Source organism: Euphorbia lathyris, chromosome 9 (assembly GCF_963576675.1).
Source record: "Euphorbia lathyris chromosome 9, ddEupLath1.1, whole genome shotgun sequence".
Classification (NCBI taxonomy): domain Eukaryota; kingdom Viridiplantae; phylum Streptophyta; class Magnoliopsida; order Malpighiales; family Euphorbiaceae; genus Euphorbia; species Euphorbia lathyris.
The window spans coordinates 27581248-27653336 of NC_088918.1; the positions used below are offsets into that span (position 1 = coordinate 27581248).

The 72089-nt window shown below is 34.5% G+C and overlaps 2 protein-coding genes across 7 annotated transcripts; both read left to right on the top strand.

The window, feature by feature from the left end:
• Positions 1-38736: 38736 nt before the first annotated feature.
• LOC136205360 (probable myosin-binding protein 4) lies at positions 38737-43226 on the top strand. 3 transcript variants are annotated; one of them, XM_065995906.1, is made up of 4 exons: positions 38737-39122; positions 39692-41233; positions 41399-42807; positions 42968-43226. In XM_065995906.1, the coding sequence occupies exons 2-3, from the start codon at positions 39709-39711 to the stop codon at positions 42763-42765; spliced, it is 2892 nt and encodes a 963-aa protein (XP_065851978.1). In that variant the 5' UTR covers positions 38737-39122; positions 39692-39708; the 3' UTR covers positions 42766-42807; positions 42968-43226. The 3 variants fall into 3 exon arrangements, with proteins under 3 accessions (XP_065851978.1, XP_065851979.1, XP_065851980.1); XM_065995907.1 differs by having other exon boundaries at positions 39718-41233; XM_065995908.1 differs by lacking the exon at positions 38737-39122 and adding an exon at positions 39160-39301 and having other exon boundaries at positions 39718-41233.
• An 11693-nt stretch (positions 43227-54919) lies between these two features.
• On the top strand, positions 54920-60380 carry LOC136206638 (phosphoribosylaminoimidazole carboxylase, chloroplastic). Of its 4 annotated transcripts, none has more exons than XM_065997781.1 (15): positions 54920-55264; positions 55364-55579; positions 55681-55792; positions 55927-55989; positions 56098-56236; positions 56895-57024; positions 57188-57335; positions 57428-57601; positions 57789-57876; positions 58008-58124; positions 59043-59140; positions 59237-59354; positions 59445-59539; positions 59702-59808; positions 59945-60380. In XM_065997781.1, the coding sequence occupies exons 1-15, from the start codon at positions 55008-55010 to the stop codon at positions 60036-60038; spliced, it is 1956 nt and encodes a 651-aa protein (XP_065853853.1). In that variant the 5' UTR covers positions 54920-55007; the 3' UTR covers positions 60039-60380. The 4 variants fall into 4 exon arrangements, with proteins under 4 accessions (XP_065853853.1, XP_065853855.1, XP_065853854.1 ...); XM_065997783.1 differs by having other exon boundaries at positions 55125-55264; positions 55369-55579; positions 55677-55792; XM_065997782.1 differs by having other exon boundaries at positions 55125-55264; positions 55369-55579.
• Positions 60381-72089: the final 11709 nt, after the last annotated feature.

Consider the following 72089-nt stretch of genomic DNA (forward strand, 5'->3'; position numbering starts at 1 on the left):
TTTGGAATTACTGTTTTTTCTCTCGCTTTTATATTTTTATTTTTTTTTATTGGGTTATGCTTTGCATGAAAAACTCAACTACACCTAATAAATCAAATAACTACATCTTTTTTTTTTTTTGATAGAAAATAACTACATCTTACTATCTTACTATTATTATTATTTTGAGAAAATCTTATTATTATTATTATTATTATTAATTACTAGTCGAAAACCCGTGCGATGCACGGGGTACGAAACTTTTATATAATTTAGATAAATAAATAAATTAACATATTTACTTTTAAATAATTTTATATCATGCTATAAAAAAAATTTATATTATGTATATTTGAAATTAATATATATATATATATATATTTAATGATAATTTAAATTAAATTAATTTTAAAAATAATTGACTACTTTTTTTATAGAATTTTAACTAAAGATGAATGATTTATTTATTTTTACAAAATTCAATAATTTGTACTTTTTAGGAATTTTAATACATTTTCATATTTCAAATATTCTGTGAAACAATAATAATAAAATAGCAGATTAATTAAGAAATATATTAGAATATAATAAAAAAACCAAAAATTGAATAAAACTATAATTAAAATTAAATATTATATTTACGATACAAAAGAATTACAATATAGGTTAAACAAAAATTGAATTAAACTACAATTAAAATTAAATATTATATCTACGATACAAAAGAATTACAATCTATGTTAAAATGGATGCAACATCAATATATTATTCTATAAACTATTACAATCAATATTTTTCTAATGTTGCATATGAAGAAACTTTATCAATTCAATATGTTACATATAAAAAAATAAAATTCGTAAAAATTAGTCAGAAATTCAGCTTGATGATAATTATTTTGGTTGATGGAATTTCATGATCACCAAGTATTCGAATTCAATTATTCATTCTGCTACAATAACCCAATATATCTAATTGAATCAGTTTAAGATGATGATTTCTCCTATTTTCATCTCGAAAATATTTCATCCAGACATTCGATCAATTTGTTCATCATTCTTTCACTATATGGAATATCAGCCATACTCGCAGATATCACTTATTTGACTTCATTAATATTTTCTAATAATTATATATTCTTGAATTTTGTAAGTAAAAAAAACAAATAAAAGAATTGAAAAAAAAATGAAGGGACAAAAAAGATAATTAGGAGAGAATCATCTTCCTCTCGGATTTTTTTTTTTTGAAAATAAGAGAGAATGTCGAGACATAAGCGTATAAAGAGGAGAGTGAAAATATTTTTTGCCCATTAATTAAACATTTTATTTTTTCTTAATGAAGTATTAAGTCCATAAATTAATTTTAGTTAAATAGAATTAAATCGCAATTGTAACCACTCAGTACAAAAAAAACGTTTTATAATTAATATGTGAAATTAATTATATTAATTATAATCATTATGCTCAACATTTGAGAATTTGAAGAGATTTAAATAATAATATATTTTTAATTAATATTTTTCTTTAATTTTTCCTTTGATCATATTTCATTTTCATCTGTTAAAAACTCTTGAAATACTAACAATTTTGTATGAACCATAATATAATAGTTAAAAACTATATAAGCCAATGTTGCAAAAGCAATTATCTGAATATCCATAATTATTGTACATTTTTAGGATTTTGAGCATCAAAATTTATTTTTATTTACCTTGATTTTGAATTCGTATCTAGCATAATCCACATTCTTCAAGAATAAACATCTTATCAAGCGTATTAGACGCTTACAATCTCCTTGTCTAGAAAATTAGGAAAAAATAACTTCTTGATAATAATAATAATAATAATATAACATAATTTATATTGAAATAAACTTCATTGTAAGTATAATATTCCAATATCTCTTTAATATTTTATTTAATATGTCTCAAACTTCAATTAACAACTATCGTGTGAAACTTTATATCTATTTGTATCAAAATGCATAAAAATAATAAAAAAAATACAATCCATATCAATTAGCTAAACTCAAACTAAAAAAATGAGTGGATTTCAACATGTTCCGAATTAGAAAAATTAATCTGACTTCAATTAAAACTAAAAATTGAATTCATAAAAAGCCGAAAATCTAAATTTTAGTTAGAGTTAACAATCAAAACGATAACACCTAGGAACATATACTAAAAAAAATGCAAATATACAAAATCTTTATTTTAGTCATTTTGAAAAATAAATAAAAAAGAAAGAAAAACATGAATAAGGTAGCGAGAGGTATGGAATCTGGATAACGACAGAAACGAAATTTCATCTCTGAAAGATGAAACTATAACAACAATTGTTTAATAAAAATAAAACAGTAGCACAATTGAGAAAGCCAAAAATTGAGTTCATATAAAGCCGAAAATCTAAATTTTAGTTAAGAGTTAGCAATCGAAACGATAACACCTAGCAACATATACTAAAAAAGAATACAAATTTACAAAATCTTTATTTTAGTCATTTTGAAAAAAAAAAGACAAATAAAAAAGAAAACATGGATAAGGTAGCGAGAGGTATGGAACCTAGGTAACGATAGAAATTGAATTTCATCTCTGAAAAATGAAACTATAACAACTATTGTTTAATAAAAAGAAAACAACAACACAATTGAGAACAAAAATAATTACAACATATGAAAAAAATTGAATAATTTACCTTGAGAAACATAAGAATTTCTTGTAATTTTTGACACTTTTGTGTTTTCCGGTTTTAGTTGTTCATGAATCTTCTATTTCCGTCGGATTTCTTCAATTGAAGCTATCAGTTTGGAAAAAAAAAACACAAATAAAAAAGAAACATGGATAAGATATCGAGAGGTATAAAACCTGGGTAACAACAGAAATGAATCTGAAAGATGAAACTATAACAACTATTGTTTAATAAAAATAAAACAACAACATAAGAAAAAAAATCGAATATTTACCTTCAGAAATATAATACTATCCATCGTGACTAATGAATATAATGGTGGAATACACTATCTATCATGCTTTATATAGAAGTTTATTTGTGACTTTTGGATTTCCTTTGCTTTGTGTTTTTTCATCTTCCCGTAACTCTTGCTTTCTTTTATTATTTTAATTAATAGGCTAATAATTATTTAATATATTATAAATATAAATTTGTTATTTTTAATTAATTAAATATTTTTAATCTGATTTTTTACTACGTTGACAACTCATCAAAAAGACCTCTAAAACACTTCTTCTCATTTCTCTCTGCTTCCGTAATTATATATAGTATAGATTATTATGGAAGAAACTTTTTTTTTTGAAGAAATTATTATTATTAATATTAACAAGCTTATGTAGGAAATTGTAAAATACTTTCCTTCTCTTTTTTTCTTTATGAGCACATGTTTTTTTGTTTCTTAATTGTTATTTTTTAATTAATTTACATTTCTAGTAAAATAAAAAAATGGCAATCACAACATTTTTACATTGTATAATAATTCTTTTATAATTATTTTATTATAATTAGACATATGGTTATGAGTTGGATCGGAACGGGTGGAACCCAATTAAGTTTATAGTTACTTTTTTTTTTTGAAACTGAAGTAGATGTTTATTAATCAGAATAAAGAGCAGAAATAATACACGGAGAAGGTACAGACACCCAAACCTCCATACCAGAAGCAGATGCAACTGCTCTAGCCGCACAATGAGCAACAGAATTTGCTGACCTATAAATGAAAGAAATAGACGCGTTCACAATTTCCTGTAACAGGGATTTGCAATCTCCAATAATTAAACCTAGAGCCAAACTGCAGCCAGTTTCTCGCTGTAAAAAATACACTAGCAGTTGAGAGTCCGTTTCGATCATGATATTTTTATCTCCCTGAGTCCTTGAACCAGCTCAAAGCTTCTCGACATGAGATTACCTCCACAAGGAATGGATCCATACGGCATTGGATTGCTCCATTCCTCGCTGCCAGAAATAAACCCTCCTCATCTCGTAATATAAACCTGAAACCAGCAAAGCCTTCAGCCTGAAAGAGTGCACCATCAACGTTTAATTTTACAAAGCCTTGCGGGGGGCGCTGCCATTTCGGACGAACCGACGGACCAGCAGTGGCCGGAGTGTCGACCGTACCTGAGCTTCCTTCCATCTCGCGAGATATGCCGCCGTCATGCTGTAGATAGTGGCCGGAGGAGACTGTTTTGAGGACCAGACTTGATTGTTTCTGTTAATCCATATGAACCAACAATACATAGCAGCAATCTCCTCATGGATTTAAAAGTCACGAAAAAATTACCTCCCAGAAATTCTGAAACGAGGAGCAACGGTTGCTTAGCGACGCAAGAGGTGAGAAGCTCCACACTGCACCCGCTGAACGGCACATGATCAGCGCATGGAAAATGCTCTCCTCACCCTGACCGCACATCGGACACGCAGTGTTTACCGGAACCTTGCGCCTAGCTAGTTCTATCAGCATCGATAGACAGTCCGTCAATGCCCGCCACACCATATTTTTCACCTTTAGCGAAACTTTCATATTCCAGATGTTCTTCCAAATAGTATCAGACCCGGTAGTGGCACTGTTAGTATTTACCTATCCCTTCCACAGCTGTTTGTAAATAATTCTGATAGAGAATTTCCCTTTGGGGTCTCCGGTGCATTCCCAAGCATCCGGGACTACTCTCAAGCTATGCGGCGTATTTAATATTAAAGCAGCGTCTCTTTCAACAAAAATACCATTAATCAAATCGGTATTCCACTCCCTAGAATCCAAACGAAGGTTATCCACCATTGAGCTACCCAAGCCTGCGAAGTGGTCACTTTCGACATATGGGTTAATTAGGTCGGCTAGCCAGGGATCCTCCCTTATATTTATCGAAGCACCTGAACCTACCACTTTCCTGCAACCCGCTGATAATACAGACTGCGCAACAACCAGACTCTGCCAAATATAACTCGATCTATTACTGATATCAGCAGCAAGAAAAGATGAAGAAGGATAATATCGAGCCTTGTAGACCCGTGCAACCAACTATTCTGGCTGTATGATGAGTCGCCACCCCTGTTTTGATAATAATGCAAGATTAAAGAGGTTTAGTTTTCTCAAACCGAGACCCCCCCCCCCCTCACTTTTTGGTATACACAACTTATCCCATGACTTCCAGTGGATGTCTCTTCTACTCGAGCCTGAAGAGCCCCACCAAAACGAGTTCATCAGATGTTCTAAATTCACACATAGCATTTTAAGGAGAAGGAACAGACTCGTGGCATAGGAGGGAAGAGCTTGAATTATGGATTTAAGTAAAACCTCATTACCGACGCGGGATAATAATTTGGATTTCCAACTTATAATTCTGGCATGAACTCTATCAGTGATAAACTAGAAAACCTTGGATTTGCATCTCCCTACCAGAGACAGAAGACCAAGATAGTTGCCGACAGTTGATTCCAGTGAAATTCCACATAACGAGCTTAGTTGTATCCGCAGAGAATTACTACAGTTCTTGCTGAAAGAAATTGAAGACTTTGAGAAATTAACCTGTTGGCCAGATGCTGACTCATATAGATTAAGGCACTGTTGAACCGTTTGACATTCCTCCCTTGAGGCTTTAAAGAAGAGGTAGATGTCATCAGTAAAAAATAGATGGGAAATAGACGGAGCTGACCTTGCTATGTGGCACCCATGGATTAGATTCTGATTCTCAATGGATGATAAAGATGTTGATAGACCCTCAGCACAAATGAGGAAAAGGTATGGAGAGATTGGGTCTCCTTGACGGAGTCCTCTCTGTGGTCGAATCGGCCCCATTGTGTGGTTATCGTGAATGACTTTATATTCTACTTTGGTGACACAATGCATAACCAAAGATACCCACTTGATATCAAACCCCAGTTTTATCATCATTTGTCTCAGGAACTCCCACTCAACACGATCATAAGCTTTAGCCATGTCAAGTTTAAGAGACACATAACCTTGTTTCCTTTTAGTTTTTCCCCGAAGGTAGTGGTTGACTTCAAAAGCCAGTATGATGTTGTCTGTAATCAATCTCCCTAGGATAAAAGCACTTTGAGCTGGAGAGATAATGAAATTGAGGACCCTCTTTAACCTGTTAGCAATGGCCTTGGCTAGGACTTTGTATATCACATTACATAATGCTATTGGTCTGAGATCAGAGACTTTTTCAGGCACATTTTTCTTCGGAATCAGAACGATGTTGGTTTCATGGATACAATCAGGGAATACTCCATCATTCAGCTATTGGATACAGGACTTAACCACATCAGGCCCAACAAGACCCCAGTAGTGTTGATAGAAATACGGATTAAACCCATCAAGACCTGGGCTTTTATCCATGTGCATAGAGAACATGGCCTGCTTAATTTCAATTTCTGTGAAAGGCTTGAGCAATTCCTCATTTGTCTCAGGAGAAATTTTGTGATGTACATTAGTCAGAATAGGGTCGGGATCACACCCTGAAGAAGCAAAGATGTATGTGAAATAGCCAGTGATTAAAGAAGACAAACCCGAATCCCAGTCGACCCACCTGTCAGTATTATCCTTCAGTCTATTTATTTGATTTTTCCTTCTTCTACTGTTTGCAGCAGCGTGAAAGAATTTTGAATTTGTGTCCCCCGCCTGTAACCAGATTATTTTGCTTCTTTGCTTCTAGTACAGCTCCTGTTGGAGCAAAATTTCATCAAGCCGGGTTCAAGCATTTTGCAACATATCTCTTGCACTTACGTCTGACGAATTTCTGAACCTCCGAATATCATGCTTACATTGCTGAATTTGAAGCTTGAAACAATTTCGCACTGCATTTCCCCATTTATGCAATTTTGAGCTATACCTTGCCTGTCTGCTTAATTGATCCTCGTCAGGCTCACACATCCAAGCCGAATTCACCTGTTCATCATAGTCCTCCTCACGGGTCCATACGTTTTCAAATCTGAATAAACAAGATAGAGGGGCAGCAATAGGCTTCAGGAGTAAGAGTAGGGCAGAGTGGTCACTACAAGAAGTGTCTTCATTACGAACATAGGCAGAACTGAACAAAGAAAGCCAAGCCACTGAGGCGAAGGCCCTGTCAAGCTTTTCCTCAATACAAGTATCAGATCCCCTACCTCTTTCCCATGTAAAACGGTAGCTTGACATGTGAATTTCAGATAACCCGCAATCTGCCACTGCCTCACTGAAACCCTATAACAATGCCAAAGGGTGCCTATTCCCTCCACGCTTTTCTGACTGAGAGAGAAAATCATTGAAATCTCCTATAATAGCCTAGGGTGTTGTGTTGTTGGAACAAAGACTGTGCAGAAGCTGCCACGAGTCTGACCGCTTTGAGCGTTCAGGAAAGTCACAAAAACCGGTTAATCGATACTCCGGCAAACCAATTAGAGAAACATTGAAATCAATATAATTTAGAGAGAAACCCAACAGCTGAACATAATTTGCAATTTTCCAAAGCAGAGCAAGGCCCCCACATTGATTAACAGGATCCACAAAGAACAAACCTACGAAAGAAAGCTTTTTCTTTAGAGCTTCAAGCTTCTGGCGATTGCACTTAACTTCCATCAGAAAAATGAAATCAGGATGAAAGGTAGATACCAGCTCCACCAACTGATGAACTTTCTGGGCATTTTCGATCCCCCGACAGTTCTAAGAGAGAGTGCTCATAGCCCAGTGTGAGCCAGATTAGCCCAGCTCACTTCCATTTTTTCATTCAGAACACCCGCTAGATCTTTAACCATTAAACTTTCACAATCCATAGAACCTGGTTGGTGCTGCTGAAAATTGATTTCCTTCCCAAATACACGCTTGCGTTTAGGGTCAGTGAGCTCTATACCCTCATCATATGTATCCGGTTTATAAGCCTTGGCCTGTTTTGAACTCCCTTGCTATTGGTTCTCCTTTCCTAAGGCCGCACCCATCCCCTAACTGTGTCCGACGCTGAAACCCGGGGGGACTGTTGTAGCAATTTTTGGAATAGTGGGAGAGGTTCCTATGATTACCGAGCCTTCCTCTGTAGGAGATTCTGACATTGGAGTAGCTAGAGTAGGCAGTTGGAGGGGTCTATTTAGTAGAAATCTAGATTGAGGATGATTAAGAGACCGACGAGTAGGTGCCCGTAACCAAGGGTCGTATACACGCTCCACAGAGTTAGGATCATCAACCTCAAGCAGTGCCTGACAGAACTTATCGGCGTGCCCAATGTGACCACAGATGAAACAAAAGGTTGGAAGGCATTCATACTTGAAATTCACCCAGAATATACTGCCTCTAGATAAGCTAATTTTCATTTTCCGTTTGAGAGGAAAGTTCACATCAATAGACACCTGGATTCTAAGGTAAGTACGAGAAACACCCGTAAAGTTATTAGGATTCGCTTCAATAAACAGGCCCATGTAGTTTCCAATGCTTTTGGCTACTTTCTCAGACATAAACCCCACTAGAAGATCATGAACCTGAATCCAAAACTCTACATGTGTGAGAGGTAAATCCAATGGGTTCTGACCCTCTTCGATACATTTTAGAATCAGTAGCTGTTGCTCGAACGTCCAAGGACCCCTCTGAACTACTCTATCACATTCCCAGGGATGATAAAATTCAAAACGAAATAGGTTTGGACCTAAATCCTTGATAAAAAATACCTTTAAACGGGCTCTATACGTTTGCTAACGTTGATTTCATGAAAGCCGCTTTAATCGGCCGGTCGGTGAGGAAGCGGCCTATCAGACACCAGGATTTGGGCTGCTAGGGAGCGGCGATTTCATCGGTTTGGAGGAAGAGGCCGGTGCGCAGTTCTTCCTCGAGCGTGAACTGGTCGGAGCTGGCAAACTGATCCATGAGAAGCGCAACGAAACGACGTAGAGATTGGATCAGGGTTGATGGGAGGCGGCGGCGGAATATGGTGGCTCGACAACAGCGAGGTTTTCTAACTTTCTAACTTCAATATTTTATAGTTACCTTATTCAAGCTCAAGGTAGCTTGAATTATATTCACATCCGACTCGGGTTATGGAAATAAATTAAAAATAAAAATTATAAAAAGATAAAAATACAATTAAACTTCATTTCCATTGCAGTGGTGAAACTCAAACTAGTACTTTACATTTTTTAATTTTAACAAAATCAATTCTTTTATCATAAATTAGCAATTTTAATTGCTAAAAGAATCAAAAGGTGATAATATAAATTTGGTAATATATATATATATATATAGGGGAGGGATCAAGTGAGAACCTCCCTTAGGTGAGAACCACTCAAAACTACGTAGTTTTGAGTGTAAAAATTAATTAAAAAACATTGATGTTGCTGCTGGGGTTCGAACCCTAGTCTTCTCACTTACACTCCACATTGCTTACCACTAAGCCATTTGTTTCTCTTGTGTATTCTGCCGCGCGCTGATTAATATACCAATGCCCTTGTAGCTTCTATTGTTTAATATTTGATGCATGCACTTATTAATATTGATTAAATTCACATAATAATTATTAATAGAAAAAAACAAATGTGCATAATAATTAATTATTAATAGAAAAAAAACCAAGAACATGCTCTAATTTCTTATTTATTTAATTCCTCTATATTTTTGTAATTTATGTTTTAAATTGTTAAGGACGATGTTCTAAATATTGTTACATATGTTCTAAACTTTATAATTTGTGTTCTAAAAATTAAGATAATGTTTTAAAAAAAATAGTAAATATATGGGCCATTTTTTTTGTTCAAAAAAAAAAAACTCACATTCTAAATAACATAACGTATGTTCTAAAAAACATAACATATGTTCTAAAGTTTATAGTTTGTGTTCCAAAAATTAAGTATAATTTTCTAAAAAAAGCAGTAGATATCTGGATCGTTTTTTCACTTGTTCTATAATATAATTTATAACTCATGTTCGAAAAAACATAACACGTGTTCTAAAAAACATAACGTATGTTCTAAAAAATATGTCGTACGTTCTAACTTCATAGTTCGTGTTTTAAAAGTTAAAATATATGTTATAACGTATGTTTTAAAAAATATATAGTTTGTGTTCTAAAAATTAAGTATAATGTTCTAAAAAATCAGTAGATATCTGGACCGTTTTTTCATTTGCTCTATAATATAATTTATAACTCATGTTCGAAAAAACATAACACATGTTCTAAAAAACATAACGTATGTTCCAAAAAATATGTCGTACGTTCTAAAAGTTAAAATATATGTTCTAACGTATGTTTTAAAAAATATATTTTCTTATATAACATAAATTACAAAAATATAAAGGAATTAAATAAATAAGAAATTGGAGCATGTTTTTGGATTTTTTTCTATTAATAATTCATTATTATGTACATTTTTCTATTAATAATTCATTATTATGCAAATTTCTTTTTTTTTTCTATTAATAATTTATTATTATGCAAATTTAATCAATATTAATAAGTGGATGCATCAAATATTAAACAATAGAAACTACAAGGGCATTGGTATATTAAGCAGTGCACAACATAATACACAAGAAAAGCAAATGGCTCAGTGGTAAGAAGTGTGGAGTATAAGTAAGGAGGCCAGGGTTTGAACCCTAGTAGTAACATCAGTGTTTTTTAATTAATTTTTACATTCAAAACTACGTAGTTTTGAGTGGTTCTCACCTAAGGAGTGTTTTCACTTAAGAAATGGTTCTCACAAGAGCCCTCTCCTATATATATATATATATATATAAGTGATTAAAAACTGAAAATATAATTGAAACTATCATTAAAAAAAGGGTAAATTCCAAAAAAACCCTATGGTTTAATGTTGTTCCAAAAAAACCCTTGTGGTTTGGTTTTACTAAAAAAAAGGACCGTGGTTTCGCCGTTACCCGAAAAACGGAAAAGACTTTAACACCGTTAAAAATGCTGACGTGGCAAGGGGTAGAGTTGGAAATTCGAATTTTTATTAAATTTTTTTTTTAATTTTTCTTCTTCTTCTTCTTCTTCTTCTTCTTCTTCTTCTTCTTCTTCTTCTTCTTCTTCTTCTTCTTCTTCTTCTTCTTCTTCTTCTTCTTCTTCTTCTTCTTCTCTCTCTCTCTCTCTTCTCTTCTTCTTCCTCTCTCTCTCTTCTTTTCTTCTTTCTCTCTCTCTCTTCTCTTCTTCTATTTTTTTTTTAATTTCTGAAATTTACGTCTGAAATTCAGACGTTCAATCCTTTTCCATTTACGGAACTATGGTACACACTGATTCTGAGATTACACTCCCCAGCCGGAAATACTGGACTCATTATCTTATGAGTCTTAATCATTACCTTGAACAAACTAAAATTATTATTTAAAAAAACAGAATCATTATCATTATTGTTTTTACAGTAGACGAATGAGTGAAATCGCACGACGACGGTCACGGTTTCCTGCGCCCCACCGCTCCCATCCCTCGTAGACCCGACGGCCAAATCCTCCGCTGGTATTGAGGACGAGGAGGTGAAAAATTCCAGATTTCCGTCGGAAATCTGGAAATTTTCTAGAAATCTGGAATTTTCCAGATTTCTGTGTTATAAGTAACTAATTCTGAGATCAATGTAATTTAACAAATCAAATTAGCCTATTAAACCATATGAACACAATATTTGCAAAGCTTAGATGATTTGTTTATCTGCTTATGCATCAACAAATTTGAGCACTCTGTACTTGTTTTGCGATCTTGATACATTCCGTCATTGGACAATTCGTCTTGATTGCGTTGTTTGCGATGTGAGACCGTGCAGCAACATAACCCTCCTACGAGCCAAAGTTAAGATGTTACTCTTTCTTAACATCTTTCTAAAATTTCCAGAAATCTGGAAATTTTCGAAACTTAAGAAAAAAGAAAAAAAAAGGTAGAAGGAGGAGGAAGAAGAAGAAGGAGGGGGAAGAAGAATAAGGAAGAAGGAGAAGAAGAAGGAAGAAGAGGAGGAGAAGAAGGAAGAAGAAGAAGGAGAAGGAGGAAGGAGAAGAAGGAGAGGAAGGAGAAGAAGAAGAAAAAGAAAAAGAAAAATTAAAAAAAAAATTTAATAAAAATTCGAATTTCCAACTCTGCCCCTTGCCACGTCAGCATTTTTAACGGTGTTAAGCCAATTTCCGTTTTTCGGGTAACGGCGAAACCACGGTCCTTTTTTTTTTTAAAACCAAACCACAATGGTTTTTTTGGAACAACATCAAACCACAGGATTTTTTTTTGAATTTACCCTTAAAAAAATATCATTATACCAACACTTTTGGAAATGCATTTTTAAAAAATGTCACTATGAAAAGTACAAAAAAGTCTACTTATTTACTTTTACTTACTTCAATTTTATCCATGAACAACTAATTCCTTTTATTGAAAAACTTATATGTATGATTGGATGCTGTCTAATCTTGAAAATAATACAACTTATTCTTATTAAACTTCTAACTTTAGGTTATGGTCAATAAAATGGCTAAAAGTTTGTATGGCCTGTCATTTCTCACATCAACCATGTAAAATTAACATAATGGCATGCTATCCATAAGTCAGATAAGATTTGAAGTACAGAAAGTGGTTTTATCTAGAGTAATATAGCAAGGTCGATCCTAACATTTTATTGGCCTTAGACGAAATAAGATATAAGGAACCCTTAATAAATAAATAAAAAATTGTACTGAAAAGTATAAAATATAAATTTGGGCCCTTTTTAAAGCTAAATGGATATTATTACTACATTTATAATAAAAGCAATTACTATATATATATATATATGGGTAAATAATTTATCAATCCCCTAGTTTTTACCTAACACACTGTTTAGTCCTTCTATTTTAAAAAACACAATTTAAGGTTCCTATCTTTTACCAATATTAACCATGTGATCCTTTTATCTAGTTTTTTATATTTTTAACTGAACATATCTTAGCTTTTAGGACAACCATAGTACAATACAAGTTGATCATGTTACTCTGTTATTTTATATAGGGTAATTAATTTATTAGTCCCTATATTTTGACAAAACACACTGTTTAGTCCCTGTATTTTCAAAAACACGTGGTAAGGTCCCTAACCTTTTTCTCAGTGAACTGTTTAGTCCCTAACGTTAGTGTTTTTTAATTAATTTTTACACTCAAAACTACGTAGTTTTGAGTGGTTCTCATCTAAGGAGTGTTCTCACCTAAGAAAGGGTTCTCACAAGAGTCATCTCCTATATATATATATATATATATAGTAAAAAATAAAAATTTGGATCCCTTTTGGCCCTGGACCCTAGACGGCTGTACTTCTGACCTATTTACAGGGCCGACCTGAGTAATAGAAGGCTTAAAATTAATACAAAAATCCATGTTGGGATTCTAATTCATTATTTTGGAATTATAGAAATCAGTCTACCATCCGCAATGTATTTAACTAGTGTGTTAAATAAAATATATAATACTTTGTAACTGTTCATCTTATATACACCATAAGAGAAAAGCCCTAACTAATAAAGGAAACAATAGTATTTAGGAAACGTCACAAAAACCTTAACCTTTTTAGGACTAAGAATCCTAAACAACCGAAATATCATTCTATCACTTCACTTTTTACCTTTCCATAATTATCCATGGTTTCTAAAACAATACAAGACTTACCTTACTAAAAAGTATTTTATTTGTTCTTACATTTTAATGTATTTATAATATGGGCCTCTCTACCAAATACTAGTAAATCTCAAATGACCGGTGAAGACATGGTTTCCTGGAGATTTAATCACTGAAATTTTCGAACATTTGCCAGTTAAGTTAGTTGAAGATTATTTCTTTTATAACATGTTGCTATTTTGAAAAAAATAATTAAACAATAGCAAATAGTTAATAGCATTTTATATATATATATAACAAAAATTGAATTAAAAATCCTTTAAATTAATTAGCCAGGTCAAAAATTATATATACGAATAAAATGAATAATAATTTTAATATACCAAGAATTTTATTTTACAAAGAAGCTTTTAAATCTGGCATTTGTTTACAAGTAGGAGGAATTTAAAAATTTCATAAATAATATATTTTTTTATTAAAAATGATTTTGTTGAAGTGGATAAAATAGAATTGCATTCCTGGTAAAATTATGATAAAAACCAAAATGAGAAGAAATGTAGATATTACAAAAACTGAAACTAGCAAGTAAATTAGCAACATTATTTGGATTCTTATGACGGTGTTATTATAATCGAGCTTGCTTATGAGCTTCTTCATGAACCTATAATCGAGTCTATTTACGAGTTTTTGGATCGATGTTCATTGTGCTCAAGCTTGGTTCGTTTATAAATCGAACTGAACATGATCGAACTTTTATCGAGCCAAACACTGAGGCGCTCATGAACGGTTTGGCTTATTTACAGCCCTAGATAGGTATGTTTAGTACCTACTTCCAAGGTCAAGGGAAATCATAGACCTCTATGAAAATTTATAGTGAAATTTAAAGATTAATTTAATAAAGACTAAATTTTAACTAAATGTGGAATTAAAACTTAATAAGTATAAATATAAATTTCTTCCTTATGTCAGCCGATTGGATGTCAAACTAGGCAAATAAGAATATCAGCTTCAAATATTTAGTGTGTTTAGCATCTCCAAGAGCCTCTTAGAGCATCTCCAACAGCCTCTTAAGTTGGCTCTTAAGTTAAAATTTGAGGATGGAGAATGAAAAATCAGCTCCAACAGCCTCTTAGTGGCTCCTCAAATCACTAAGAGCATCTTCATTTTCTCTATAAATAGAGAGCATCTCTCCACCTCTTAGTGCCTCTTAATTCATTTTTTATTAATAATTTATTATTGAGGAGTCTCTCTCCTCACACTATTGATAAATAAACAACAATTAATAATTTAATTGATAAAATAATAATAAGCTCCAACAGCCTCTTAGTGGCTCCTCAAATCACTAAGAGCCTCTTCATCCTCTCTATAAATAGAGAGTCTCTCTCCACCTCTTAGTGTCTCTTAATTTATTTTTTTATTAATAATTTATTATTGAGGAGTCTCTCCTCACACTATTGATAAATAAACAACAATTAATAATTGTCCCGATCCGTTTGCATCCCTATAGAGACCCGACAAAGTCAACGGTCAACACTATTATGATTTGAGTATATGGGAGTGGAATTTTGACAAGTAGAATTGTCTAACACTTCCATAAATATAAAAATAAAACTGAAATTTAAGAAACAAGTGAATTAAATTATTCATGTATCTATATATTATTTCGATAAATTATGTCACACCCGACCCTAGACAACCTCAATCGGCATCGGACGTGAAATAGGAAGATCATAATCAATACTTAGGAGTCTCCAATTTAACCAAAAATCATAATATCATATTTATTTATTTATTTTGGCCTTCCTCTTCAATATATATTCTTATATAATTCATAGTCCTACTACATTAGTCGTTCGAGGACCTCAACATATATTTACCAACTCCATTATAGTCCAATTGAAATATCAAAGTTCTAACCATAATTCTAACAATAAGCAGCCAATTTTCAAATCTCGTCTAATCGGTCGGTAACCTTCTCTATATCCTGTACTTTATCACCTAAAAACATTAAAACATTTAAAAAGGTGAGACAGAAATCTCAGTAAGAAACTATCAGCTATAAAAACCAACTTTACTTAACATAGCTACATATATACATTTATAAAAGGATTTAATCAAAACTTTATAAAATATACTCAAACTTAAGTTTATAAGATAGTCATCAAAACCTTATAAAATATTCTCAAAACTTAAGTTCATAAAATAATATTTGTGTATGTGTATCCATCCTTGAATTCCACCCGTGTAGATCATAACATCAATCATAACAATATCGAGATATCTCATTTATATCTCGTTCCTTGCCTAACAGTTAGGACTACCAGCCGTGCACTCTGGCCATACCGCCATTAGGTATGGTCTTACAACTTATAACTCCTACCCCGGGCAATCCTAGATGGACAAAACCATTTTATCTTTCGAAATATCACAACTCATAAAAATCATATATGGATTTCAATCCAAAATAATAACAACAATATCCGCAACAAATTTCTCAATCCAAAACCAATTCGTAAGAAATCATCAAATTCATTTTATTCAATATATATATACATTGAAACCAAAAACATATATGTATATATGTAAATCAACCAAATTAAGCATTAAATCAACATAATCAAGTAAAATATGAAATTCACATAGAAGCATAATCAATAGCTTCATTTGAACCGTAATTTCACAATAAAAAGCAAAATCAGGAAAAACCCCAATTTTACAAAATTCCTGCATAACCCTAAAATATCAATTTCTGAAACTTCTTTGCTTATATAAATATCTGTATACATAAAACTCAAAATATAGTTGATAGTTACTTACATTGGTCACTAATTGAAGAAAACACACCCGTTCAATTCTCCTCTAAATTCTGTCTAAGACGTTTTCCTCCAAACACTGCCAAAACTCAAAAACTCTTTGATTAGGACTTAGATCTATGCATAAGGATGCTATGGTTCCAATTTCGAATGATTCGGACGATTTGATAAAAATGAAAGAGAAAGAAACTGAAAAGAAAAGAAAAGATAAGGAAAAGAAGAAGATGCTCGAACCTGTATGAATTTGGGATTATATCCAAATTTAAAAAATATCAGGTTTGATCCTCCATCTTTCTATAATCTTTTAAAAATTACCCTAAACTTTTAATTTACATCTAAAACCATCGAATTAACCCCAAACTTTTCCTATAGCACCGAATTAACTTCACACACTCAATAATTATAATATATACTAATATCAAAATATAAATTTTAGAAATTTAGACACGGACGTGACAAATTAATTAAATTATGATGTCCATTTAACGAAATCTATTATTTTATCCATTATGTTATATTCATAAAATTATTTTATTTTAACAAATATATAAAGATTCTGATTATCATGGCTTTTATGGGTGAGCAAAAAGTCCAAAAACCGATTACCGAACCGATAATGAAACCGAAATTTTTATTTGGTTCGGTTATTTTAATATTTTGGTTCGATTCGGTTGTCAAATTTTTCTTGTTCGGTATTCGGTTATCGGTTCGGTTATTTCAAAAAAAATATTGATTTAACCGAAAACCGAACATAATTTATGTTTAAATAAAAAATATAATTTTACTTATTTATTTATTTATTCTTTCATACTTCAATTTGTAAAAAAAAAAAAACCCAAAATTTTGGTTTTAAATATTATTGAATTAATTTATAATATACGAGGTATTTGATTAATTGATTTTGAAATTGCAAATTCCAAATTAATGAAGCAAAAATTTCATAATTTATAATAATTTTAATATTTAAATTAAAAATATAAAATTTTCGGTTATTTGGTTGGTAACTGAACCGAATCAAAAAAATTTGATTTGATCAACTTCGGTTATTTTAGTTATTTGGTATGGTTCGGTTTTAAAATTGTCTAAATCTCGGTTTGGTTAACCGATAGTTCGATTCGGTTAGTAACCGAACCGAACCGATGTTCACTCCTATTGGCTTTACAACAAGTGGGCCACAATTATAGCCCATTTTCATATCCATTGCCTAAAATGCCAACTAAGCTGAGTATTGGCCCACACCACGTCAGCTTCAAAGTTCTAATCTAACCTGCTAACCACCACTAAATTTTATTCTTTATACATTTTAGTCCCAATATTTGGAATTTGATTGATGGAATATATTAGTAAATGTAAATTGTGACTATGAGGATGTGATCATTGATAAATCTTTTTATCACCTTCAGCTTTTTCTTTTCTGCCCTCTGAACTAATAACACTTTCGTAATTCTAAACTTTTTGTAAGAAAGAATAAATATAAATTATTCCAAACAATATAACAGTAGTATTAAAAAAAAATATATGTAAATATGTACTATGTAAAATATTTATCATTATAATCACAAATTAAAGAAAAAAAACTAAATGTTTGATTTTAAGAGTTGTGTAACAAGGAATAGCAGATGTGGACCATTTATTTGCCAAGGGTCTTAACATGAGGGAGTCCTTAGTTGGATAAAAAAATCGTGGAATTAACGATGTCATTATCGAAACAGACTCACAACTTCTAATAAATGCTTTACATTGTCAAGATGTGTCTTTTTCTAGTTTTAGTAATTGTATCCGATTGTAAATTCATATTATTGGATCTTGAGAATAGTAATGTATCTTAAAAACGGTCTGCAATCAATGTTGTTGATGTATTAGTCAAAGCGATTTGTTCTATATATTAGATTTGTTTGAGAACAATGTTAAAACAAAAATTAGGGATGTGCTTCGCAATAGTGAAGGTCAGTTTTGTGGTGCATTTTCTAAACTTATATCAGGCAACTATCAAGTTAGCGATGGAGAAGCAGTGGGTATAAGCAATGTTATCAGAACCGAACCGGACATCAAACCGGATTGATGATTGGGTCACGGGTCACTTGGTCGGATCGGATGGCTCGGATTGGTCGAACCGGATGAAGTAATAAATAAATAAATAATATTTATATATATTAAATATAATGAATTAATTTAAAATTATTTTTATACATTATGTATCCAAAATAAATTATAAACAACTTTTGGTTTGTTTTTTTTTTTTTTTTTTTGTTAATTTCAGTCTTAAATATATAACGAATAAATTAAGTTCAAAATAAATTGAAATATATCAACGTATTCTATGTCATAAGATCTTTTTAAAAGTATATTATAAACTCAAAACGGAGAAATGATGAATGAGAAATTGATGCTCAAAGTGAACGACTTGAAATGGTTTGGAAGAAGATAAAATGAAATTAAGCATTCACATCCCACATAGGAAAGAAATAAGAAACTTAACTAGTTTATAAGTAAATGGGCTTTACAAGCCTTTAACCAATTACTAGGAAAAAGGCTCTCTCACGCGCAGGGGGGTGCAATCGATTAACTATCGGGTTAGGGGCGCACCCGCACGACGTGGGCGACGCGAATGCCGCAATGTAATAAGGGTCCCGATCCAACCCCGGGTCACTCTGGTTATTTCAGCATTGAAATAACCGGACAGGCTCGGACCGGTTTCCTCGCCGGTTCCCGGTTCGGTCCGAGCCTGATAACATTGGATATAAGGGAAACGTTGCGTTGATTAAAAAATAAAGATTTGAGAAAATGTGAGAGTGATGATGCTACGGTAGTTAATCTTAGGGAATGACTTTTTAGGTCCGCTTATGGTTCTATATTAAAAGAGTGTAAATCTCTATTAAGTTCTTTAAATGACGTTAGTGTCAATTTCGTTAGCCATTCTGCGGATGTTGTACCTCATGAGCTTGCTCGAGCAAGCTGCCTACTTTATGTAGGACTGATGAAATGGTCCTTAAAACCTCCTAATTTTATTTGTTCTGAGTTGTATTCTGACTTTCATTAGTGAAATTTTCTTTTTATTTCAAAAAAAAAAGTTATAGAGTGAAACAAGAGTTCATCAAATTAGATTATTTTAATGATAAACCCTTATTTCTCTTTATTTGTATGACCTTTTAGTTTCTTATTCTCAATTAGTCGTGTTGAGTTTTTTTAAGTAAAGAACCTTGCAGAAACATCAGCATCGGCTAACAGCCAACATAAAGGCGGACCGCATAACCAGAAAGACGGATTAGCATAGAATCTAGCAACGTTAGCGCCTCCTTTAGACTAATAGCCACAGCCACGTTAGCGCCTCCTTTAGACTAATAGCTTCCGCAGTGCTCATGTCCACCAGGCCTGGTATCAACTTGCTGCCACTAGCAATGATTATTCTAGAGGCGTTGCGGAGGACAAATTCGCAACCTATTGCTCTTTCTCCCTGGAATATTGTCGGATATGTATTAAGCTTGAAGGATTGCTCCCGTGGTCTCTGCCAGAACAGCGAGCGGCCTGTTCACGGGAGCAATGAAGATTGTTACTTTCAGTTTACTCTGCTGTAATTGTTCTAGGAAGCCACTACTAGTTGAATGCCAATAGTAGCATATGCTTGCAGTTTGTCCCTGACTCTGTCATTCCGATGTTGCCCAATTGCCCATAGGACCATGCATGCTACTTCTGTTGTTTTCCTTCCATGCACAAGAAGCAGATGTCGAAACCATTCAATAAAATCTCCTACTAGCGGAATGCTCAACGGTGGTGATGCTGCTACCAGCCAGCTTAGTGTCGTGAACTCACAGTCAAGGAACATATGGATCTTATGTTCCCCATATATGCCACAACTTATGCAATCATTCGACAGATTAATCCCTCTTGTGATCAGCCTATCCTTTAGCGAAAAAATTTTGACAAGGATTTCTACACAAAGGTTTTTACACGGGGAGGAATCCGTAATTTCTAGAACCAGGGCCAGTCTATCTCCACCACTTCATCACATGCTGAGTTGAGCAGTGGACCATCCATCAGGTGGTAACCCAATCTAACATTATACTCCCCCCTCTGATCAAACTCCTAACGAAGCATGTCTGGAGCGGTTTTAGAGCCACCGGGAAGATGCAATATTGTTGCAAAATCAACAACATTGAAAAGTTGGTGCATGAGAGGTGTATCTTAGTAAATTGTATCCTGCAACCGAAGATCAGAGACGACATTAGGTGTTATACCTGATGGGGATGGTGTAGAGATGAAATGGTTTGCTCGCAGAAGTCAGGGGTCGGCCCAAATTCTGACTGTGTCGCCTGTTCTAATTCTCCAACGCAGTCCTTCTAAGATGTATAGAATAGCGGTCCAAATGCCTCTTCAGGTTTGGCTTGGGTTTGACCCCAAGCTAGCCATCAGAATATCCCCATCTGGGAAAGTATCTAGCTTTGAGAAGTCTGCTAGAGAGAGCAGTCGGTTTAAAAATAATATTCTAGACATGTTTACCTAGTAGGGCCATGTTAAAGGAGTGTAAATGTCTGAACCCCATCCCTCCTTCATTTTTCGGTGTGCAAAGTCGCGACTATGATTTTCAGTGAATCTTCTGGTTGCCCCTAGTCCCCGAATCCCACCAAAATGCATTCATAATTTTTTCTAACTCGTTCCATAAGAATTTAGGGAGAAGGAAAGAGCTCATACAATGATATAGTCACAGCCACAGATTTCAAAAAGACATCATTGCCTGCTTGGGAAAGGAATTTATTCTGCAAGCCATTAACCAGGTTCCACATCCTGCCTCTCAGAAAACTAAAGAGAGCCTTCTTACTCCAACCAATTAAAGAGGAAAGTCCTAAATAGCGTCCTGTATTCAATGGTGTCGAGACCTAAAGAATTTTTTTTATGACAGTCTGAATGGTGCTAGGGATATTCCTGCTAAAAAATAGGCCTGGCTTATGCAAGTTGACCTCAAAACCCGAATCCTGAGTGAATTACCCTAGAATCTCCTACATTGTTACATATTCTATCGTTGTTGCCTGAAAGAAGAACATATTGTCATTTGCAAAGAGCAGATGGGATACAACATCATCCCCACTTCTAGATGATCCTCATACACGAGCATCTCGTTCGGAGCACAATGATCATTCACTCGCTCTGACCTTGACATCACATCCATAATTAAAGGCCTTTGTAGCCTATATACAATCGCGATCTCCTTAAGCTCCCTGATAGTAATGGTGATGTATGAATTCTCCACTCTCTTTTTAATTTCTGCACAAACGGCCTAGCAAAGCGGTCATACCTCCTCCCAATAGACTAACTTTTCATACATAGTCATCGTGGCCACATATTCTCCCTCAGCCCATGATATATGTCACCCACATCAAGCTCAACCTCCCAATAAACCTCGAGCAAATTCATCATCACAAAAAATATGTTGTCACGAACTATCCCCCCACCAGGACGAGGAAGGATGGACAACAACTTAGGAACATGTTTCTTCTTTTTCTTTTTATTCATAGTCACCTCACATGTCGATGGGTTCCTAGAGTCTACCTTTGCCACAGAATCAGACCTAACCTGCTCTAACTCTTCCTCACCTTATGATTCTATCTCCACCTCATTCTGAGGACTCAAGGACCCAAACAAATCTCTGACGGAATACTAGGCCTACATCTGAACACCTAAAGTTTTTTTCCATTCGATGGAGGGGAAAACTTAATGGAGGAAAAGGAAAACAGAGCAAATATGGATAAAGAGACTGACCTCAAAGCTACTAGAAAACACTGCCTTTTTTATCACCGAAAAAGCAAAACCTCCAATAAAACCCAGGAAAATGGAAGAAAAAGAGAAGATAGGGGATGTAAAGAAAAGAGGACTAAAGAAGTAAACCAAATGAAATGCAAAAAAGGAAAGACCATTTATAGATGACTTTGGAAGTTCAACTGTCACTACAATTAACTAAGCAGACATTGGAAGAAGAAAACATCATTTTGGCAGACGCACATCTGACATGTGTCCTAAGAGCACTATCAAAAGCATAATTAAAAGCAGTCGCCAAATAACGCACGTCCATAATCCTTGTCCAAAATGAACGAGAAACCCTTGCTCCCACTTACCTCGAATGGAGACAATGAAAGTCCACCAACAATGATGACCATCAGCTTGCACCGAGTGATTCACCTCGACCAATCTAGGGAGACTTCTGAGGAAGCATTTAGGCCCAAAGGCCCATGTACGACTCCCTAACCAGGAATTATGCATGTTAGCAATGCCCTCATTGCCCCTCGTGCTTACGCACGTCCGAGAACAACGACCGCTCCACCCACTAAACCAGAGGTATTAAGGACCTTATACCGTCCAACATGCCATGCCTATAAATAAGGGGATCTCACCACACAATAAAGGATCTAATCTTTCTCTCTCTGCACTCTCTCTACATATGTTATTATCTTACTATCATTGAATACAATGTATTCCAAGGATCGCTTCCGGTGCAGGTACCAGAAACGAACACGCCTACACGAACCTGCCTGAAGGCCCATGGATCCCAACTTCTCATCAAATACTTATCTAAAAAAATGATAATAAACACACAAACTGGTAAATAAAATGCAGCTTATATATTGCATTAGTATCTTATTTTAAAGGGATAAGGTGTAAAAATACTCTTAACATTACATCTAGGAGCAATTTTACCCCTAACGTCTAAAATTGTGCAATTTTAATGTTGGTAGCTGATGCGCCTCCGTACAGAAGGCTCACTAAGGGATAAGTGTATCTCGTCTGTAACCCTGTATGTATTCAATCATGAAAACATATATGAATGTGGGAAGACTCATATGTTAGGGTTTTAGGGATGTTACATCGTCATTATCAAGTAATAAAATCTGAACAAGTCCAGGTATCGAATCCACAGGATTTATTCCTGCAAGTACCAATCTACTCAGTCTCAGGTGTTATCTAGGCTTTGGGAGGTTTGAATTTGGTTTGTTTAAATTAACCTACTCCTAGTTAAGTTACTTATACCCCTATCTAATTTATTCTACTCATAAGTGATCTTTTACCAATGTAATTGCCCGAAGGGACATGGGGTGATACGATAATAATGAAAATAGATTGTTTAGACAACGAATTTAAAACCTAATCTAAGTCACTTGTGTCCGATGCGATTAACCCTACCTATCCTTCTGAGGTACCTAGTTCGTGATTCCCTTGTAAGGCCGAAACTAGCTCTAAGGCTCATCAATTTGGGCTTAATCATCTATAGGGTTGTCAATCCTATAGGCACTGACTAGGTCAGATTCAGCTCGCAATATGTGTCAACTTAATATTTGGATTATCGAATGAGTTAAACCAATCAGACAAAGCGTAAGACAAAGATTTAAGCAATAAAACAATTGAACAAAACAAAACTATAATATATATTAAAGATGAAGAGTATTGTCACGAAGATACAATGAGCCTAGGATTTATAGCATGGATCAGAGGCTAGACAGAATATAAAAAGAGAAGAAAAATCCCTTTCAGGGAACCTGTCTACCAATGCAGGCATCTTCCTAGGACTTAAGGATGGAACTTGAGCAATCCTCGGTGAATGGAGCTTCGGAGGTGTCTTCAATGGAGGTTGAAGGAGATGGAGGAGGTGGAGAGGATTTCTCAAGGTGGAAACTAGGGTTTTTACAAAGATAAAAAATGATTTACAATTGAAACTAATGGTCCTATTTATAGTCGCGGTTCCGGCCCCGATTCTGACCTAATTCGTTTTCTTTTGCAGGTGGGAAGAGTGGGGACAGATCGTGGCATCGTGGGGCCGGGAATCAGTCTTTTGACTGATTCCCGCAGGTCAGCTCGCCGAGCTGGGCGAGCTAGCTCGACGCGAGCTGACCTCTAGCTCGCCCGAGCTGGCTACTGCCAGTTCACCGAGCTGGCCCTTAGGGGCCTGCTCGCCGGACTAGCAATGCCAGCTCACCGATCTGGCCCAAAAAGGCCAGTTTCGACGAGCGGGGGTGCCCAGAACGCCTTGTGCGACTGTCGGATGTCCCGAAACACAATTTTCGCCCGAACTCATTCCTATTTTAACCTGCACACGCATGTAAACTCCAAATATCATTAGTTTCGAGGCTAAATTGACCCACCAATCGTTTGTTTTGAGTAAATACTCCATTTGGTGCGACTTTTGACGGACCAATTAGCCATAAAAGATAATTGAAACTTAACGTACATGCTAATTTGGCCATATTTGCCTAAAATAATCAGAAAACGAGCCTAAACAACGAAAAGTAAATAGAACATATACAATTTCTAACTAACTCACACAAAGGCATATAAATGCGAGAATTGCTCGCTTATTCGCAAAACTAAGCTAAAAACCGTCCTAAAACTGTACCCAAAGATAGGGGTTTTTGACCCCTATCAGTAGCCAAAAACAATTTTACCCTTAACGTTGACAAGTTGGATCAATTGGTGAAATTATTCATCAAATTGTCTTCTCATTCATGAATCATGTCATATATAATTCACATGTGCATTATTTTATCACTCATTGGTAACAGATCACAAACATATGATTAAACGTGAAAAATTAATTTTTTTAAAAAATATATTGTATATCACTCATTGATAATAGATCACAAACACATGATTAAACATGAAAAAATTATACTGTATTGTGTACGAGCTGGACAAAACATATTTCAAATATTTCACTGAATTTAAAAATATCAATCTCCAATTCTATTATAAATCATAAAAAAAATCTGATTTTTTTAGAATCAACTTACGTGCAATTGGTGCAGAATAAGGAATAAAACATATGTGTTTTATAATAACATCTGAAATTGACACAACTTGTCAATGTTAGGGGTAAAATTGCTCTTGTCTACCAATGTTAGGGGTAAAATTGCACAATTTTAGACATTAAGGATAAAATTAATCTTGTCTGTAAACGTTAGGAGTATTTTTGTACTTTATCCTTGATTTAAGAAAAAATTACAAAACTGGATCAAATTGGAGGCTAGTTTACATATTTAGACCTATTACATTATCTCTTACCAAACTAGACACTTTCAAATTACTTTCCCAAAATACCTTTAGTATATATATTAGGAAAAATTATAAAATTGGGTCAAATGGGAGACCCATTTACTCAACCTACTATATATCTAGACTGGTTTTGAATGACTTTCCCAAAATACCCTTAACCTTTAATCTTCTCCCTTCCCCTTTCTCTTCCCCAAAAGATTCCCAGACCTTTGATCTTCCTCTCTTCCTTTATATTGCGAAATCTGCACCATTTCTCTTCATCACTATGTCTTTCTCTTCTTTCTCTCTTCATCTCTTGATTCTTCATCTTCCTGTTTATGCTCGTCTTTTGGTTTATTTCTTCTTGTGTGGATCGAAGAAATCGTTATTCTATGTTATTTTCATTGTTTTTCCCAATTTATCATATGGTTATTGACGATTTTAATGGTGAAAGGCGGGAAAAATATAAGTATCTACTATTTTCTCTTCGTTTTTTTTCCAGAAAATCACTTCGCGTAATCTGCTTTTCCGAAGGTCTGTGAGGAGAAAGAGCCTGAAATATGACGATTTGACTTCGCGAAAACGGATTACGCGAAGTCTACGAAGAGAAAAGTTCATGATTTTTCCCTTCGCAAACTTCGCGTAATCCGTTTTCACGAAGTCAAATCGTCACATTTCTCCTCGCAGGCTTCGCGAAATCCTCTTTTCGCGAAGCCAAATCGTCCTTTTTTCTGCCTAACACGATTAAATTTTTCTGAAGGTGGTTGACTACATAACATCCCTTTCAGGAAGGCGGTGTACTGGGGTGTAGAGTAGATGACTTTTTTTCCGATACAGGGAGAAATTTCCATCAAGATTTGTCACATTGACTTTGAAATGATTTGTTAGGAGTTTATTATGGCAATCTTGTTGTAGATGAGTTGAGGTGGAACCTGTGAAATGTCCATCCCAAAAGGTCTGGACCTCCAAGATTGAGAGAAATTTCCATCAAGATTGGTCACATTGACCTTGAAATGATTTGTTAGGAGTTTATTGTGGCAATCTTGTTGTAAATTTTGATAATGTTATGATTTTAATGTTGTTATTGTGGAAATCTTGTTGTAAATTTTGATAATATTATGATTTTATAATGTTAGAATTGTAGTTATGCTTTTTCTGTTATATACTACTTTGCAAATTTCGCAATATGCGAAGATAAAAAGACTTAAAAACGCTTCTTTTATATTCGCAAACTTCGCATATTGCGAAATCTGCGAATTAAAATCATCTACTGAACCAAACATTATCTTCGCAGACTTCGCATATTGCGAAATCTGCAAAGTCAGACGGGAGGGAGAAAGACGAAAGGCTAAAAAAATTCTAAGTGTTATATATATATATATATATATATTAAGGGTATTTTGGAAAAGTCACACAAACATAGTCTAAATATATAGTAGGTTGAGTAAATGAGTTAAATATGTAAATGAGTCTCCCATTTGACCCAATTTTGTAATTTTCCCTATATATTATGACTTAATCAATTTTTTCACTTTATTTCTCATCTTTTGCAATCCAATTTTACTTTCATACATCAATACATGATCCATAAATTTCTTTATATATGTTTGTTTGAGTATTTTAAGTTAGTTTGTACCTTTATCGAACGATTTTGCCGATTTTATCAACCCGATGGGTTCGCAGTTTACGATTTTGCTTAGTAGAAGAAGCAAAATCGTGAACTGAGAACCAGGAGTTTCTTCCACTGCGAAATAAAATCGTGAACTTGAACCAACATTTTACAATTTTGCTTAGTAGAATAAGAAAACTGTGAACTGCGAATCAACAGTTTCTTCTACTGTGAAGCAAAATCGAGAATTGCGAACCCATCGGGTTGATAATATATTTTGGTTAAGTCATAATATATATACTAAACATATTTTAGAAAAGTCACAAATAAATAATCTAAATATATAATGTGTTGATAATTAAATTGATCTCTAATTTTTCCGAGTTTTGTTATTTTTCCCCGATTTAAAGGTAGGGTTATTTTGTTTTATTGTAATTTGTCATAATCTTAAAGAAAAAAAGTTAAAGAAAGAAAACGGGTCAGTTATTTGGTGATGATACTATTATATGGTTCTGATCATATGAACTTTAATGACCATGTAATATTTGGTCATTTACTGTTATTCTAGGCTTATTAAAATCTTACGGTGAAGATTCAAAGCATGTTAAAGCTTAGATTTAATAAGCTTATATATATATATATATATATATATATATATATATATATATATATATATATATTGGTAGGAACGGGAAAGAAAAACAAAAAACCAAAAAGGATTAACCTGGGATTAGCCTAGGGAACCTAACCCCCATAACATCTTCCAAAAGAAGAGAAGATAAATAATCAGGAGGAGAAGATAAAGTTGTGACGCCCAACATCCGCTCATGTCCATCAGCCACCAAACGATCCACAACACGGTTTTGCTCTCTGAAGATATGGCTGAAACTGATGAAGTCAAAGGAAGAACAAAGCCTTCTAATACCTTTGATTAAGTTTTGGCTATTTAAACAAATAGCTTTTTTGTCGGAGATCATTTTGATGGCCTCGAGGTTGTCAGATTCTACAAGCAACTTTTTCAGTCCTAGACTCTTGGCCAGTCTTAGGCCAGAGAAAATCCCCCAAAGTTCAGCCGAAAAGGAAGAACCCATGCCCAGATTTTGAACAAACCCAGATAGCCAAGCACCCCCATCATCCCTTAGAACACCTCCTGCAGGAATTTTACCGTTACTAAGGCAAGAACCATCCGTGTTCAATTTAACCACCCCTTCCCTAGGCCTACACCAGCCAAGGAGGTGAACAATCTTCTTTTGGGTAGAACTATCGAATGCATCTCCTTTGAAGCTATCAATAATATTAGATAATTTTCCCGAGAAGAATTCTCTCAAATTAGGAAGAATAATAGTTTTCCTTTCAAAAATCTCCTCGTTCCTCCAATACCAAATCTGGTGACAGACAATAGCAAAGAAAATATCACCATGCTCAAGATTAGCCAACAACTTCCCACTAACACCATCTGCAAACCAGTCAAGATTAGAGTGGGCCAAGAAAGTCGAAAGCAAGTGGTGAGGGAGAACTTTCGTCCACACCTCCTTACTCCTAGAACAATCCCTAAGAGCATGGCAAATTGTTTCCACATGCCCACTGCATCTGCTACAAGCCCCAGAATCCGCCAGATGACGTCTATATCTATCTGAATTAGTGAGCAACCTATCCTTGACACCAAGCCATAGAAAGCTCCTGATACGGTAGGGAATCTTTAGAGCCCAAATAAGCTTCCAGACTTCAGAGTTGGTACCCGCCCCATTTTGGTTGAAGGCCTCAAAGGCAGATTTACAGGTGTATGTTCCATTATTTGTCAATGCCCAGCAGTTACTATCCTTATCTTCCTCCTTATTACTTATCTTAACCCCTCTAATCCTTAGGAGCGTATGTAATACTACTATTTAATCATCAGTGCATAAAATTAAGGGACAATTACAAAACTAGCACCTTTTAAAGGGCTAGTTTTCTTTTCTAACTCCTTTTGAGAAACTCACTAAAACTAACACATTTCATTAACTAAATTCCAACCTTGCCCTCATCTCTAACACTCCGCTCCCGCTCTTCAACATTCGAACTTCCATCACTCTAACCTAACACCCCTCTATTCCTCTTTCTAACTTTCCGGCGATTCATTGGCCGATTCTGTACATTTCATCCGGCGAATCTCTGTTACTTCGAGTGGACATGGCGAGAACACCAAGCTCAGACAACGAATCGAATTTAGAAGGAAGAACGAAAAAGAGGGTAAATAACTTGACTTTACATTTGCGTTTCTCTCTTCTATTACATGTACATTTGTTGTGTTTGAGAAGGAACATTTCGTTTTATTTCATTTCGTTTACTGCTTCTGGTGTTAGGGTTTTTTCTGGGTTCGTCTGGTGTTAGGAAGTCATTCGGTTTGGTTGAAATTCGTCGATGTGTATGTTCATCGGTAACCTAATTGTAGATAGTACATAGTCATAGACAGCCTAATGGCCGATAGAACATCCATATCGACGATATATTGCCGATATAACATTCATATCATCGATCATTTTGCCGATAGAACATTCATATCGACGTTATATTGCCGATAGAACATTCATATCGACGAACTATTACTGATAACTCTCTTATTTTAGCATACGCTAGCTCATTCTAGCTCAACGTTATAATTAGCTTAATTGTATGTTCCCTGATGATGTCTACAATATTTTTCAGTATGATCGTGTAGACAAGAGGAAGAGAGATGAGCATGGCTCTCCTTCGAAGAAGAAAGCCAAGAAGAAATCTGGATATAAATACAAAAAAGCATTTGGAACGGAAAGCGTCATCACAGTTAAGTGTAACCTAGAAGCAGCAAACCAGATAAAGGGGTTGTTAACATCAGACCAACTAAATCTATTTAGGAAGAGTTGCTTCGGCCAGTATTTGGAAATGACCAATATAGTATTTGCAGGAGTCCTCTGCCATACCATTTTAACAAGGGAGATCATACGTAAAGACCTCAAACCCAGGGAGCTTTGCTTCAAAGTTAGAGGTGTTGAGTTAAGATTTGGGGATTGGGAGTTTGGACTCCTAAGTGGGTTACGGTTTAGAGACATGGAAGCATTTCTCGAAAGGTTCAGTGGGATAAATAAGCCATATAGATTTAGGAATAAGTTTTTTCCAGGCATCCCTACACCATCCTATAAAGACGTGGAAACAATTATGCTGCAAACTGTTTGGAAGGATGAATCTGATCAGGATGCAGTTTCATTTGCCATGTTGTATTTTGCCATTGGCTGTGTGTTGGATAACACTCGCGAAAAAAAAGTTCTTCCTTGGGTGTTGGAACTTGCTGAATTTCCAAGAATGTTTAACGAGTTCCCGTGGGGTGTTTGTGGCTGGGATGTGACCTACAGGTCTCTTGTTAATGGGATAGATGGTGGAAAAGACCGAATTGATCAATTGGTCGTTTATAGGGCGAAGTTAAGGACTAACCGTGTCTCATACAACCTATATGGTTTTGCACACGTATTTCAGGTATGATGTGTGTATATTCTGTATACTAGAAATGTTGGTAATAGGCATAAATAATGAATTGGAACTTTGTTGCAGGCTTGGTTGTTCGAAGTATGGGATGCCACCCAGGCATGATATGAGAAGAAAGGCACCCGCATCCCACGATGGCTACGATGGAAAAAGACCAGTATCGCTAAATTGCCCAAAGTTCTAGCCATTTTTAAAGTAAGTTGACCACTCATTGTGCTTATATGTGTCACTATTGTGCTATACATCTGACTGACTTGTTTATTTGTACATTTGTATTTTTAGTCGGGTGTAAAACCAAATGCCACGAAACTTACAGCCGAAGAAAGAGAGAAAGAAAGCTCATGGTATGATCATCTAGTAAACCATGTGGATGGTCTGCAGTGTAATTATGACCAAGTGTTTACCGATTTGGAAAAGGGGCAAGAGGAGGAAAAGGGGCAAGAGGTTGCAAAGGGGAAGGAGGTGGAAGAAGAGGGGAAAGAGGAGCAAGAGGATGAAGGCATAGAAAAGGAGGAACATGAGGGATTGGGTACATATGAAGGGGGATATGTTGATGTAGAGGATGACAGTGAATCTGAGACTGATAATGATGAAAATGCCTTCATTGTCTCACCTAGAGTACCTGTCCCGAAGAAGAAACAATCTGGTTTGGAACGACTACTGAGGAGGATGTTTGATGAGCACGAGAAGAAAATGAATGACAAGTTTGCTGAGCAAGAGAAGATGATAACTGAACAGTTTGGTCAGCAAGAGCGGATAATGAATGCCTTTGTAAATAGATTGTCCGTTGTAGAACGTGATGTGCAGGAACTGAAGTCACAACGGGATGTTGATATGTATGAGATGGAGATTGGAGGACAAGGTCTGGAGGATAATGAGAAGACGGATCAGAAGGAGATGGAGAATAAAGAGCAGGAGGAGAGGGAGAAGAAACAGCAGGAGGCGAGGGAAAAGAAAGAGCATGAGGAAAGGGAGAAGAAACAGCATGAGGAGATAGAGAAGAAAGAGCAGGAGGCAAGGGAGAAGAGAGAACATGAGGAGAAGGAGAAGAAAGAGCAGGAGGCGAGGGAGAAGAAAGAGCAGAAGGCGAGGGAGAAGAGAGAACATGAGGAGAGGGATAATAAAGAGCAGGAGGAGATGGAGAAGAAAGAGCAGGAGGCGAGGGAGAAGAAAGAGCAAGAGGAGAGGGAGAAGAAAGAGCAGGAGGAGAGGGAGAGGAAAGAGCAGGAGGATATGGAGAAGAAAGAGCAGGAGAGGGAAATTGTTATAATGATTGATGTAAGTTTGTTTTTAACGTTTAATATGGTGCTTTTAACTAAGGACGCAATGATATAATCTATGTTTCCCCGCTGGTGTTTTAACAGGAAGAGAGCCATGACGGCCATGATGCTAAGATCGATCATGGACAGCTTACTCTTCTGGTTGACCAAGTTGTCCAATCATCTTTACCTAGACGTGAAGACAAAGGAGAAATAGAAGATTTGACTATCGAGGTTAAACATGAGGAGGAAGGGCAGGGTAAAAGAGGAGGTAGAGGAGGAGGAAGAGGAGGTGGAAGAGGAGGAGGAAGAGGGAGAGGAGGGGGGGGGGGGGTAAGGGATGCAGGAGGAAGGGATGGAAGGGGAGGAAGAGGGGCAAGAGGAGGAAGAAGATGGAGAGGAAGGGATGGAAACATCAAGGAGGAAGAAGTGAAAGGGAGACCCCAGCGAGAAAAGAAACGTGGGAAAGACGTTAAGTCACCATTCACGGATCCTCGGATGGAATATCATTTTGATGATGATGATGCCCAGTACCCCATGGAACAACACGATGGTCGCGATCGTATACAAAGACACCTTCTACAGGCATATGACGACTGGAAGAAGAGTACCCCCCATGATCAGCTGAGGATGTTAGGTGGAACCGATTGGGGACAGACTGTATCGTGGTTTGAAGAGGCAGAGATAACTGGAAAGTACATAGACAGCCAAGTAAGATATTGCTCACTTTCCATGTTTTGGTTTATATTGTTCACTTTGTATGTGTTGTGTTTGTACTTATTTTTGCATGTGTTGCAGCTTGTAAATGCATTTTTGTGGTTATTGAACGGAAAATACGTCCATCAGAGTCAGGATTGGACTGCCATCGACTCAAATTTCTTTGGATTTATGGAGTTTGCAAATATGACCAATAATTATGACAAACCCGGAAAATGGGGACAATCCAAGTTGTTTGTGCAACGAATCACTGGGATGAAAGAGTTTCACACTCGGCCTTGGTATGATGTTAAACATGTGCTAATACCCATCAACTATAAAGGAGAACACTGGTTACTCGGTGTGTTCTACTTGGAAGAAATGAGGATGGAATTTTATGATAGTCTGGAGTCAAATGCATCCAACGAATCAATAGACAAATGGCTAGAACCCCGGTTTCGTATTATGACAAGAGCAATGGAAGAGGCCGATTATTGGAATAAAAGTGGGAGGCTTGATAACGGTAATCGATTGATAAAGTGGGAGAGGGCTCATGGGTGCCCACAACAGCTGCGCAAATTCAATGATTGTGGTGTCTTCATATGCTTGTTTGCTCAGCATTATGTTGAAAAAGGGCCATTATGTACGGATTATGGATTCTCCGGGTTTGATGGACGTTTCTATAGGCTGCGGGTGTGCTTGGAACTCTTCAACCAACGATTTTTGAACCAGAATGATATAATTACAAGGCCTAATTTGCTTGGATTGTAATGTTTTGTAAAATGTAAACGTTTGTTGGTAACTTATGAATGTAAATTGTTGGTAACTTATTAATGTGAATTATTGGTGATAGACGCTTGTTGGTAATAGGACAGATGCGAACATATCGGCGTCTATATAGCCGATATGGGACCATATCGGCGTTAACGTTGGATATATGGGAACATATCGGCGTCTATAAACGCCGATATGGAACCATATCGGCGTGTACATAGGACATATAGGATCATATCGGCGTGTCTGTAGGACAAATGGGATCATGGAAGGCGTGTATACAGTCGATATGGGAATATATCGGCGCCTATATAGTCGATATGGGATCATATCGGCGTGTATATATGACATATTGTTGCGTAAACTCCTGATTCAAAAGACACAAACTCTCAATCGTTTAATTATCATGGAAAATACACAAATTATCAATACACAAATTATCAATACACAAATTATCAATACAGAAATTCTCAATACATAAGATAGAGTACATTATTTGCCAGCTGAGTTTTTAGAGCAGCTTGCTTCACTCGATATTGTTGGTGGAAGCTGAGATGGAACTCGTAACATACTAGTACAATTCGCTCGATTATGACCAGTATGCTCGCATCTGGTGCATCTTGTTGGAGTTACCTCCTCGCCCCTTGACGGTATTCGGCTTTGATTTCTCGGACGTCCCACTCTAGGCGCAGCCTTTTTTGGAGGAAGCACCCGCTTAGGAGTCTCACAAACTTTCCATTCAGACTGGTGGCCTAGTGGATGTATGGGTTCATGGTAGGCCAATCGTACAGTCTTATTTTTGTAGTAGCGATGCACCCACGCATATGCATTCTCTAATCGATGCATTGATGCAATCTTACATACATGTCTGCATGGAAATTGTGACAATTGTCATTTCCTACACGTGCATGTTCCCGCGCGCAGATTCACTATTCGACCCTTACCTCGATCACCGATTTCAAAATTGTGAGCATCAATGGGCTTATATGAACACCGAACTGACTTATTGACATGTTTATGCATCTTCTTGTTATAAAATGCGGACAAATATGTCTCCCATTCCCCTGCAAAAACATTTTCAATATATGAGCATATAAGAACTATTAGTACATTATACTAGGGACAAGGTCCTAATATCAAACCTGCTTTTGTGCGTCTCTCATGAAACCATGCTTGGAGGATTGTCCTTATATACTCAACCAACAATGTGATCGGTAGACGTCTACCATCTCCCATTCTCGCGTTGAATGATTCTGATATGTTTGTCGTCATAATGTTATACCGACGTGCGCAGAAGTACGCACGTGTCCATTTCTCTCTTCGAGCTTCCTCTAGGTAGTCCGCTGCCCCCGGACATATACTACGAAGTCTGGCGAATCTTTCCTGGAAATCAGAGGTCCGCCAGGCTTTTGCAACTTACCAATACGCTATGTCTAACTTTTTCCCGCCCCCAAACTTAGCCTTCACATTCTATTTCAAATGCTGAGCACAACTTCTATGTACCGCATTTGGATACACCATATTGACTGCATAATCAATGCTCTTATTCCTATCTGATATTATAACAAGGTCTTCAACATCACCAATACATTCTTTCAACCTGGTGAAGAAATAAGCCCATGATTCATTACATTCATTCGGCCCAATTCCGAATGCAATTGGGTAAATTTGATTATTACCATCCTTTCCAACTGCAACATAAAGTACCCCGCCATATTTAACCTTTAAGTGTGTTCCATCTACACATATAACGGGGCGAATATGTGCGTTAAAACCCCAGATTGAAGCACCAATGGCCATGAAGAAGAATTTGAAATCATCTTCATCGTCAGTTTCAATATGTGTCACCGTACCTGGATTAACAAATTTCAGTGTCTCACAATAATCAGGTAACAACATGTACGATTCTTCAGGTGTACCACTCGTGCTATCTACCGCCCAACATCTTGCTCTCCAAGCTTGCATGTAAGATAAGTTGATTGAAAATAATTTTTCAATCTCCCAAATGATGTGACTTGGATGGTACACCCGATTCTCCATATCTAACTTCTCACTAAGTATGATACCTGCTACTCGTTTCCCCGCTTGCCTATGATGTGGCAATAGTTGTCCACCCCTATCACAAGTGTGACTGTCCATACTGTCAATTCTCCGAAGCATGAACATATCTGAACCGAGTATGACTCCACCTCTAGCCCGCCACTTGCATGTGTCAACATGCTTGCATCGGACCTCAAACAAAGACTTAGTTGATCTGTGCACCTTCCATTCGAACATATTATCAATTGAATATCTCCCAAGTGCATCTTGCAGTTCTCGTTTGCTTTTGAACATATCATGCGCCTTCAACCCACCATCCCCTGAAGATTCTGTAGTTTTCATCGGAATGTCTACATCCTCTGGTACTTATGGAACAAACCGAAATGGATCCGTTCTCCTTCTCATTCCTGCTTCATCATCAATCTCATGCAAACTTGGTTGAACATTATCAATCGATGGTTCTGAAACATCTCTTTGGCGATCATCGTTATCATATACGTGATCATCATTGTCAAATCCATTGTATTCGTTATCATATCCATGGTCATCGTTATCACATCCATTACCATATCCTTGATCATCCCCGTTCATTACATTATCATACCCACAATTGTGATCCAATGTAATATCGTCTAGCCCAACAGGAGATTGGGTATATGGATTCATGACATGTTTTGCCAGACCACGAGTCTCAATTGCTATGTTAGGTACACAATAACTTATTTTGGTTGCCTCTACTTCAGCAACATTTTGTGGCCATAATTCAGCAACAATTGGTCGTCTCACTTCTGCAACAATTGGTCGTTTTACTTCCGCAACATTTGGTCGCCGTACTTCAGCAACCATTGGTCGCCTTACTTCCGCAACACTTGTTCGAGAAGTCATAGTCACATATAATGGCATCACATCGGGTTTATTCCATCTACAAAACTCAACGAACCCAGCAATATCACTGTCATCCACTATGTGTGCTAATCTTCCAAAAAGTTTATTTGGACCGTATGTTGTGTGCATTGCCATTTGTATGTCAAAACAGGCTGCATCAACATTCAAGGAAGCGTGAATTCTATCTCTCAAAGTTTGATAGTCAGTTGGCGTTGAAAAATGGAGCACCTTAGATTGACCACCAACATATATCATAGTGTCCATGGGCCCCTCTTTTTTCCATTCTCCATCCCACGAAAGCATACACAGACAAATATTCGGGGTGGACATATTTCTGCATTATCATAAACACAGAAGTAAATTATATATTATTGTAACTAAACGAAGAAAGCTAACGAAAATTATATATTATTGGTATACACACTTCAAACTATAAGATATGTCGATATATGTCGATACAGCTTAAATATAGACACATATCGGCACATATCTACAATGTATTCTCGTGATAGATGTCGATAGTGATCATGTATCGACTGATTTCGACAGAAGATCAAAAGACGTTTTTCTAGAATGATCTGTTAAGCGGTGCCTTAAATGCATGTAATGATCACTTTGACTTTCACTCTAAGCATTAAATACGTCGATATATGTCGATACAACATACGTTTCGACACCTATCGGCACATATCGACATATAACGGCATATATCTGCGAAGTATTGTCGTGATAGATGTCGATAGTGCTCATATATCGACATATATCGACGGAATATGAATAGACTTTTTTTCTAGAATGATCTGTTAATGAGCATTAAATGCATGTAATGATCACTCTTATTCGCATATGAATCTATAGTCTATTGAGATTCCCCATGTATATTACAGTTCCTTCATCTATAAATAGACTCGTTGTCTGTTCATAGTTTATTATTCATTCTAGTAAACTCTTCAGCTCTCAAGTTTATCAAAAAAAATGGCAGCAACACCACCAGGATCACCACAGTCGCCGCCACCACCACCACCTCATCCTCTGCCCGAGTTCGAAGAACTCATGGCTGCTTTCATCCTTTCGTTCCGTGATGGAGACACGGACGAAATAGTGAGGTTCATGAGGGGCATGGCACACACCATGTCTTGGGCTGCAGAAGAAACGTCTGACCTTCTGGAGTCAGTCATGGGACAAAACAGGCGGCTGAGGAGGACAGTGAGGCGCCTCAAGAGGGACTTGGAGAAGTCCAGGAAGGACTACGCTGATGCGTTAATGGGTCCTGAGTACCTTTAGTTTATTATGTGTTTTTTTTTGTTTTTAATGTTTACGTACTTTTATTAGGTGTTTTGTGTTTGTTTCTTTTTTTGTTTATGTGTTTTGTGTTTTTCTATTATGTTTACCTATGTTTTTTTTCGTTTTTTTATGTTTTATGTATTTTTTTCCTTATTTTAATATAAAAATATGGTTATGTTTTATGTGCTTTGTGTTTGAATTTTATGATTTAGAATGGAAAATCACACATTTTTGTCTGTCGATATTCATCTTATATCGACAAATATCGACACTGTCGGGAAAACCGCGGATTGAAGTTCCAAATCAAATGCATCTTCTTACAACAATGTCACTCATTTTAGGGTTTCGCACGAACAGTAATAGCATGAAATGACAATAGCAACGATATACATTGGGTTTTAGAGAAACAAGATGATACATCTTAACCATGAATAGGACGAAGCTTTAAATATTGTAAATAAATGTAAAACTTACATGATTGTGTATAAAATCTTGAAGCACACACTGTGGGTTGGATTGAATGTTGATCGGCGTCTGTAAATTGATCCCGTTCTTTAGAGAGAGAGAGAGAGATAGTCAGAGAGAGCGAGAGCGTGAGCGGGAGGAAAAGGGGAAAATGGGGGGGAAAGACAATATTATAAAAGGTTAGAGATGAGGGTAAGGTTGGAATTTAGTTAATGAAATGTGTTAGTTTTGGTGAGATTTTGAAAGTGTGTTAGAAAAGAAAACTAACCCCTTAAAAGGTGCTAGTTTTATAATTGACCCTAAAATTAAGGCAAAAAGTATTATTAGGTTCCTAATCTTTCATTTTTTGGTTCATTAAGCTCTTGATTTTTTATTTTGATACATTAAGCCTCTGGTCATTTATTTTTTGTATCATTAAGTCATTGATGGTCAAATTAGTAAATTGTGAATATCTAATTCTTTTAAAAATACATTATTAACTTAATCTGTATTTGAAATTATTAAAAAATATATTTTTTTTTACAGTTTTTACAGTGAAAAATACAAATTGCATGTGTAATGAATAACAGTCAGTTAAACGAATTTTATGTTTAAAATTACTTTTTGTGGTCATCAAGAACTTAATAGACCAAAAATAAATTATCAAAAGTTCAATGCATCAAATAAAAGACCAAAAACTTAATGAATCAAAAATTGAAAAATTAGTGAGCTAATGGTGCTTTTTGCCTAAAATTAACGATTGTAAAATCCAAGAAAACGATATTCTAAATAAAAGAGATTGACAGTTAAATTTCGCGGGAATCTTTGATGTTCTGTTCATTCTGATAAAACCCAAAAGTTTTTCTCTTTCTGTGTTTGTTTTCTTTTCCGTTTCCAAATTATTTTTTATGTTTATTTCAAAGTTATAAACTTTCGGTACGTGTAATCTCCCTCAATCAACAGCAAGCCGACTTTTATCCATTGTCGGCGTGGAATTCCACTTTTGTTTTCATGTTTCTTTCTTTTGTTTTTGTTTTTTATATATGAAAACAACGTGGTGCGCTGTTTTCTCCAATCCAAAAATTAGATACATAAATAATTAAAAAACAGAGAGCTTCTCTCTTTTATTTTGGCCCCAGGGTGGGTGGCTTTAATTTTGTTTCAATCTGCATCCGTCGCTGGCTTCTTTGAAAAGTGGTGCTGGGGAGATTTGTTTATTTCCCTGATCATGAAGATGGGTCAATTTTGATTTGACCCATCTCCCTTTCAATTTTTGGCTGCATCTCTCATCGTAACCCACAGGTTCGTTTTCTATTTGCTTTTGTTTTTATGAATCTTATATATTGATCTGTGATTATAAAGCTTCGTCTCTGTTTGTTTTTGTTTTCTCTGTGATTGGATTCATTTTTGTATGGTTGAAATGTTGGCTGTTTTTATCGTTTAAGCTGGGATTTTGTATTTTTCTAATTCATGAGAACCGGGTATGTTTGTTCGCTGTTTCCCATTTTTATCATTGTTCATTACGGATATGATTTTTATTTTATTGAATGTGAATCAATTTTTTAGTTTCATAAACTATCATATTTCAGAACTTGGTTTCCTTGCTTCTGATTTGGCAACATTCTAGATTCTTCAATTATAAAGGATATTCAATGTTGCTAATTTGGTCATTAGGTTCTGTTTAGGAGTATATGCTTTTACCTTTCATGGCTATTTATATCCCAAAGAAATGTATCTATTGTATTCAATTTTCAGAATTTGGTGTATTAGGTTTTCATTTTGATGGAATTGGTAGTTGATTGATATATGAATTTCTATACTTGGGATTGTCTTAGTTCTCTGTCTCTCGTTATTTTGTTCTGATGTTTCAGAATTCCATTGGCTGGTGATGTTACAGTATTTGCTGAGGATTACTGAACAGTTTGGAATAGCTGAATCTTGCTGGAGCATGGCTGCCAGCGGGATTTTATCAGTTGATTCCCAGAAAAGATGCCCAAGTATCAAGAGTGCTTTGGCATCCGCGGTTCTTGAATGGTTATTAATTCTTTTGCTTTTCATTGATGGGATATTCGCATACTTAATCACAAAATTTGCTTGTTACTGTCAACTGCAAACACCATGTCTACTCTGCTCACGGCTTGATCGGATTTTGGGGAAATATTATTGGGATCTCATCTGTAAAAAGCATAAGTCCGAGATCTCATGCTTAGTTCTTTGTCATGCTCATGACAAGCTCGTTGATGTCCATGGAATGTGTGAAACCTGCCTTTTCTCTTTTTCCACAACCAACAAATCTAATGCTGAAACATACAGATTGCTGGTAGGTAAATTGAGGGAGGCTTCTGGGTTTGGTATGGATGACGGTCATACTTCAAGCACCCGAATTTGTTCTTGTTGCAATTCACTGTGGATACCGAAAGGGTATAGCCAAAATGCGCTGCAGATGTCGATAATTGGTTCCAGGGCTGCTTATGATCAGAACAACCGGACAAAGGTTGAAGAAGCTGGGTCATTCAGATCTGGTCATCAAAAAGTTACTTGCGGATCCAATCCTTTATCTCATATAAGGTACAAAGAGCTCAAGGTTAATTCTGATCCTGAATCTGAAATCCCGTTTTCTGATGAAAGTGATGATGCTGCAAATATTAGAAGTCGCGAAATCAGTCCTACCCAAAATGTTGGGATCAGACGTGTGCAGATGGAGCCTCGTGTGGTCATGCAACCAAATGATTTGGCCGTGGAGAAGCTGATAGATGCATTGACCGAACTTCAGCCCCCAGTTTCAGTCTCGCAGTCTAGTGAGTCCAATGGTCTTAGAATTACATCATCTAAAGTTGCACTTAGTAATGGTTTGGAAGAATTTCGTTGGGAAAAAGTTGATAGCAAGCATGATTCCTCTGCATTCCCTGAGCTTATTTCCCTTGATTATGTACCTCCATTATCGATTCCCAAAGAAACTCCAATTAAAGCATCAAGAGAAATTAAGCATCGTTCTTTAGAAGATGGTGTTCCCCCATTATTCGATGCCAAACAAACTCCTGCAGAAGGATCAAATGAGAGCGTGCACATTGCAGTGAAGGATGTCCCTCCATCATCTGTAAAATCAGCAGAAAGGAGAGAGCACATTCCTGAAGATGATGTTTCTGAATTTGAAGATGCCAATGAAGCGCTTGTTGAAGAATCAACAGAGAGAAAACTTAAATCAGTGGACGCAGTTCCTTCATCTTCAGTTTCTGGAGAAGCTATTGCAGAAGCATTACGAAGGAGTAACCTAATTTCTGCAGATGATGAACTTCCATGGTCAGATGGAGATGAAGCCATCATTCGAACATCAAGCAAGCTTATTTCCCTTGTTGATGTCCTTCCGTCATCATCTGGAATAGAAACTCCTGTTGAAGGATTGAAAGAGAAATGTAAGTTTCAAACCTCCTTCTTCCTGTCTCCATCCCAACATTGTGGTGTCTGTGAATGTAAATGCGAGTGAATTCATTTAACAGGATGTTATATATAGCACCTGGTTTATTGTTCGTATGCCTGATGAAAGGTTGTCCCTTTTTCCTTGTTGTCATATTGCACAGATATTCCTAGACCTGAAGATATTTGGCAAACAGTGGTTGAAGATTCTGATGAAGACTGCAAGATAATAACTACAGCAGGCACAATAACTGGAACAGCTTCAGAAACAAACCCTGTTTCAGCTGAAAATTGTCAGCAAGTTCTCAACATGTTGGATCTTGGTGATGCTTATAAGCTAGCTATCAGCAGTCGAGGGAGACAGTTGTCTGGTGTGCTTGCAGAACAATGGACAGGAAAGGATACCTCAAAAATCAGTGACGATTTGAAGCACTTATTTTCACAATTTTCAAATACTCGAGAGCAGTCTATCAATGATATGAGTCCTAGAATTTCTTTGAGTCCAAAATATTCTGTGAATAGTGAGGAGTTGAAGAATACTGATGCTCTTACTGCAGTAGGAATGCAAATGATTCAAAGCAGAATCTCACCTGAAAGATTTGTACTTGAAAGAAACGAGTCTGGTCAATCTCTAGATGGAAGTGTTGTGAGTGAAATAGATGGTGAAACTGTGGTTGATCGATTGACACGGCAGATTGAGCACGATAAAAAACTACTGGGTGGTTTATACAAAGAATTGGAAGAGGAAAGGAGTTCATCTTCAATTGCTGTAAATCAAGCAATGGCCATGATTACTAGGCTGCAGGAAGAGAAGGCAACACTCCAAATGGAAGCCTTGCAATGCGTAAGAATGATGGAAGAGCAAGCCGAGTATGATATGGAAGCCCTGCAAAAAACAAATGACCTTCTGGCGGCGAGGGAAAAAGAGATTCAAGATCTAGAAGCGGAGCTTGAATATTATAGAATCAAGTACCCAGATGAATATTTACTGGAGGAGACAATGGAACCACTTTTTGATATGAAGACAAAGATTATCAAAGAGGAGAACATGGAAGCTAGTACAAGCACACCTAAAGATTCTGTTACTGAAGAGCCAGCTACCAGCAGTAAAGTCGAAGAGAACACAGTTAGTATGAAGAGCTTGTTGTTAGATATTGAAGATGAAAGATCATACATTTTACGATCCTTGAAGGAATTGGAAAAGACGCTTCGTAGATTTCCTGATTACCAACTAAGCATGGCTAACAATGAATATTCTGGAGAAAATGAGCCAGAGGAAGATAATTCTTTGTCAGTTGATATAGCCGAAAGCAATGAAATGTTTTACACTCCTGTCGTTCCTAATCTTGATATTCTTGCAAATGAGGTTTCTGATCTGAATGAGAGGTTGAAAGCACTGGAGACAGACAGGAGTTTAATTGAGCACAGCATCAACTCAGTTCGAGATGGGGAGGACGGACTTAAATTCGTTCAGGAGATAGCTTCTCACCTCAGAGAATTACGAGAGATTGGGATAAGAAGAGAAAAGTAAAGAATTGTCTAGGCTTCATTCAAAATTAAAACCATCACAAATGTAAGTAGTACTTACGAATATCGTTTCTCGGTTTTTGTTTCCGTTTCAGCTCCCATATTTGTTTCAGTTTCCATTTAACATAGCTATGTTCGAGATTTTCTTAATTAAATTTGCTTATGCTATAGTATCATCCTCTTAGATCTGTGTTTTGATTTTTCAGGTACTTTTGAGAAAAAGAAAAAGACATTTGAATACATCAGAAACTGCAAATGCTACATTATAGTAAAGTTGTGGTTGTGAAGATTGGCATTCACATGTACAGTTAGAGGAGTTTGGTTTTTCTGTTTGTTTTTCCTTGCTTCTCCAATTCTTGTTCTGCTATATGATTAATTAGAAAAGCTGATTTTTTGTGTGTTTAATATGATAATAAAGAGTGGAAAAAATAATTAGTTGAATGCGATCTGCCTGCGTTTCTACAATCTGTTTCACCTCATCAAGTTTTTCCCCTCTAAAATGTACATCTGTGTGGCATTTATTTATGTAATCTATTACCAATATATAAAAACTGTAACATTTAGCTTTCTCTAAACATTACACCTCAGAATTCTTGTTGACATGTCAACTTCTTCCTTTTATGTATATCAAATAAAAAGAAATTATTGTGTTATTTGTCTATCTTTCTTATTTGATTTATCTGTGTTATAATTATTCATGGTGCATTAATGTCCCTTAATTACAAGACTGATTACAAGACTGCAGCGGCTGTCAGAGTATCACCCTACTTAACAAAAGAAAATGGAGTCATTTAGGGGGTGAACCCGAAGGTTTGTCCATAATCTCTCTCTCTCTCTGTTTCCCTGTAAAATCTTTGATAAATTGGAGTAGGGTGATTAAGAATATGGATAACTAATTTTATGTTTGTTTTTCCATTGCATCAGAACACAAGCCATCCTATGCTTTAGCTCTTTACATTGCAATAATCAGCATATCTCCATTTACTTGTCTCTTTCGTCTGTTGATAATCTGGTGCAAGGTTGATGATTCTCTTACAAAGTTAGGGATTTTATTCTCTCCCCTTTCCAATCCGAATTGCAATTAATCTCAAATGTAAGCAAATTGCAGAAAGGCTGCATAATTGAGAAGTGAACCAAAAAGATCAAATCTCTTTGTTGATCAATTGGTAATTCGTCCAAGGAATTACAAACTTCCATCTCAAACGAAGACTTGAAGGGCTGGATATGCCGCAGAAAAGGGGTCTCGCAATTACAATGAAGAATATGGATTTGCTATGTTCCAGAGATATGTATATTCCTCAAAGGTGATCTAATGTTTAAAATCCAAGTTCTAAAGTCTTTGCTGATCACATTGTAGTATCATAAATTGGAGTTGATAACAGTGTAATTTTCAACTGTTCACATTCTGTTTCTTCCCGGGATGGTAATTTTGGTTATTGTCATTGTTAATTATGTTCCCCTTCTCCTTCATAATTTAGGGTTCATTTTCCTTCTTTCATACTTTTGGTTATTTTGGATTTTCATTTTCTCATCATTGGTTTAAATTTGTTTTTTCTAGGTTCGAAATTGCTTCTTTGCCAGTGTTGCTTTCTTCAGGTGACATTCTCTTTGCTTTTACGTTTTATGTATAACTTTTCCTGTCACAAATTTGGGAGTTCTATTTTATTTTTCCTTATTTATGGATTGTGGTCGTGCTCGGTTGTTGACGATAGGATTGTTGTTTCTCGGTTATTCAGATGTGCATGTTCCGGATTGGGTTTTATTAGATTTTTTTTAAAATTATTCCATTAATAAGTTTTCCAGAGATCTGCTTCTTTTCACCTGTACATTGCACAAAAGATAATGGAAGAAGTTTGGATACTTGATTTGTATATTTATGTAGGAAATCTATACTATATTTATTCTAAATCTGTAGTCAGATTTAATACTGTGTCATAATAATATTGCTTTCTGCTGATGAGTCTACGTGGTAGAATCTGTTCTTAAATATATTAATTCAAGCATTTACTCTCACTCTCTCAGTCTCTCAAATTTCCAACTGCTCTTCTCCTTCTCCTGTCACATAAAATCAACTGCTATTCCCCACTCACCTTAAATCAACTCCTCCGCTAACCACTCACCATAAACCAACTGCTCAGCGAATAACAAAAATGCAGATTGTTTTGTTCTTTTGTGTTGCAAATTTTATTTTATTGTATTTTATCTTTTGTTTCGAGCTTTCGGAGATGAATGGTAAAATAGTATTTAGCAAACCATTGTATGTTGCACTTGCTCAAAGGAAAGAAGAAAGAAGAGGAAGGTTGCAGGTACATAACTCTTTTTCAACTATATATATTTTGCTATTAGGTATGGTATCTCAGTAGTTGATGAAAGAAAGCAATGTTACTACCCAAGGAACCATAGGTTTCATTTGATACATTGGTGTTCACCCCTGATCTGTATTTGGTGATCTTTTCCTTCTCCCGTGCTTTGCATTAGCTCGCCTGTGAAATTCTGTTTCATCCTTTTGTGCAGGCACTTTCACAAAACTTGTCCTACAATACCTGCTATAGGCCCTCGCATGCCTATGTTTTCTCACATCTGCCCAACCAACCACCTACTCCATCTGCCACGCCAATGGCCTGTTGCTCTTCACATATAAAGTGCCCATCTTCCCCACCTGTGGCCGAGCAACTAAGTACATACATTTTGTTAGTTAAGGCAATTCACGTATTCTTTTGTTTGGTTTTCACTAGAATAGGCTTATTGGAAACATAGAGTATTCTTCGTTTGTGAATTGCCTTTCCTATTCTAGATTTGGAACGTCAATTTATATTTTCTTATATATGATTGTATTCATCTTACTTTTTCCATGTTAAGCTTTACTATCCATTATAATCAAGCAGTGTGTTGCAAGTTTTCAAAAAAATTGATTCATTTAATTAACTCCGACCTTTGCTTTTAGGCTATTTGAAAAGAACTTGCCCAACTGCTTCAAGCTAGTGTCATGGTACGTCTTATTTGTATACATTTTCATTAAGTGTTGCTTCTCATGAATGACCGAGTCTTATTTGTATACTTTATAAAAGAAAAAATTTCACCCAAGTTCAATTACGATAATTCATATGTGATATTCCTTTGCCATCTTTTTGGGATCGCCATCGTATTAAAAATGTCATCCTCAAATAATGGTTTTTGTAGGGATAAAGGAAAACTAGATCAATATATAACTGAATAAAAATGAGGCTACACGCTTCAGTTATGATTAGTTAGGTCTATATTCATGAGTGAGTGATTAATTTCTTTATTCTGTCATTACGTTAAAATATGAAAGTGATGCTTCAATGGATATATTATTATTTAATTAAATTTCAAAGTGCATTCATTTGGGTATGGTAATCAATTAGTTTTAGAGGCTATTTAATGCCTTAAATGAGTTTAGAATTTGAATGTTGTGGAACACTTTGAGCCATCACTAAAAATATACGGACAAAATGATCAAAAGGTTAATATTGACAAAAGATATGGATCTTATACTGTGTTTTTCAAAATAGGGACTAAATAGCGTGTTAAGTAAAAATGATGGGACTAATAAATTATTTACCCTTTATATTTAAATTTTTTATATATATTAATCCTCATTTTTGTAAAATTATTTAAAAAAATCTTAAATTTTACCTAATTAACTCTGAAACGTATCCCGAAGTATCCCAATAATAAAAATAAAAAAGGGGATACTTATATATTTATTAAAATTTTAATATGTAAATTGGTAAATATTTTACGTAATGGTGACGAAACCAAATCAAAAAACGGTACAAAGCACGGGTCTAAAACTAGGTACTAACTATTTCTATGCCGAAACTACACAAAATGAACATAAAGATTAAATATAGAGTGATCTTTTTCAATTCTACTTATTTTTTCAAATATAATTTGATTAAACTGGTATCTTTATGTTGAATTTAGGAAAAGTTGGATCAATATAAAGAATATGCAGGATCAATTAGTATTTGAAGTTTGATCAATATGCAGCATCAGTAGTCTTTGTAACCATAAACTGCAATGCTCATTATTATATGCAAGCAGGAATATTCACATGTACCTTAATGACCAAGTGAATTTATTAAATCTAAGCCGCAGGATACTTCGAATCTCCATCTTAGGATTCTAATAAACCTAGATCTAATAATGAATGACCAAAAATTACATGGTCATTAAGGTCCATGTGATCAAAACCGCCTATACAAGTGTTTATGATTGTTATCATATGAAAAGAAATGCCTTAATTAAGTTTATATATAGAAATTTATAATACCTATATAAACAACCTATGGTGCAAAGTTGTATAAGATTAGTTGTTGTTTTTTTTTTATGAACTTTACAATTTAGCTTTAATAAACTCAATACTCGGGTATTTGCATTGCACAATTAGAAGATATGATTCAGAGGTGTAGGCTATCCTTACTTTGTTAATAACAAAGTATATTCACATTGTATTCTTCATCGTTGATTTGAAATCACATGAATCCTAATTTTAACCAGCTACCTATTATTCCAGTCCAGTCTTTCTCTTTCTCCTTACTTTTCCACGTCATCTCAACTCCTTGCTTAATTTTTCTCTGCACGAATTTTCTCAATTAAGGGATAACAAATTTGGACCGTGAACTATGTTTATCCCAATCGAAAATCTTCACCTAATTGATCACTCAACGCCTCAAATTTTGTCTTCTCTTGCTTTGTGAGGGCAAAATTTAAAAGCATTTTCAATTTTCAAAATGCATATATTTACTGTGTGAAATTTGGGCTTTTGTAATGGACATTAACATAATCGCGTTACAAATAAGTGTTACTACATGAATATTTGTAACACGTTTATCTGAACCGTTATAAATAGTTAAATAACTAATTGGTTGCGCTTTGAACGAAGAGATATAAACAGTATTAATTATCGTGTGATAATTATAGAATTTGGTCTCGGAATGAATGAAGGATAAATTTCAATTTTCAAAATATACATTTTTAACGTATTAAATTAGGGCTTTTGTAATGGGCTTATATTTGAACTTTTACAAAAACTTTGTCTTTGACTACTATATTTTTGAAGGGTTAGTTACATAATAATCATAATTGCATTAAATATTTAGAAGTTTCTCATACTTAAAAAAAAATTCTAAAAATGTCAAATGCATCTAATTTAAAACTGAATTTAACTTTTTCAAAAAAAAAAAACTGAATTTGCGTAAAAATGTTTTGTTTTTAAATAATAAAAAATCAATTTCTTCATCTATGTAAATTAACCCAACATAACAAAAAAAAAAAAAAACTTTAGAAGGAAAAGAAAATTGTTGATGATGATGGTAATAGCTATTGAAGGCAATCAGAAACTCTATGTTACAGCAGAGTTTTTTTTTATTACAAATTCGTTTGAAATTACAAAAAAAAAACGTTTGATATATTTGAATTAAAAACAATTCTGTAGTTAAGGAAAAAAAGAAAGAACAAAGAAACTGAAAAAATGACAAAACTAAAAATAAACCCTTGAAATTCTGATATGTTTGAGTTGGAAATCGTATTTTGATAAAATAAAGAAATAAGATTTAGTTAAGTGTAAAGTTAAAATCTGTTTTTTCGTGTAATTTCCTCATATTTGAAACCACTTTTTATTGCCTCGTTAAGAATAATAGTATTTGTAAATTGGGAAATTTACATAAAAATTTACTTTTGAAAAACTATCTATAATTATATCAAGTTATAGTTTTGAATAATATTAACCTAATAAAATCATTATTTTTAATTAATTTTAAGAATTATAGTTTATAAATTAAAGGTCTATGATATTTTGCCTAGAGTTTATGATTTATGAATTGAACTTTGAAATTTTTAAATTAGGATGTAAAAGCATATTTCATTTGTTATATATAAAAAATAATGACAAATTTATAATTAAGTTTGCTAATATGATTTAGTTGTAATTTTATTGTTAATTATGATAATTGTAATAGCTTCAATCAAGCCCATTAGTCAACTTGATTTAACCAAACTATTTATAAAGTGATTACGTAAAGATTATTACAAATCATATTTTCGTAACAGTGAGCATGAAAGCATGTTACATATTGGGTGTTACTAATGATTTTTTTAGCCCGAAGAAAAGCTCACTATGGTAACAATAGGACTGTCAATTGGTTAGGGATTCCCCATCTCCGTTGAAGACCCGATCCGTTGGGGATGAGGAATCCCCGTTTGAGATCCCCATGGGACGGAGATGGTTTGTATTCCCCCCACCCGACAGATGGGGATGGGGCAGGTATGGTTATACGTGTTCCATTTCCATCCCCGTCCTTGTCCCCGAATGTCCCCAACGGGGATCCCCGATGGATCCCAGACTAAATACCCGAATCAATTAAAAAATATAAAAGTAACCTATTAAAAAAATAAAGAAATAACATATAAGTAAGGAAGGACTTGGAACATATAACATACACTGATGAAATAATTTATTTAAACATATCACTTGTTTTTTTATATTTTATAATAAACCTAAAACTAAATTAATTAGGTCTTTTCCTTTTCTTCTTACTAAGATCCCTAAATAAACGAGTCTCTCTTCTTCTCCTTCCCTATTCAGTCGCTGCTCTCTTCTCACTCTATTTCCCTAAAACCAGTTGTTTGAGTCTCCTTCCTTATCCCGCCGATCCACCGCCCAGTGTTCCACCGTCGCTCAAGGTTGGGAGCGATCGTGGCGAAGTCGCACCTTCAACTGCAACAATCCCGAAGTCGCACCGGTTGGTCTTCATTTTGAAATCAGGTTAGTTCTTCAGCAGCATGAGTTGCATTAACAATAATAAGTCAAGGCAGTAAGCATTCGTATAATCAGTCAAGGCTTCGTATAAAACCACCCCTCTACATACTCTTATGGGCTCGAAGTAAACCCCTTACATAAGCTTGGTCTCGGTTCCCCTTACAAGCACCATAACTTCGTATAAAACCACCCCTCTACATACTCTTATGGGCTCGAAGTAAACCCCTTACATAAGCTTGGTCTCGGTTCCCCTTACAAGCACCATCTGTATTAAATTTTACCCATCCTGGAGCAAGAGGATTCCACTTAACTCAAACCAAATCAAATCATGGTTCAAACTGATAAAATGTTATCCAAGATAAAAGCTTCATTGCTTTTATGCATTGAAAAAATAAGGGGCCAATCAATATTGAAAACTCTTTGCTTCGCAGAAAAGTTACTGTCTAGCTATCACAAACATGATGTTGCTTTAGAAAATAAGACAAAGGACGCTAACCTAAAAATAGTCGACTGCAAAAAAAAAGATGGGAAAACATCCATCAATTCCACCCCCTAAAGGAAGCAAAAAATAAGTAACCACTCCCTTTAAAATTGATCAAACCAAACCCATAAACAACCTGGTTATTCATCTTCTTTGTTGTCAATTTAGAACCCTAAAGGAAACTATGATTGATAGGGTTGTACAAAATATACTCAATCCACCAATCCAATCCAACCCAACATATTCTATATTATTTAATTTATTTATTGGGTTGGGTTGGATTGGATTTGATAAAGAAATATGGAATGCAATTTCAATTATTCATCCACTAAATCAGAATTAATCAGTTATGCTAAAATGTAATTTAATATTAGAATCACATGGGTTCAAATGTAGAGGTCATGGGTTCGAATCACATGGGTGGGGTGGGTTGAGGGTTTTTTCTTTCTCTTTAATGTAATCTTCCTTTGTTTAATGTAAGTTCATTGCGCACAATTTAAAAAAAAAAAATTAATATTAGAATTATTCTCTTCATAATTAATTTTCATATTATTGGCTTTTTCAACTTGTTATATATAGTTTTATTTGAAATAATATATTATTTATGAAATGTGAGGATGTGGCGACAACCCAATAAATAATTCCATCAAAACATTCGTTTATTTTTTTTTTTAAAAAAATTTGTGCACAATCCACTTACATTAAATAAGAAAGAAAAATCCCCACCAGACCCGGATGTGATTCGAACCCATGACCTCCCAAGGCATAGGTAAACTCTCAACCACTAGGCTAAGAGCTTCACCACAAAACATTCGTTTATTTAATAGTTAATAAATATTTTTTTTATTTCTCATATAAAACATCTAAAACAAAAAATAATATTCTCTAATTCCATGAAAAATTAAATTATATATCCTCAAAAGAAAACTTATAAAATTAAGGATTAATTTAAAAAAAAAAAACACATGGTTTCATGTTTTCATAGATCGGTATCTATGTTTTTTTTTTACCCTAAAACAAAAATTGTGGTTTGTACCGTTAGTAGAATCAAAGAAAATGACTTGAAATCGTTAGATTGCTGATGTGACAGAGGTTATTTTTAGAAAAACAAAATTTTGACTTTGAAAAGTAAAAAAAAACACACTTTGTTCCTATTTTAATCTTTTTTCATTTTCTGGAATTTCAAATTTCTAGAATTCCAGATTTCTCAAATTTCAGAAATTCTAAGATTTCAGAAATTCTAAAATTCTAGAATTTTCTAGAATTTCATATTTCTGGAATTCTAGATTCTAAAATTTCAGAATTTTCTAGAATTTCAGAAACTATGGAATTTCAAAAATTCCAGATTTCTAGAATTTCAAAAATTATGAAATTTTAGAATTCGAATGTTAGAAATTCTAGAATTTTAGAAATTTCTCAAAAGAATTTAGAATTCAAGATTTATAGAATTTTGGAACTTTTGGAATTTTAAAAATTTTGGAATTTTAGAAATTCTGGAATTTCAGAAATCTTGAATTCTAAATTCTTTTCAAGAATCTGGAATTCTAGAAATTTCTGAAATTCCAAAAAATTTTAGAAATCTCGAATTCTATAAAGAAAAAAAAAGCGGGTCAAAAAGTCACTGTAAAGGTCAAAAAGTGACTTAAAAAATATCGAAAATACTGTTCTATTTTAAGGGTGTCAAGTCATTTGTTTTGAAGCAAAAAAAAAAATCACATCTATCGATCTACAAAAATGTGAAAGCATGAGTTTTTTTTAAATTAACTCAAAAATTAATGTCATTTACGTTCTATTTGAATTTTTTTTTGAATTAATAATCAATTCAATCCAACACAACCCAACCTAATCTATTCAAGTTCAATATGTAATGGGTTGGATTGGTTTTAACAACCAACCCATGAATTATTTCTTTTAGTGAGTTCGGTTGGATTGTAACTCAAATATAAAAATTAATTCATTGTACACCCCTAATGATTGTAAGCCTCAATCTTCTTACAAATACTCATCGTAAACTCGAAATGGATACTCATCGTAAACTCAAAATGGAATTAGTGATCGACCAAATCAAAGTGATCTGACCCTCCATTGAAAGACATTTTGTCTTCCATGCTAAGAGTGTAGTATGTACTCTGTCAATAATTTTGCAACAATTTTGCTAGTAAGTATTCTAGAGAGACTCAATGGTGGATGAGGGGGCCTAAATACTTCCTAAGGTTCTATATAACGGGAAAACTTCAAAATCATGAACCTCGTGACTAGCCGCATTTGAGACATTAATAGAGAAATACACTTGGGGCTTGGCAACACTCACCCTTGACCTGAGCTCTCAAATAGGCTATGGAGAATACTTGTACACAGGCTTGCTCAATTGACGCTTCTAACATCAATGGAATATCATCTGCAAAAAGTAAATGAGAGAGGGGAATCCCATTTATAGATAATTGGATAGGTTTCCAGGCTTTGCAATGAATAACATACTTTATCATATGACTGAGCCACTTGAGACAAAAAAAAAACTAAAAGTTACGAGACAATATGTCACCCTAACATAGACTTGTAAAAGATTTGAAATCCTCAAGTTTGTCACCGTTCTAAAAAACTATCATTAAAAAAGCTAAGACCGCACAAAGTCTATCGAAGAAACCACCAACTAACTTTATCATAAGCTTTCTCTAAGGGCCCGTTTGGTACGTATGTTGTAATGTAATCAAAGTTGTAATATAATTAAATGTGTAATGTAATTGAATGGAATAATTATTCCATTACCATGTTTTTCGCATTTTTCTCATTTTTTTTTCCCTTTTACATTTTTCGTTTCTTTTTTGTCATTTTGCTTTTTTCCTTTTTTCTGTTGTTTTCCTTGTTTTTTCTCGTTTTTTTACATTTTTCCATTTCCCCTTTTTTCATTTTTCCATAATTTTTGTTCATTTTTTGCTCTTTTCCGTTTTTTTTTCTATTTTTCAGGTTTTTGACGTTTTTTCTCGTTTTTTTACATTCTTCCTTCTCTGCGGAGCTCTGAGGCATTCTCTCTGGGATCCAGCTGGCGATTAGGCTGGGTGTTAAGAGGCTTTCTGTGGAGTCAGATAACTTGAAGGCCATCAATATGATTTTGGGTAGTCATGCCATGGGTCTTCATAGCCGCAACCTTATTAAAGCTATTAAGAGGCTTAGCCCCTCATTTGATATCCTTGAGTTCAGCCACATTTTCCGGGAGCAGAACCGTGTTGCAGATCACTTGGCGGCGGCAGGCCATGAGGGGGTGTTAGGTGTTTCTACCCTTACCGTTCCCCCTATCGCTCTTTCTCCTCTTCTTTTAGAGGATATGATTGGGGTTAGCTTTCCTAGGCTAATCCCGGTGTAGTTGCTTGTTTTGCTTTGCTTTCCTTTCCTTTTCTACCAAATAAAATAAAATAAAATAAAAATGTATGAGTTAATCATAATGAGGATTCATGTCTATTTTGCTCGTAATCCCATTACATAAATTTGCAAAGAAAAATTAAGTAATGTGTTTGTAATTCCATTACAATAAAAAATGATAGGACTAACCAAACATGGCAATGAGCCTCCATTGTAATGGACATTCCATTACAACGCCCATTACAATGTACCAAACAGGCCCAAAATACGTATGATTGTCTATCTAACTCATTTTCACGGTAACTTCAAAATGCAACATAAAAGTCACTCAACTTTTTTTGCTGCATCTGATATGGACTGGTTTCTGGGTTATTTGCTTAAAGAGCAGGTCGAGAGAGGTAAGCTGATTTTCTTAGTTGCGTGCTGGTTATGCTGGAGCTAGCGAAACTTATGGGTTTTTGACAGAAAGGAGGATATCAAGTTTGATATGGTCAATTACATTCTGACCAAGGATGCTGAATTTAGGCAGGCGTGGGAGTCTACGGTGCGTGGCAGAATTGGAACTGAAGTTCTCGTTGGATGGAGTAAACCAAGAGCAGGTTGGTCGAAGCTTAATGTGGACAGGTCTCGTCTGGAGAATGGTCACATTGCTGTGGGAGGCATTATCCGTAATAGTACAGGTGATTGGATTGTTGGTTTTCACCATCGGATAGGTATGGATAGCTCGTTTGAAGCGGACATTTGGGGGATTTATTCGGGTCTCCTGCTAGCCAAGGAGTGCAACATTCGGCTTATTTTGGTCGAGTCTGATAATCAGGAGGTCATCCTCTGCATTACTTCCTCTAGGGAGATCGCACGTGTCCATCGTAATGTCATCATAGATATCCGATGTCTTCTGCGCGCTTTTGATGATTTGGAGGTTTGTTATATTCACCGTAAACAGAATCCGATTGTGGACTCTCTCACCTCTAGTACTCATAGTTCGTCTCTTGGTTTCGTCAGACTTGAGCTTCCCCCGCCCTCAACGGTGCAATTCATCCTTGATGATTTAGTTGGTTCTTGTTTCCCGAGGTTTATCCTAAGCTAGTTCTTGCTTTTGGTTCTTTTGTTTATTTATAAAAAAACACCTCAAAATGATCATTAATGACCTTAAAATAGAAACATTCAAGAATTAAAATTTTTGATAGCCACATTTATTATGGAACCATGTTCACTTATTTTTCGAAATCACAATTTCTGGAACTTTCACAATGATCTCAAAATAAAAAATGTGGAACAACTAAAGTTGATTAAAATATCATTAATTTTAATAATTTTCTGTTTGAGGCTTTCAATGGTCATTTGAGGTCTTAATTGAAATTCAATGGTTATAATACTAAAAAGTGTAAATTTGAGTGATTTTTATGTTACGATTTAAAGTTTTTTGTTTACCACAATGTTAGTTGAGTTAAAGTTCAGTGTTATTTGTGTAATTTACCCTTAAATTTAGGCTAGCAGAATATATACATGTCATTACAATTGGTTCCTTTCTTTTTCATATCCCAGCAACAAGCAAGACGGCCGGCGCCGTTTTTCCCCGGTTCACCGAGCTTGCTCACTCTCTCTCCGTCTTCGCCACTTCATAATGCTTCTGCACCAGACCTCATCAAGCGTCTCTTCCCATTCTTCTGTTTTCACAGCTTTAGATTGTAATTTTGTCTTCAGGCCTTGTTCTTTCTCTCCTCGCAGTACAACAAAAACCCTCAGCTTCGTCATGGATAAAGACAAGCCTGAACTCTCACTCTTTTCTTCTACTTCATTGTTGCTGAAGCAGTCTCAACCTCGCGTCAACCCTGTCTTATCCTGCCGTGCCACGCGTGACTCTTCCCATTCTTCTCTCAGGTTATAGTCTTTTACTCCAATTTGAAATTTATAATTCAAATAGTTTGTTTTTGTGCATTGGAGCTGAATTGTAAAAATATGATTATATGGATGGGGTAGGAAAGATGAGTTGCCTGTCCATGGAATATCTGAGATTATTGTTGGTGTCCTTGGTGGTGGGCAATTAGGTCGTATGTTGTGCCAAGCAGCTTCGCAGATGGCTGTTAAAGTCGTGGTTTTGGATCCGCTTGCCAATTGCCCAGCTAGCTCCCTTGCTTATGATCATATGGTTGGTAGCTTTGATGATAGTGCTACAGTTCAGGAATTTGCCAAAAGGTTCAATTTTATGAATTTTCTGCTGTTTACTTTTTGGCCTTGTTTCTTTCAATCATTGAAGATTGTGTAATTATATAGTCTAATTCGTTATTGGTAGTTAGATGTGGAGTATTGACTGTCGAGATTGAACATGTTGATGTTGCTACGCTAGAGAAGCTTGAGCAGCAAGGGGTTGATTGCCAACCAAAAGCTGCTACAGTTCGAATTATCCAGGTATTTATATAATTATATTCCATCTTGATTGTTGAATTTCCTATACTTTCTGATATACAGTTTGAGTTGCCATCTGTGGTCATTATCGTTCATACTTACCTTATGGAGTTGCATTCTTGTTACGATTCTTGTAGGATAAATATCTCCAGAAGGTTCATTTTTCTCGGCATGGGATTCCACTTCCTGAGTTTTTGCAGGTTGGTGATACTAGCTGTTCATAAGTACATCTCTGATGTGTATTACATGGGGAAATTGTATTTCCTTAACCAGGCCGAATATATTCTGATTCAATATGACTTAGACAGATAGATGATCTGGAAGGTGCCAAAAAAGCTGGTGACCTATTTGGCTATCCTCTTATGATTAAGAGCAGAAGGTTAGCTTATGATGGCCGTGGAAATGCAGTTGCTAAGAGTGAAAAGGAACTACTATCTGCTGTTATTAGTAAGACCTTCACTACTGAAGCTGCAGCTGTCCAAATTGTAGGGATGTTGTGCAATCTATTTTCCCAATTGTCTAGAACCATGAAATTCTGTGTTTTCTTGATAATTTAAAGGAGTAGAATTTTCTCCTTCAATTCTGCATGCATTTATCCTAGAGTTGTGGTTGTATTGAAGGGTTCGTTATAATTTTCTCATTAGACTTCTGTTTTCTTTGGATCTGAGTTGACAGAGGGAAAGGTTAATTGCTATATGTAGTTGAGAGCCAATCAAAGCCAAGGGCTAACCCACATTTAAACTGTTAAGTTTGGACTACAATCCTCTTAGATCCAGCTAGTTGATTCAGGTACTAGAAATAAATTCAATGGTATGACTAAATTTTGGACAATCTCAAAGTTAATTTGTCTAGATCTAAGTGGGCGATTGCGTCATTTTTTCCTCCCTTATGATGCGGACATCAGCTCATCCGATTCACCATTGCTTGTTAGTTATGCCTGTTCTACAGTATTGACTGCATCTCATCTTGACTGAACATTATATCTTAGTTTCTTGCGTTTTTTATTTACAAATGGGTCCTTATGAATATTCTTCATTTTCAGCATGAATTAGTGAAGGTTTCATTTGGCTATTGATCTAAAATTGCATGATTGTTCTCTTTCCAGTTCTAGGAGGTTTTGATCGTGGTTTATATGTTGAGAAATGGGCACCCTTCGTAAAGGAACTAGCTGTCATTGTGGCTAGAGGGAGAGACAATTCCATCTCGTGCTATCCCGTTGTTGAAACTATTCACAAGTAAGCTATAAATTCACTAATTTGATCTTTTTTTCGTTCTATTGGTTTTAGGTTGTCAGTATGAATGATGTATGAGCTTGTTTGTTGTATTTGGTATTGATATGTTGAAGATAATTCACAAACAATTGTACTTACAACTAATGCTGATCTCTGATTCTTGTAGGGAGAACATATGTCACATAGTCAAGGCACCTGCTGATGTGCCATGGAAGATCAAGAAACTTGCCACAGATGTTGCTTATAAAGCTGTTGAATCTCTAGAAGGTGCTGGGGTGTTTGCAGTCGAGTTGTTTTTGACTAGTGATGGTCAGGTGTGGTCTAATCTTATCCTTGTTCATTTTTCTTCTTATATCAGCAACTTCCTTTATTTGACTAAATTATTGATGTTTTGCTTTGCCCATAGATTTTACTGAATGAAGTAGCTCCCAGACCTCATAATAGTGGTCATCACACAATTGAGTCCTGCTACACCTCACAATATGAGCAGCACCTGCGAGCAGTCGTGGGTCTCCCACTTGGTGATCCATCAATGAAGACTCCAGCTGCTATCATGTACAATATCCTGGGTGAAGATGAGGTAAAACTTATTATTTTCCATTTTTCTTTTGTACCCCTTTGTGACTAAGAACAAAAGGAGAATAAAAATGTATAGGAGCTTTTGTTAGAAATAGGTCGGCAACATTCTATATTCAGCTTTGCTTGATGATATCAATAAGGGAGCAATTTAAGTTAAAATTTGGAAGTGCCCATTTTTTTGCTTTCAGGGAGAGTCTGGTTTCCATTTGGCACACAAATTGATTGGGAGGGCATTAAATTTACCAGGGGCTTCTGTTCATTGGTATGATAAATCAGGTTAGTTTTTGCTTGACTTTTTTTATACTCACATTTTAGTTTCTTAACCACCTATCTACATCCACCTCTCCAACCCCTATTTGTTTCACTACTTTGTTCTCTTTCTCTCACTCTTCATATTGATTGTTTAGATATGCGAAAGCAGCGAAAGATGGGCCACATCACTATCGTTGGTCCTTCGTTGGGCATTGTGGAGGCACGGTTAAATTCAATGTTAAATGAAGAAGGTTCTGGTAATCTGTCTGCAGGTAAACTGTTATGTCCCCAAGCTTTGGATGGGGTTATAGATCCTTGAACCTTAAAGTTGAAATTAATGTAATCACTGACCATTAAATAGTTCCATCAAAAAACAAAAAAAAAATTGTCTGTTAAATAGGATTACAGAAGAAAGAAACTAGGACTCCTACTCTTAATTGGAATTAAACACCTTAGGGGAATAAATATTAAAGAATCCTAAACAAAATAGGACTAGGAAGTAAACAGCAGACCTATGAGCAGTATATTAAAGAAATCCTAAAAATAAATACTTATTCTACTATAAATAGCAACTGTCGCTTCCTAACATAATCTCTCGTTGACTTGATACCTGTATTTTTATCTTGTTGCTGCATGATTCTGCTGTTTTAGTACTACAGTATTTCTTCACCTTGTCTTAATTTGAATTTTTTTACAAGGTTTGCCTGTGGACCTATTTTCTAAATGGATGAATTAGTATAGCACTGAACGTCATGTTCTTGGCAAGTTAAACTTTGGCTTGTTCTGCTCCATCAAGTTCTCTAAGAGGTGGATTAAAGAGTGCACCTATTTAATCAATTGAGATATCGTAAGAATAAACCAGAACAGTTTTCTGCTTCAGTCAAGTTATATGTTGTTGGATTTGTTTGGTTTCCCAACTCCCAATAAACAAACTCTATCGATTGAGTTTTCTGAGCATTTCCTTTATAAGACTCTTCGGATGCAAACACAACCAGATTCTGATGTGGATGCATTTATTTATCTACTTATCATACCTTGCTCAAATACTAACTAATAAATGCAGGATGAATGCATCTGTCTACTTATTGTACCTTGCTCAACTATTATTAACTAATAAATGCATTTTTTGTTAGAAATAATTTCCTGTATGCCATCAGGTTGATTTCATTCTAATGATTGTTAAAATGCAGTTGCACCACGAGTTGGAATCATTATGGGCTCTGATTCAGATCTTCCTGTAATGAAGGATGCTGCAAAGATTTTGAATATGTTTGATGTGCCTCATGAGGTTAACTTTTTAAGAACGTACAATATTTTGCTTCTGGAATATACATGCATTGGGATTTTTTACAGCCTTGTTAATAGTTATATTCGTACTTGATAGGTAAGAATAGTATCTGCTCATCGAACTCCTGAAATGATGTTCTCGTACGCCTCATCTGCTTGGGAACGAGGGGTTCAGATCATTATTGCTGGTGCTGGTGGTGCAGCCCATTTGCCAGGTTAGTTATACCCAATCTCTGCTGTGTATTATTGACTCATTATGTCACCTGGCTTATTAGCTGAAGTATGGTTTTTTTTTTTCCTTCCAGGTATGGTAGCTTCACTTACACCTTTACCAGTTATTGGTGTCCCTGTGCGCGGTTCGTCTTTGGATGGAATGGATTCTCTCTTGTCAATCGTACAGGTATAACTTAATCCCTGTAGTTCAATTAGTAGCACAAGTCCTTGTTTATACAATATAAACTTAACATCTGATTGGAACCTTTGACTTATAATTTGCTGCTGTGGAGCATTGTTTTCTTAATTTGTTTGTCAATAAAGCCTTTTGTGATATATTATGATGCAGATGCCAAGGGGTGTCCCCGTTGCGACAGTTGCAATAAACAATGCAACAAATGCAGGTTTGTTGGCTGTAAGGATGTTGGGGGTTGGTGATTCTGACCTATTGGCAAGGTTCTCTCTCTCTCTCTCTTTGTAGGTGTCTTTTTATTGTGACAAATTCAAGGTGTATTTTGAAGTGTGCACTGGCCGTATGAGAAAGTAATTGAAATTTGTTTAGGGTTGTGATAAATTGACATTTTATACACAGAATGAGCCAGTATCAAGAAGACACCAGGGATGAGGTTTTGAGAAAGGCAGAGAAACTACAATCTGTTGGCTGGGAATCTTATTTGAATCCTTGAGCTGACTAGTACAGTTTTCAGAAATTTGTTTCTTGGATGAAATTATTTAATATCCACATGTAGATGAAGAAACATCAAATTAGGACAAACGAAAACGTGTCGTAGCCAAGAATAGCGGCATCCTCCAACCAAGCAATCAATATCTGGAGAGTTTATAGCAGAAAAAAGGATGGTATGGCAATGCCAAGATTGGAAGGATGACAAGTTTTGTAGCATATATTTTTAATTATTGATTAAGCAATTAATTGAGTTAATCTGGTCATATTGAGGTATGAATTGGAGAAATATTTATTAGCAGCTGAATCCTGGAAAGTTTTGTAATGGCATGTTTCATGATGTAGATAGAGACTAATGGTGGAATATTATATGGTCTTGAGTCTTGAGTCTTAGTTGAGAAAAATGATGTATTTGAATGTGGTAATCTCAAGTTAGTCGTGTAAAAGGGCAAGGTGAGCATAGAGCGCCGGGCATTGAGCGAGTCTTTTAAATTAGTTCAACTCCAAGTGAGAAGATGATGAAACTCTATTTCCTAGAAATTGATATATCATGCACTCTTCCTTTATTTGTCAAATTCAAGGTCAAATTTATTTGTTGGTGGAACAATTCAAACCTTTTTAATAATATATTTCTACATTGAATGTTCAAGTATGGAAAATGTTTTAATAGTTATTTCGGATATATATAAAATCCTAAAAATAAAATAAATAATAATAATAAAATAAATAAAATAAAAAAGAACTCAATACTTGGAAATGTTTTATTAGGTTATGATATGTTGGTTTATCTGTTTTTGCTAGTTGTTGTTAATGGATAGTAGATTTAGTTGATTTTTTTTTATAAAAGCAATTGTTTTGAAATTTTATGGGACACTTTTTTTATCTCATGTTTGTTTAGAATTAAAAAATAAAAAATTGTTTCGAAAAATGAAACAAGCGGGCACTATGATATATTTTTCGAAATAAACGGACACTAAGCTACAAATTGTATTGTACTAAAAGAACTGGATTTTTTTAACTTTTTATATGTATTTTATGTTTATAAATTATAATATTGATACTCTTTGATGGAATACTCTTTAACGTATATCCTACATTTTATATGTTTTATTATAAATATATATTTTTGTGTTATGTATCGAAAATATGTATATTCATTCGATTATTTATTAATATTTATTGCATTATTTGTTATGATCAATGTGATATCATATACACTAGTATGAAACCCCGTGTAATGCATGAAATCTCTTATAATTTTGAGCTTTTTATTAGTATAAAAATTTTAAATGCAAATATTATAAATTCATTAGTTGTATATTATTTATAAACTAAACAAATAAAATGTAAATAAATTTAATGATATAATTATTTGATTTTTAAAATAGCTTAAAAAAACTTGACTTTCAATAAAAAAAAGTCTAACCTCGTCTTACGCTTAATTTTAAAGATTGCCAAATGCAATTGATTATAACATAAAACTGAACATGAAAAGATATAAATCAATAGTATTTCTTGCACCGAGAAGCTGGAAATCATTAGTTGTAGTATTGAAATTGCTTGTAGAAAAATGACTCAAACTAAATGAGTCATATTTGTCCTCCTTTAAGTTGTTCAATGTGTTCCAAAAATAATTACAAATAAAGTATATTATAAATTTTGAATGAAAAGAAAATTAAGATAAACATTTAAATTGAAAAACTATAAAAACTACCTTTATTTAAATGTGGCAACCTCATCAATATCACCAGTATGTAAAAGTCTTGTCTTCACGTGGTTGTGTTTGAAAAAAAAATCACAGGTATCCATCTGCAAATCGGACAAATTACAGGGTAACAAAATAGAGAAAGGAAGAAAAAAATTGGTGTATTACATAAGTGATATTGTGATATTTTTATTAATTAATTTTTTTTAAAAAAAAAATTAGTGATAAATATTCAAGTAAATATCTTATTTTTATTGACCCCAGAAATCAAGACAATTGAATCCGAAGATTTATTTTTTCTATATAACTATAAAAACTCTATTTATAAAATATTTAAATTCAAATAGAATTTCACATTTTCAGATTTAACCGAAAAAATCTCAGGTCTGACCACCAAAAATGAAGAGTTGAAGTTTGATTGATATATAATATGATTGACTTCACATGAATAAACAAAAACATAGTTTGTTATTGAAGGGCCGTGTTCTCTTGAAGTCTTAACCGCGCTTTATTAAAGTCAAAATTCAACTCTTAACCTATTCTATTCTATAAATACATACATTAATCTTCTTCTTCCTCTTCAAACATAAAATATATATATTCCAGTAATCAGCAAATAAATAAGAATTCCAATCGCATACAAGTGAGAAATGGAAAATCACAAGGCTATGGCAATGGCAATGTTGCTGATTACTGTAGTTTTAATGAGCAGTTTAGAAGAAATAAGTGCAGCTGGGAGACCCTTATTAGAAGACATTAAAATCCAAAATCTAGCAAGAGGAAATGTCCCTGGTTCTGGTTCATCTGGGTGCACTTATATTCCTAAAACCACTGGAAGATGCACTTTAGCTCAGATCAATATAGCTGGACACTCATAAACACCTCTTAACCTCTCCTCTCCATCTCCATCTTAATTTTTTTTATTATTACTATTTTTTTTAATTTGATATACTTATTTCTTTTTTTTTTTGGTGCATTACCCCAAAAATAAAAGCGAATTTGTGGTTTTCAAACAAACTCATACCAATACCAATGTATTCTTTCATAATTCATTTATATTAAAAGTTAACTTCATTCTTTACTGCTATTCTTTTGTTTTATTTTTATTAAAAGTTATCTTAATTAACATATAAATATAATAAAATAATAGAATATATATTTTATAATTTAATTTAAATTATATAATTTATTAGATTTTTAAATTTTATTTGCATTATCAAAACATATGGACCTGATCCAACTGCCTGAAAATAAAGAGACTTCCCTAGGTCCAATTAAAAGGCCTCTTGGTTGGGCTTAATAAGCACAACCTATGACAATTTTTCTCAACATATTCAAATGAAATCTGGCCGAAGGATAAATCTGGAGCGTACACGGTAAGAAGTGGATACTTTCAAGCATTGGGACCAATACCGATGTCTCTGATAAATACAAATCGAATCAACTGGAATTTAATTTGGAACCTGAAGGTAGCACCGAAAATTAAGAATTGTCTATGGAGAATATTTACTAACTGTTTACCAACGCTAAACAACCTTGCGTCCCACCATAGCTCTCTTCCTAATTGTTGCCCCGTTTGTGGCGCATTTGGAGAAAATGAATTTCATGTTTTCATCGGGTGTCCGCGGGCGTATCAGGTTTGGTAATTTTTTTTCCAAGATAATCGAATGGATCAGATTACCAGCTTCATTCAGTGGTTTATCAATCTCCTTGAAGATGCAACGAGCGATTGTAATCGTATCGCAATGATATGTTGGCAATTATGGAAGGCGCGAAATGACAAAGTATGGAACGATAAGCTTCGCACCCCTGAGGAAATATGTCATTCGGCAGCAACAGAACTTGTAGCTTGGCAGGCTGCACAGAATTGTCATCCGAGTTAGACTACTCCATATTCAAATGCACAGAGTAAGTGGAAAAAGCCCAGCGTCGGCAGCTTCATATGCAATGTTGACGCAGGCATTGATAGCCAAAATAATTTCTGTTCATATGGTTTTCTTCTACGAGATCACCAAGGGCGATGTTTTGCGGCTCGTATGGGCTATCTTGCAGATACAGTTAATCCTCCCTTGGCAGAGGCTATGGCGATCCGCGAAGCGTTATCATGGGTCAAGGATTTCAATCTAGGACACGTCGAATTTCAATCTGATTGTTTGGCGGTGGTTCGGGATATTCAACATCAAAATATTCGATTATCATATTTGTCTGATGTTATTTGTGAGTGTTGTGATTTATTACGAGATTTGAACACTTGTTCTATCTCTTTTGTGAAACGATCAGCGAATTTAGCAGCCCATAGTCTTGCTAAGGCTGTTACTTCTAGTTCTGTTCGTGGTGAGTGGGCTTGTCCACCATGGTTTATACTTGATGTTCTTTCTTCTGATTTAAGATAATAATAAATTATGTCTTATTCAAAAAAAATACAAATTAATCTTAATTTACGTAACTAAGAAATTACATTTTATTATGATTTTCCCTTCTCGTGGAACTATCATATAATTGAATTAAAGGTTACAATCACCCCTGAAAAGTTGGTCGTCATAATTAATTTAAAATCCAAATTCAACTTCAAGTATAAATTGAAATTAAAACTGACTATATTTAGTTAATTTATCAAAAATTATCAGTCTGAGGAGTCGAATTGATGTCTAAAATTTGATTTGAAGACCTCCAATTTTAAGGACTATTTTGATTCTTAATTTCTATATAATTAGGATTGTAATTATTGGATTAATATCATGTTTGTGTGGTATTAATTATCAAATTAATGTCAAATGGATCAATCCTAATTCAATTTTAAAAAAATTCATGTTTTGATTATGTTAACTCAATTAGGTTAGTATCGATTTTGTATCATGTTTGTACGTCTCATGTAATTTTAATACCAATATTAAGTGTGACATTAAAAAATATTGGACTGATATAATAATACTTCTAAATATTTATGTGATTCTATAATTAACATTTAAAAAAAAATCTTAAATTAACATTAAAAAGTTTGATCTAAAATCTACCCAATCTATTTCAAAATAGAAACACAAGAAGTTTGGGATGGGATCTATTTAAAACATGTCATTGAACTTACATGTGTCTAAAACCTATTGATATCTTCAATAATGAATACACTTTCTCATCGCGCCTTTTAATCGTCTGAATCAATAACAAACAATGAGGGAGGGATTCCAACATCCTCTCTCTAATGCTTAAGTGAGCAATGTACTTAAAAGTAAGTGATAGAAAACTATGAATAGTAATGTCGTACCTAGAGCTTAGATTTCAAGACTATTTATATATAATCATATACTTGAAATGTTATGCGTTTTACATATGTCAGCTTCGGATTGCCTTTGACAATGAGTCTTATACGTGTCAGCTCATGATTGGCTTCAGACTCCTTCCTTTTATATCATTATGTAATGCATGCTATGATTTAGGGACTAGGAGCATGCTTTTGGGATCCGGGACAACCATTGGTTCACGTGTCCCTTTAGGCAACTTAGAGCATCTCTAGTCCTAAGTTACAACCTTTGTGATTTTCTAAGTGACACATGGGAAAGTAACAAGTTAAAAGTAACATAGCATTAGGATATGTTGTTACTTTAGAATTTTATTGGATATAAAAAATAGTTTAATTAAAAAGCATGGACTCAAACGGTAAAAGACCAAAAATTAAAAGCAGCAATAATTCTGCTTTGGGAGGCGTCTGACGCGCCACACCTGGCGTGTGTCAGACACGCGCCAGATGCAGTGCATCTGGCGCCTCCCGTGAACTCCACTCCCCTATTTGTCTTATTGGCTTTTTCTTTTTTCTATTCAGTAAAGTTTGTAACTTATTTTAGTTACAAACCAAAAAAAGTGACAAAGGATATAATGGTATGTCACAACTCCACCTATGAAAGTTACAACTAAATTGCAAGCATTAGACTTGCTTTTATTATTGAAGTTTATATTGTAAGCTAACCTCCGTAACCTTTTTGACATGGACCTTTAGTTCAGGTCCATATGCCAGATTCGATTGGGCTTTTGTCCAAACTCATTCATTTCGTACAATATTAGATGTCCTCCCTCCCCCCACCCCAAAAAAAAACTGTTGAAAGAGCTTGTCTTCTTGATATAACGACGCTGATGCTGATTTGTCCGTCTTGATAGTAACGTCTCTTCATCTCATCATGTGAGCCGTCTTTTTATTTTTTTTCATCATTATTACCTTAGGCCTTGGAACAAAAAAAAAAGGTCTAAGATAATAATGACAAAAACTTTTCATTACTCCCCTTTAATTATAAATTGAAGGAGAAGCTTTCATCACGTTTCTTTCTAACTCTCTGGTCCTGCATCTCCAAAAAGATCCGACTTTCAGCCATCACCCATCCTTCTTCTTCTCACCTCCAGAAGAGACTGTAAAAATCCGCAAAGTAAATTTGAGGGTTCCTGCTCAACGTTCAACTATGACTCCTGAGCTTGTTAGAAAAGCTAAAGAATGGTATCTTTGGCTACAGGAAATGACTACCACTCTTCCCCGAGAAGATGAACGAGCTAATTTACCTCTGTCCTCAAAATTGCACATTTTACCCAATATTATATTGGGAAATGAAATTTCCTTTGCTAGACGATGCAGTAGCGGTATTGAACAAATTTACTCTGTGCCCCTGCCAAATTTCACCAAATGTCTGGCTTAAACTTCTCATGTTCCATAAGGTTTGCGAAGATTGAATATTAGTTTGATCGAACCTTTATTTCGGTATTACTGGCGTCCCATGAAAAAACGAGACGAAGATATGATTTACTGGACAGGTCATTCCCTTCTCATATGTGTTTAAAATCTAGAAAACTTACATGTATACATGTAAACCCTACTCATATGTGTTTAAAATCAATTTCATCGCCGCTCGTTACAGACGCATTAGAGGGCATTATGCACCGGGTCTCGCAGAAGCTCTATTGTGCATAGAGACATTAAGTTGGATTAAAGAACGTGGAGAGACGCCGATTTGTGTGAAGGGAGATGCTCAAACTGTTATTAACTCGTTGATTTATTATCCATGGAAAGATTCTCTAGTTTTGGTCTTGTAGTAGCAGATTGCTAACAAAGAGGCTGATGAAGCGACTAGACTAGGCTTATACTTCTCGGATTTGATTATCACCGACTCTATCTTCCATTCTATATAAACTTATTTGACGATTGATTATTTGTTTCCGATATAACATCTATTCTTTCATTTAAAAACACTAATGGTTTAGTATAAAACACAACGTTTTATAATTTGTTGTTCTATTTATTTAATTGAAAAGATAATAGAAAAGTAATTAAAGAGGAGACAAATACAATTACAATAAATGAGGGAGTTAGGACAACAATAGAACCACATGTTATATACTTATATGACCGAAACATAGAAAACAAGAAACTAAAAGACACCCATTAATGTAATGGTCGTCTCCTCCATTTCCATTTCCTTTCAAAGACAGAAAATAAAAACATCGAAATGAAAGGGAAATTAGAATTAATAACATGAAAATGGAAATATATATATATATATATATATATGAGAATACGACATGTGACTTTTGTTTTTGTTGTGTCTGTCATGTTATATTATATTATATTATTAAATTCATATCAATCAATTACCTTCTGCTCTTAGCTGTCCATTTTTTGACCCCAAAATCTAGGCAATTTTATCTCTGTACTTACTACTATTATAATATAAATATAATACAATCTTTTCATTTTAATTTTTAATATGGCACTCTTTTCAACAAGCTTCAATCCCTATCATACTGGGAAATTACACCTTTTCCCTCTCTACCTTGTTCCTCATATTTTATTGGACAATATCTTATTTTCATATCCATTCCCTCTCTACCTCCTCCTTCTCCTTCTTCCTCATATTTTAATGGAAAAGTATAAAGATTTGAGGCTCCATTCGTAAACCAACTGTGTTGAGTTTGAACATAATGAAACTTGACTATTATTTATAATGTTTGTGAATATATTCATAAACAAACTCGGTTCAATTACTTTTTTAAATAACAGTATTTTTATAAATGAGAAATATAAAACTACGATAAATTTGTATAAAACTTTAAATTTGTAGGTTTCATACTACGTAGTTTTTTTTTGCATGAAAGATTGGGACGCGATTAAGTGACTAGACATCCCAACTAGATTTACACCCCTGACACACCAAATCAATTCGGAATATTATTAATAAAAAAAAGAAAAATTACAAAGGGAGGAAAAAGAAAATAAGAAGGCTCAAAACAGAAAATTAAGAGAAACAAACATGTGCAATATTACATAAATCGTCGAAAACAAATGATTGACAAAAATGAGGAGCCAAATGCCACCATGTAAGAGTAGAAGCGGTTTTACCAAAACGAGCAAGCTGATCCGCCGCCTGATTGCCCTCAAGATAGATATGAGTGATTTTGCAATTCATACTACGTAGTTTACGAACATAATTAATGAATTATTCTCGAACAAAATTTATGAATGACAGACAAACAGTTGACAATCAGATAAGCTTGATCCAAGCTCGAGCTCGAACTCATCATTTTACGAGTCGAGCATGATTAGGACAAATGCATTTGAAAATGGCATTGAAATTATGATAATATGATAATAGACTTCCATATCTTAAAATTACAAAGAAATTGCAGGATTGGAATTTTCTTAGTTCATATGGGTTGAATTAAATTTTTTTTTTATTCTACCCAGACTAAAACAACGTCGTTTTAGTCTCAGCTTGGGTAAAATTAAAAATGAAATAAAATGTATAATCAGTTGTCTTGCAAATGAAGAATGAGGGGATGGATCTTATCAATTATAGGAGTCTATAAATAAACAGTAAGGACCCTTACTGACCTGCTTCCAGAACCGGGCTTGAATAGTTTTATACATAAGAAAAAAATAATGAAAATAATTTTTTATATAATAAAAATTATATCTTCAATCTAATCATTTTAAATAGGTTTATACATGTTACATCAAGTACCCACAATTTTTTTTCAATTTAATAACATAATTCTTAGTATAAAAATCAAATTAATATAATTACAAATTTAGTAAAACATTAAAAATATTTGAGACTCAATTTTTGGAGGTGCAGGTTTTAGTGGCCTGCCCTATGGCCAACCCTAGATAAGGGTTGAGAAGGATAAAACTAACCTAACATCAAATCAAATCGGTTCAGAAAGTATAATATATTTTTTATATCTAAATTTTATCGTGTTTATATTTTAATACCTGAAATTTATTTTTATACATAACAACTATTATATTCTGCACAGTCGTATAATGCTTTGACATCAGCATATTTATTTATGCGTCAATACAGAGTATCGATGTACTAATTAATACCATTTGAGAGATTTAGTGAGTTTTTTTTGTCTCTGTTCGAAGAGTTTCTATCAAAATTAATTGTTCGTGACCTATACTTATATTTCAATGGATTTTTAGAGATTTCTTTTATTAGTGCAGTTTTGGACTTTATTTATTTTTCTCACATTTTATCACTTAATAGAATTATTTCATTAGCAAAAAATAACAGAATTAAAATTATAAATTCAATTAAATTTTATTCAAAATTAGCTATGTTCTCTTTATAAATAAAATATATTGAAAATTTATTTGTCTTGTATGTTATAAAAGAATGAATTACGTACAACATGTGTCAGTACATAATATCAGTATATCAACACTATTTTGATGAATTTAGTGAGGTTTTTGTCTCTGTTTCGAGAATTTCTATCAAAATTAAATTATTCGTGATCCATATTCGTATTTTAACGGATTTTTTAGAGATTTATCTATCAATACGGTTTTAATATCTTTTAAATATAAAAATAGATTTTAAATATTAAAATATAAATATTATATTTGACCTTAAACTTTAAAGACTAAATTAATATCAAGATGCGAAATCCCTTTGCTAAAAAAAAAAAAAAAAACGGTGTTCCTTTTTAATTATAATTATAATTTAGAACCACTTGCTTGCTTGACATATGCTTGGTGAATAAAATAAAATAAAAACACAAAAATCAGAGGGTATTTATTCCTTCTCGCATTCCAAGTATGGAATTTATTGTACATTGGTTATTGCATTCGAAGCTTTTCTTTCATATATTTTTTGTGACAAATTAATTGTAAAATAAAAAAGCATCAATATCGAAATACTACTATTGTATTTAATATTTGTAGGAATAAAAAAGAATATCAATGCTTGAAACACACAAAATATGCTGTTCCTTATTTAATTGGTACTACTCTACTGTCACTTTTTACTCTGAAAATGGAATATTATAAATATTTCTAGCTTGCCTTCTTTGTTTATCAATTAAATATTAACAATGACTGCATCATTACATGCAAATTAACTAGCCTCATATTTCCTTAAACTTGATTAATTATATTTGGTTTAATATGTTTCCTGAACTTGTTTCAAAAAGCTTAATTGATCTCATGAACTTTCAAAGTGTCCTGATATAACCTTCTGAATTTGCATAAAATGTTCAGTTAGCCCCTGAACTTGCATAAAATATACTAATCAATAGATCACTCGGTCGCAAAAAAATAAGTTAAATGCGAAAGATGTATTCCACGAGTCTTTAAAACGATCAAAATCGGGATATACTGTTCTAATATTAGAGAAAACAAGTTTTATACTTGAGCAAGTAATAACTTTCTGTTTAATCTATTTTTGAATTATGTAATAACATCCTAAGATGCGTGGAATACATCTTTCACATTTAATTTATCTTTTTGCGATCGAGTGATCAATTGATTACATTGTGTACAAGTTCAGGGGGCCAATCAAGCTTTTTGAACAAGTTCAGAGGGCAAGAGATGTATTATGTTTACATTTTTTTTCCTTACAATTTATTAGTAGTAAATTTTTACTCATCATCTATATAAGTTTGTCAGTTCCTGTGTTGGACTTAAGGCGAGTACGGTTTGGTATAATTCGGAAATTTAAAAATCTCCAGAAGTGTATACAATTTGATTCCGTTCTAAAGTAAAAGTCAATGTTTCAATCTAGATTTGGATTTTTTTTGATGTTCAGTCCGTTTCTAGAATCTCCAACATATTTACTCAATAATATTAAAAATATAAAAATCTCCAAAATTATATCTAATTAAATTAATGGTACAATTTTGTTCGGTTTTCAAGAAAAAGTAAAAAATTAAATGAAATTCTCGATCCTTTTTATGTATCCGGTCCGATTCAAAAAAGTTGCTCGTCTTGGTAGATTTGGTGATAAATGGCATGTGATTATGTAAAGGCTTATGTTACCTGTGTATTTATTTCAATAGAATTAACAAAATATACAACTGTATATCTGTATGATCCTATTATATAATCCTAATTAGGAAATGAATAAAAAATGGGTATATTACAAAACTGTATCAAATACGAGACTCATTTATATATTTAAATTCATTACACAACACACTACATATCTATACTATTTCATTTAGGAATTACCTATAATACCCTTCATATATATATATATAACACTTAGAAATTTCTTCCTACTTCTTCCTCTCTTTCTCTCTCTGCAAATTCGAAGTGTTTGTTTCTCTGCGAACTCGAAGTGCTTTCTTCTCTTCAATTTCAATGGCAAAAAGCGACAAGAGGCACATATTTATTGTGGTTATGCGATTTCGATTGGCTTTAGGGCTATGTGTTCCTGTTTTCCTTTTTTGCGATTTGGTTTAGTGCATCGTTGTGTTTTTTCATTAGTTTATAGCTACATTTTGCAAAATGGGACTTAGAAATAGTTCAAAATGATAGTGAAGAGTCCAATTTGTCCAGAAAACTACTTCGCAGTTATGAGTTTTCTTCACAGTTTTTGCCAACTACAAAGCAAACTCATCGCAGTTGGGGCAAAACCGTGAAGAAAACTTATAGTCGCGAAGTATTATTTCCCTTCGCGATTGAGTTAACTGTGAAGCTATGAGTCATATGCGACTTCACAGTCTTACTCTTATTTCGCAGTTTGATCAACCGTGAAGAAAAATACATATGATTTACTTCGCGGTTGTGATCAACCGCAAAGGTATTTTTTTCATCATTTGCCTAAATTGAGCTACATTTTGTTGAAGGTTGATTCATGTAAGAATGATTCAAAGAAGATGGTATCAGTTAATGGCAGTGTACAAGACATCACTTTCAAGTATCCTTATAGCTTGAATGCAAAGATATCAATCACAATCAGAGGTGATTGAGATGTGATGAAGAAAGTGAAGACCAAATTAACTAAAGAGCAAATGGAGATGTTTAGGAAGACTTGTTTTGGGCATTTGGCGGATATGGATGTGTGTACTTTATTAAGTCCTCTATGTGATGGG

Coding starts and splice junctions, on each gene's coding strand:
- LOC136206638 (XM_065997781.1), top strand. CDS start 55,008: ATGCTTCTGCACCAGACCTCATCAAGCGTCTCTTCCCATTCTTCTGTT. Junction 57,025..57,187: donor GTTGTTGAAACTATTCACAA/GTAAGCTATAAA, acceptor TGATTCTTGTAG/GGAGAACATATGTCACATAG. Junction 58,125..59,042: donor TTCTGGTAATCTGTCTGCAG/GTAAACTGTTAT, acceptor GTTAAAATGCAG/TTGCACCACGAGTTGGAATC.
- LOC136205360 (XM_065995906.1), top strand. CDS start 39,709: ATGTTACAGTATTTGCTGAGGATTACTGAACAGTTTGGAATAGCTGAA. Junction 41,234..41,398: donor TGAAGGATTGAAAGAGAAAT/GTAAGTTTCAAA, acceptor CATATTGCACAG/ATATTCCTAGACCTGAAGAT.